Raw genomic sequence first — 50,595 nt, 5'->3', positions numbered from 1 at the left:
GTAGTAACTACATTATCAGTGGTGTAGTAACTACATTATCAGTGGCGTAGTAACTACATTATCAGTGGCGTCGTAACTACATTATCAGTGGCGTAGTAGCTACATTATCAGTGGCGTAGTAACTACATTATCAGTGGCGTAGTAACTACATTATCAGTGGCGTCGTAACTACATTATCAGTGGCGTAGTAACTACATTATCAGTGGTGTAGTAACTACATTATCAGTGGCGTAGTAACTACATTATCAGTGGCGTAGTAACTACATTATCAGTGGCGTAGTAACTACATTATCAGTGGCGTAGTAACTACATTATCAGTGGCGTAGTAACTACATTATCAGTGGCGTAGTAACTACATTATCAGTGGCGTAGTAACTACATTATCAGTGGCGTAGTAACTACATTATCAGTGGCGTAGTAACTACATTATCAGTGGCGTAGTAACTACATTATCAGTGGCGTCGTAACTACATTATCAGTGGCGTAGTAACTACATTATCAGTGGCGTAGTAACTACATTATCAGTGGCGTAGTAACTACATTATTAGTGGCGTAGTAACTACATTATCAGTGGCGTAGTAACTACATTATCAGTGGCGTAGTAACTACATTATCAGTGGCGTAGTAACTACATTATCAGTGGCGTAGTAACTACATTATCAGTGGTGTAGTAACTACATTATCAGTGGCGTAGTAACTACATTATCAGTGGCGTCGTAACTACATTATCAGTGGCGTAGTAGCTACATTATCAGTGGCGTAGTAACTACATTATCAGTGGCGTAGTAACTACATTATCAGTGGCGTAGTAACTACATTATCAGTGGCGTCGTAACTACATTATCAGTGGCGTAGTAACTACATTATCAGTGGCGTAGTAACTACATTATCAGTGGCCTAGTAACTACATTATCAGTGGTGTAGTAACTACATTATCAGTGGCGTAGTAACTACATTATCAGTGGCATAGTAACTACATTATCAGTGGCGTAGTAACTACATTATCAGTGGCGTAGTAACTACATTATCAGTGGCGTAGTAACTACATTATCAGTGACGTAGTAACTACATTATCAGTGGCGTAGTAACTACATTATCAGTGGCGTAGTAACTACATTATCAGTGGTGTAGTAACTACATTATCAGCTCAGGGGGTGCGGAAATCGGTCAGGTGGGACCCCTGATTAGTCTCACACAGTCGCACCTAGGTCATATATCTCGCATCTTGCCTAATCACATCATCATTCCGCTAGCAGCGTCGAACATCTAACGCTGCAATGGGCGCTCCGTCTCCGCAAAATATAGCCACTACAGCTGCGTAGTAGTCGCAGTAGCGCTTTGCGATATAATTGACGCGTATCTAATGAAGTAAATATCCGAGAAACGGAGTTCCATGCCCAATGTTATTTTACTCAAGTTATATGGTGGTTGTCAACGGGGGGGGAGGGGGGGTGGGGGGTTCAAACTCGTAGCTTTGGCCACCAGGAGGGGTATGGTGGCCAGGCACCCCCTGCCCCCCACTCTCCTGGCTACTGGGCAAGCCCCCAAGAGCGATTTCGGCTTGGGGCCCCCCAGTGGACCGGCAGCCCCGCACTGCCCGCTGACTCGCCCGTTACAGGGGACAACGCCGGGCAGCAGAGGCGCGCCGCGTAGCCCGGCATCATGGGGGGGGGCGGGGGGGCAGGGGGGGGGGTGTGGAGCCAGAGAAAATAGGGGAGTAGAGGGGGTGGATGGCGCGTTCATTAGGATGCCCCACGTGAGGGCACGCCGGCTTCTACGCGCCGGGAAGTCCCGCACCGCGTCGTCGTCGCCACCACAGAAAGACAAAGATACCACCCCCCCTCCCCTCGTATGGCCTTTTACAGACTGCTGGGGCAAGTGCTGTTAGCGAGCACCTATTAAAGGCCGGAACGGTACACAGGGGGGGGGGGGGTGGGGGGGCCAGCACCACGCCCGAACCGCCTTTGTCTCCCCAGTGACGATGTTTAACACACCGCACCAGGCACTCGTTTGAGTCTAAGTCGACCTCGGGGAGGCCCAGGAACCGGTTCAGATACTAATCGCCCGCTGGTGTTGGCCGTGAGCGGGAATCGAACTCGCTTCGCCGGGTTCGTAGCGCACTCAGTGCGCTGACCGCTCCACAACCACCACCACAGCCACCACCACCGCCACCACCACAGCCACCACCACCGCCACCACCACCACAACCACCACCGCCACCACCACCACAACCGCCACCATCAGCCCGTTTGTGCCTTTGTCCTCATTCGCTCTGCGGCCGCCCCGGAGTTCTCAACAATTTACGCCCTCCTCCTCCTCCATTCTGCGCGGCGTGAATGACCTAAACGGCCGAGAGGAGGGGCGGACGCGGGGCGGTGGAGACGGTGGAGACGGAGGGGGGTTGTGCCGCTTCGGAGACGAAGACACTGAGACAGAGCCATGGGGGGGGGGGGGGTTCGAGACTTGGGTCGGTGAACATTTTCTTTTTTTATCCCACCCACCAATAGTGAATGGATCAGAGAAATGCACGGTGTAACAAAAAAAGGGGGTCAGTGAGAGTCGGGGGTTGGGTGGAGGGGGGGGGGAATGGTGGGGTGTGGGGGGTGCGGTGGGAGGTGAACCCAGATTCCAGAGGTAAAGGGATCCCAGCTTGCGTTTTCACACGTCTGTCAAAGTGGTGACAAGCGAGGCTGCCCAGTGGCTATGACAAGGATGGCCCCACACTCGGCCGCGTCACGCTAGCGGGGAGTCAGCGAGCGGTCCCCTCACCCTGGGCCCCGTCTCCCGTCCCTTCGCCCTGTCGTTAAAGCGGCTCATTGATGGGGGGGGGGGGGCTTGATTGAATCACCCCCCCCCCCCACACACACCGTGAGACATTTGGGACGGATTATCGTTTAGCGAGCTCACTTTTCACACATTTTCAGCAAACATTTTCGGAAAAAGATTGCTTTGCTTCTTTTTATTTCGTGTGGCTTGGAAGTTTTTTTGACACCGAGCAAGGAATAATCACACGGTTTGCAACGTTTATTTTTCCAATTGTGTGGTTTTTTTTGGCCGAGATGCCTACGATGAATTTCCATCTTAATTTTTGGAGCTTTCGTGACTGCAGGAATTATTCTTTGGTTCTTTCGGTTAAGTCACGTCTAAAGATAAAATAATAAATTAAAATAATAGCGACGTTTCGATTGCAACACAAGCAATCATCATCAGGCATAAGAGAAATAGCAACAAAAATCTAACTAGAAAACTATAGACAGACATACAAGCAGACAGACATCACAAGGACACACAGAGAGAGGACACATATCGGCACAGAGAGAGGGGTCGTTTCTGTGACGGTCCCTTAAATATAGGGAGGGGGGGCGGGGACGGAGAGAGGGAGGGGGCAGAGAAAATTAGCATATCAATGAGTGGACGGCAACGTGTTGCTGCTGCGCAAGTAAGACGACGACGTGGCACGGCACGCAAGCTTGAAAATTAGGAGAAAGACACACTAAAATTAAATAACCTCGCAAAATATCGAAATGTGATGTAATGCAACACAGAGAGTCGGTCAACACACAATTAACGCATAGCCTGGTTGATTACGTATTTCAAAGATTGCTAAGTTAGAATTTAAGTGTGAAAATTCCAAAGAGAGGACACAGGCAGAGAGAACAAATAGCCATAGAGAGAAAAAAGATAAGCTTAAAACTTCCCCGTAGAAGTGGTTCAATCTTAATTTTTGGAGCTTTCGTGACTGCAGGAAGGTGAATTTCCACTTCACCGACAGTTCGGCGTGGAACTGTTGATGTCCGTCGCTCTCACCGTGCTGCTTTGGCCTGTGACGGCGATGGTTAAACGAATTATGGTAAATTTTCTCCGCTTTAAGAAGCTTACAGCGCTGCTATACCTCCACGGATTCATCACACACCCCCCCCCCTCCCCCGCCATAGCACACCTGAAAGGTCTCAGAGAATAAAAACACATATATCGGTGGCATCTTTTTTAAAGTACGCGGTTCCCTTGAGCAGCGCAAATTACCGCAGGTGCTCGGGTCGACGCCTTTGAAATGTGGGCAGCTCTTAGTGCGGCGTAAGCTGGTAATATTACAGGACAGGCGTTGCGGCTTTTGATTTAAAGGCCATCGTCATTTTCAACATTTGGAAGATCAATACCACTCACTTTTGAAGTGGGGAGTGCTTCGTTGGGACGAGACAGCCACTCTTGGTGATGCGTGCTCGCGATTAAGAGGGACGCGTTCTCCAGACAGGGCCCCCATGAGCTGAGCCCTGAGAAGTTGCGGCCTGGATTTTGCTCCATGGCCAAGTTTCTTGAAATGGGGGACCAATGGGGCCAGGTGTGCGTCGCGAAGGCACTTGGGGTGACCCCCACCGAGAGAGATGAAAATGAACAGATTAGAGGTACGCGAGAGAGAAAGATAAACAAGAGATAGACGTGTGGACAGTAGCAGCTGAGATACAGATTATTGAAATGAGAGAGAGCCAATGTAGGTGAGAGAGCTTTGGGCATGAGACGCGATTTAGTGAGACGAGAGTGTAACAAGAGTTGGGAAAATGTCGACAGAAGATACAGATTAGTGAGATGAAAGGGAGATAAACAAGAGCCGAGAGAGCTCTAGATGAGAGATACAGATTAGCGGTCACATGCAAAGCCGTTATGATCTCACAACGCCATGTGGCCTAATAACGCTCGAGCACGTGGCAAGGTGATGTCGTGTGGCAAGGTGATGTCGTGTGGCCTGCCCACACACAATAATCTTAGCGTGTGGCCTCCTGGGAAAAATAGTTGAAGAATCCTTACACTTTGGTTCTTTAGGTAAAGTCACGTAAGTAGAAAACATAATTGATCACGACGTTTCGATCGCTTGTTTTTGCGATCGAAACGTCGTGATCTATTAATATTTCTACCTACGTGACTTTACCGAAAGAACCAAAGAGTAAGGATTCCGGCAGTCACGAAAGCTCCAAATCAAGAATGAAGAATCCTGTTTCGTACATTTATTACCATTTAGCTTTTCGTGACGCCTTTTTGAATATTGTTCCTATTTTTTAGAAGCAGACTGAACATTTTTTGCTTTCCAGAATCCCCCTTTTGGCAGCAGGGGAAAACCAGGCATGAAGACCCAGGAGGTGACGTCAACAAATGTATCCTAATATCCAAATTATCCTTCAATGACCTATATTATCACATTCACAAGAATTCACTCTGTCATGCCCTGTATTTCACTACACAACTCACTGGGTCGATATCAATTATAAACTTGTCACTCATTAGAATCTGAGTTCATGTTGTGTAAGGGCCCAGATTTCAGATTCCTGATCTCATCGCGGGTGGCTAATTCCACATCAACACAGCCAGTGGGAAGTGTGCCAGCCAGCTGCACACAAAACTATAAACTGTTTTTACTTTACCAGGTAAGGCCTTCTGAGCTATATAGCTCTTGTTCAGAAGCGACCTGACCACAAATGATAGCTCAACGGCGTGGCTTCAAACGTGGAAATGTATCGGAGCTAAATACTCTAAACGCGTGTTTCTAAACGTGGAAGGAAAAACCAGCGAACCGGAAAATTTGACGCGACCACGGGGAGAACGTCCAAACTCCACTTATACACCAGGTGTCAGGGTCGGGATCGAACACACGACTTCCTGCACACCAGGCGAGGGAGTTAACATTTCGCCACCGTGGAATCGGACAGATGGGAGGGCCCCACAGAAACCCGGCCTCCAAGGCTCACTCGTCCACCTGTGACGCACGCCGCTTTGAGTTGGATCCAAGCCGGGGCGGGTCGGATCGACCTCACGGGAGTCAACGCGAGAAAGCGAAGCGCACGCTGCGACGTCGCTCGATCGTGCTCAAAACCTATCCACAGCTATGCTACACTCCTGACCTCTGACCCGTGGCTATTGAGGGACGCGATTGGGAGTGGCTAGGGGTAGAGAGTTTCCCAGAGGCAAACTTTGCAGCAACGAGCGTTGGTGACTATCCTGTATCTGATCAGTCCTCGTAATGACGAAACTGCTCCACAGTTGTCTCTGTGTCTCACTTCTGTCAGTCGGTGGCCTACGAAAAGAGGACCAAGAAAATGCAGTTATTCAGGAACGTTTGGTGGTTTTCGCGTTACGCACAAAGGCCTTGTGCTTGTTCTACACGTGTGTGTGTGTTGTTTGAAACTCCTACAGAGAGGGGTTGCTGAGCCTATGGAGCCTCGTGGCTCATGGAGCATTTGGACTGATGGTTTTAGTTGTCGCACAGATCCTGGCCATTGCTGGACCAGCAGATGCCGTTTTCCCGGTGGTTGCATTGCTTTGCGAGAGACCCGGATAGATACTCTGTACTTTATCTCGGGACGTGATGCCAATAGCAACGTCGGGATAGCATTGGGCAAATGTACTAAAGTAAAATAAGTGTTGTTTTTATTGAGTGATTTGGAGTGTATGGGATGAATGAAAAAGTGACTGTCTATTTAAAAACAAAAACTACTTGCACGGAGCATACAAATGTACACGCCTTTCATATATACATTGTAATAAATGCCTTTAAGATACAGTGAATGATTTTTGGTTAAAGTAAAGCTTCTGCGACGGTTTCCATATATTCACAGTTGTCATCAGGAGTTCACTGTGAAAGAAATGCCCGAATCACGGCACACAACGCACAGCGGTGGACGTGAAAAAAATATATAAATCAACGTTTATAAAACTCTAAGTTCCTCAACTCATCCGAGACGAAACAAAGCAATCTTGAACTTGGTCAAGTTAAATTGCTTATTTCCTTACCCTTCTTTTGAACGGGCAACCTAACCCACTGATCAGCTCTCTCAGTTCTCCACTCGTCACATCTGGCAGCGCCGCTCGGTTTAAAGCTCCCGCGCGGCGTTCACGGGCCGGTTCGGTGGCGGGGATTCCCACCCATCGCGTCGGCCCCTGCACAGAGGGTCCCTGTCGCTGGCTCTAGGTCCCATTACTGAGCTGAGCGGAGCTGAGCTGGGCTCGCCACCGGCTCAACGGACCCCGTGGCGGTCGGATCACGCGTTCGTTCATTCGTTCGTCGCACAAGGCCAGCGAAGGTCCGTTGTGCCAAGCGTGTGATCTCGTGCGACCGCATGCGCATGAACTGCTCTCGCTTCCCATACGCCGGCGTGTCTCGAGTGATTTGTTTGATCCGCGCATCACGGCCCGGTGCGACCACGCGGGCGGCACCATTTCCCTTGAGGGTCGCGGTCCACCTCCGGACGTCGTCCGCCAACCTCGGTGCGCAATTTGCTGGAGTTTGCGCATCAAGCGCGTGGGCGACGTGTCCCAAAGCGCGGTATCCGCCCGCCTCGAACCGAGCTCTCGAATGGCGCGGAGACCCGCAGCGGACGCAAACGGTCACATTTCGGACGCGGTCGAACCGTCGCACGCCAAGAGAAGGGCGCCTTTGGCATCGCGCGTGGAAGCGCTGCGTCGCAACGCTCGAAATGAAGGACGCGAGGAGGCGCTCCAAATCGAGGGCAAAAAAAAAACACGCGAGGAAAACACTTCGAAGGGTGGTCCCTTCCTAATGTGCCGCACGTTGCAGCGGCGACGGCGACCGACGGCAGAAGCACAGCGCCGAGTCGCTCGGCCGGGCCCCGAGTGAAGCTGCGCGCCGCATGTTAATCGTCACCCAGCGCCTCGGTGGCATTGTTGCGTCTCTCTCACGACCGGGCTGGCGGATTCAAATGGGGGCTCATTATGCCGGATTACATAGCTGTCTCCCCGTGTGATGCTCCATTCGAATGTTGTTCCGAGTGTGTACAGTTGCTCTTGAGTGCCAGGGGATTTTGGAGCTTACGTGTGCCAGGTGTGTGTGTGGGGGGGGGGGGTAGTGGAAGGGTTACCGCCCTGCGCGATGCGAGTTCGATTTTCGCTCAAGCCAACACCAGTGACGATTATCTGAAGCGGATCTGGGCCTCCCGTAGATTGACTCAGCTTTAAATGAGTACCGGGCGCGGTGTGTAAACATCGCCACTGGGAAACAAAGGCGGCCAGGCGTGGTGCTGGCCACCCACCCTTAATAGGTGCTCGCTAACAGCACTTGCCCCATAATTATGTTAGGGGGATCTTTGTATTTGTATGCGACATATGCGATGTGTGTATGTGTGTTGTATGTGAAGCTATTTTTGAATATAAGCGGATCCTGTGTTATCAGCTGAACACATTTTCTTACTTAACGTTTTGGTGCCCAAAATGTTGAATGTTGTTTTGCGGCAGCAGGTTTCGTCCAACATCTATTAGCTTCAGTCTCAAACTCAATGGCAGGTGGATTAGTTGGTTCACTGATAATGGGGATCGTGTGTTTGTAAGTGTTTAGCGCGGGCCTTGAAGTAAAACAAACCTTGAGGCTGACCCTGCCCCCGGAGTGAAACTGAGAATCGTTTTTTCCGACAAAATTTGTTGGGTCCAGATACAAACAATTTCATTTCACGATCGTCTAGTTATCATGTCAACAAGCACTCACAATCTTACACTGCCAATAAAATTCATCATATTTGGGTTCTCCGGGGACTCACTGCCGACTCCCTCCCATGTCTCTTTACTCTCCTGCACGCACGTTCTGCTTCAGCAGATTATCGAGGTTATTGTTGCTGCTCAAAATTTCCACGCGATAAGTCACTTCGTTGAAGAGTCACTTGTGGCCAGGTCGCTTCTGGAAAAGAAGCTGATAGCGCAGTGGGCTTTACCTGGTAAGATAAAAAAAATTGTTTCGTTTTATTTATATATTTGAAAGTGGTTTTCTTCCCTTTCCTCTACTTTGCACTCCTATCGTGTTTTTGTATCGTTTGTTGTTACGTCGTTCTGACTCGCCCCCAACTGGACATTTGTGAAAAAGAGCTTTACAGCTCATCGGATTCCCTCAGTATGAATGAAGATGCTGACACCGTCCAAGCCCTCAGCCTTTGCTCAAGGGAGATGGCTCATTCTCTCCTCTGCTGCCTTCACAGTAGGAACTCTCTTCCCCCAGCCATCCTTGGCTCACGACTCCCTGCCCCTGTTCAAATTCAGACTCGGGGACCTTCCTTTAAAACAAAAACTCTGCCTATGACTGATTGCCTCTCTCTCGCTCCCAGTAGAAAATAGACTTTGCCTGTTTCCCCACGGCGTCTTGCAAGATTCTCGCATTTAGACGCGAGCAATATACATCCAAATTGCGTTGTGGTGCGTGTGCCGTCATCACGGTCCATGGGCAGATTGCCCGTCGGTGTCCACTGCACATTTCGTCGTTTGCTTCCACTTGTCGCTGTCTTCTGCCAACATGCTCAAGTAGTGCCACATCCTTCTCGCTACCAATCTTTAACGTCGTCAAATCATTCTCTGTTAGGTCTTCCACTCACGTGTACTCGTATGAATTAAAGAGCAGCCCTGACGAAGGGTAATTGCCTGGAACAACGGGCTATCGTATATGTTTCTGCTATAAGGCGGTGTTTGTAATGGACTATGCGAGGTCTTATTACTCAGGCCTGTGCAGACCTGCCAATGCAGTCCCTTAGTTTTCTTTGTGTCACCATAGTTTCTTAAATTTTTCCTCTTCTGCCATGTTGCGAAAACACGGGGCCGCCTGTTGAGGTGCCCTCGAGTTCCGGCGAGATATAAAACACACGTGGTGTATTAGTGGTGCGTGCATGAAATAAGGGTTAGGTGAGACTGCACACAGCTGTCAGTACCAGCGTGACTACTGCCACGCACAGGGTGCCTGCCTTATGTGCCTGCCTTAATTTCAGCCGGGTCTGCAGTGCAGCATGATATTTCCGAACCCAGTCACACCACCCCCAGCACACCCCTCACCACGCCTGTGGCTACTGGTCACGTGACACCTAGCCCAGTCAGACCACGCCCAGTACACCTGTGGGCCATTGGCTGGAGGTCACGTGGGGGTGCTGCTCGCGCTGACCACGTGCGTCTTGACCTTTGTAGCGGCGACTCGAGCGGCGAAATGAAAACTCGTGAGACGCGCGGGTTCGTGACATCGCTGCTGCTGTTTAATGGCACTCCGCTCCAGTGCAACGGGGGTGGGGGTGTGGTGTCGATGATGCTCGCAGCGAATCCGAGGAAAGAACGGTCGAGGGAACGCATCGAGGCGGACCCCTCGAGTGAATTTTACAGCGGACAGAGAGGGCTGCAAGCTTCCAAACGCGCAATTATCAGCAGCAAATTTAAACATTTAGGGTTTTGTGACATCGACCAGAGACGATATATTTCGAAGAAAATACATAAAAAAACAAATAACAGCCCCTTACTAGGTGGGCAATCGTTTTTTTCATTTTTCTTTTTAAGAAAGACGAAACTGATGAACGCACAAATGTGCTTTAATGTCACCTCCACACTTTATTTATTTTGAGTGACTTGCTTAGCGTTCCTGTACTTTGCACTCCTATCCGTTTTTTGTGTGCATCGTTTGCTGTTGTAACGTACCGACCCGCCCCTACTGGACATCCGTGACAAAGAGCTTCATAGCTCATCGGATTCTTCCAGTCTTAATAAAGAGCCTGACTCTGATTTTACATCCGACTCCATCCTCGAGATTTGGACGGTGACCTGGATGTGTGGCTCAAGATGAAACCAACGGATGCCGCCTGTGGGACGGTCCCACCTGATGACGGAGACTTGTGTTGCCTCCGAAACGTCGTGATTTTTTATTTTATTTTATTTTTATTAATTTTGATGTTTTACCTACGTGACTTTACCGAAAAAAACTAAGAATATGAATCATTGCAGTCACGAAAGCTTCAAATCTAGAAGGAAAATTAAAGGCAGGTTTCTCGTTTAACGCGGGACTGATGAAACTCCCCTTCCTTACGGCCCACCAACGTACAAATGTTTTCGACGTTTTCCAAAGCATCGGGGGTGGGTAGTGTGCGGGTGCTGAATTTTGTTTTGTTTTTTGTCATTGGAGAAGATTGCCAACTGTGAACATGCGAACCATGGTGGGGGGTCATGGTGCGTGTCGTTCGAGAAGTCCCGTTGAAATAAAATTGTAAAACGACGAATTACATTTTTTTATTCGCCTGACATGCACGTTCATTATTGCCATGTACGTCTACACTGCGCTGCCACGGTGCATGGTATTAATTGTTTTAAAGCTAATGTGTAATTTAAACGATTATTTTTTTATTTTTTTCAATTAGTCTCAAGTGCCATCATTGACAGGAGCAGGGCCATGGGGATTGGGGCAGTCGGGGAGGTGAGGGTGGAGGTTGGGGCAGTTTGCCCTGGGACTGAGAGGTGGCTTTCATTCGGCGTTTTGCACAGAGGCCCCACCGAAAAACACAACTCAATAGCCCAAATCGCAGGTTGTTGAACCCGGGTCCCCACAAGCTTTTACGAAGCAACGTGGCCAACGACTGCTGAGAGAACCGGCTCGGGCCAATGTCCTTTGACCTTCAAAGCAGATATCACTACGGAAGGGGGACACGGGTCCACTTGAGGATAACTGCAAGCGGGCGTCTCCGGTCGGAGGTGGTGGCAGCGTGTCAGGTGGCAACGTCTCACTGGAATCAGCCCCTCGAAGTGTCGTCGTGTGCGCAAAACGAAGCCACCGTCGGGGGCCTTTTTGTTTTCGCTCGCCGAGAGGTCAAAATCCAGGAGGGGCGAGTGGGTTCGTGGCACGGCGGGAAGAAGGGTGGGGTGAGGGTGGGGAGGGAAATTAGAGGACAAAAAAAAGGTATAAATAAAATATTTATATAAAAATATTCTCTCGCTAAATATATAATTACATCGCTAGCGTGGAAAGGTATCTTACAGTAGCCCTTTGTAAGTACGGACAGATGACCATTTTGTGCAAGTGGTATCACTCTGCAGGCCGCAGACACAAGCCACCCTGTACCGCTTAGACTTCAAACATATAAATTACAAAAAAAGCCCTAATGAAAAAATTACAAAAATCCAAAGCGCCCATGTCAGCGCTCCACCCCATTTTCAAGCCGATAAGAACCATGACGACGGCAACATTTTTTTGTCGTTTCATCGCCGGGTTAGTCGGTCCGCGCTCGCCGCTCAATAAATCATCCAAACAAGAAAATATACAGTTACGAATCATACAAAAAAAAGAAAAAAGCGTTGGCTTTTTCGCAATCGACATGCAGACTGCGATTTTTTTTTTATAATAAAATAATAATAATCTCGAGCGCAGACAAAACATTTGTCAGTGTGTTTTTATCGCGGGGGGCGGGGGGGTGCACACGTGTCCAGGATCTCCGTGGCTTACAGTGTTCGTTTCGCAAACTTTGACGTGACGCGAGCGGTTTTAATAAATTAACCTAACGCGAGCAAGAGATTATTAGCAAAAGTCGAGAGACGCAAACTAAAATAACATTTACATTGGGACGCCCCCCCCCCCCCACAGCCATCTCGTTTTTAATCAGTAGCATAACGTTTCACTGTTTTTATCGATACAAAATGCCTCATGCTATGGTCATATTTATCCGCAATGAGTGACGTTTTGTTCAATTCAAAGCTCCTAAATAAGTCAAATTAGCAACATTTCAATAATCATATAATAATTATACATTTCTTTTTAGAAAACAATCTGTCAAGAATTAGTAAGTCGCAACACGTTATACATTACACGCTTATAATGTGTGTTTTTAATCCCCCCCTAGCCAAAAAACGATAGCTTTGTATCCAACACCACAACGGGCCCTGACGACCCTCGGCCTCGGAGACTGGATCTGTGGCCTGCTGCTTTTCTCGCCACCGCGCGACTCAAATGTCACAAGGTCGGCGAATCAATGTCTCCACCACGGCAGGGCCTCCCGCTCGCCTCTGGCAGTCTTCGGCACCCCGCGCACGGCGAACCGCCAGGGCCATCGCCGGGGCAAGCGGTTCGCTCGTTCCCCCGAAGCTCGGCTTCTGCGAGCGCCGTCGGTGAGGTGTGCAAATCAAAGGCGAAGCCGCGCGGGGCCCCGCGCTTCCTACGATCACGACTGTGCCCTCCTCTTGTTTCCCAAATGAGGGCATCTCGTCTTGTACGACGCCCTTCCGCGTGCGCACCTTCCCCTGTTAAAACACACGACCGTCGGGTCCACCCGTCTCCCCCGTGTTCGAAAGGCTCGCCGGGGGGACGCTGAGAGACACCGGGAGATGCTGCGCCCTGTGCCGGCGACATACGGGATTTGTGGGTCCTCGGAGAAGCGGCGTGTGGTTGGAGGGGCAGTGGTGATGGGGGAGGTGGAGGGCACAGTGAGCGATGTGGAACAGTCGACGACTCCTCACTCTCCCATCATGCTGAGATCTCAGTGGCCACTTTGTCCCAGGCTCGGGAGCCGATTGCTGAGCTCCCTCGCGTCGGCAATCACACAGGGTGTCGGTGGGTGGGGTGGTGAGTGGGGTGGGGTGAGTGGGGTGGTGAGTGGGGTGAGTGGGGTGGTGAGTGGGGTGGGGTGAGTGGGGTGGTGAGTGGAGTGAGTGGGGTGGTGAGTGGGGTGGGGTGAGTGGGGTGAGTGGGGTGGTGAGTGGGGTGAGTGGGGTGGTGAGTGGGGTGAGTGGGGTGGTGAGTGGGGTGAGTGGGGTGGTGAGTGGGGTGAGTGGGGTGGTGAGTGGGGTGGGGTGAGTGGGGTGAGTGGGGTGGGGTGAGTGGGGTGAGTGGGGTGGTGAGTGGGGTGAGTGGGGTGGTGAGTGGGGTGAGTGGGGTGGTGAGTGGGGTGAGTGGGGTGGTGAGTGGGGTGAGTGGGGTGGTGAGTGGGGTGGGGTGAGTGGGGTGAGTGGGGTGGTGAGTGGGGTGAGTGGGGTGGTGAGTGGGGTGGGGTGAGTGGGGTGAGTGGGGTGAGTGGGGTGAGTGGGGTGGTGAGTGGGGTGAGTGGGGTGGTGAGTGGGGTGAGTGGGGTGGTGAGTGGGGTGAGTGGGGTGGTGAGTGGGGTGAGTGGGGTGGTGAGTGGGGTGGGGTGAGTGGGGTGAGTGGGGTGAGTGGGGTGAGTGGGGTGGTGAGTGGGGTGAGTGGGGTGGTGAGTGGGGTGAGTGGGGTGGTGAGTGGGGTGGGGTGAGTGGGGTGAGTGGGGTGAGTGGGGTGGTGAGTGGGGTGAGTGGGGTGGTGAGTGGGGTGAGTGGGGTGGGGTGAGTGGGGTGAGTGGGGTGGTGAGTGGGGTGAGTGGGGTGGTGAGTGGGGTGGTGAGTGGGGTGGGGTGAGTGGGGTGAGTGGGGTGGTGAGTGGGGTGAGTGGGGTGGTGAGTGGGGTGAGTGGGGTGGTGAGTGGGGTGAGTGGGGTGGTGAGTGGGGTGGGGTGGGCGAGTTGAGGGCAACTGCCAGGTGCGGAACGACAGCCGTCCCATCGCGCAGCGACATCCGCTGCCACTTTTGTGGTTGGTCAGCGATGCTCGTGGTGGGGGGGGGGGGGGCAACGGCCGACAATCGACCAGGCGAGCGATCGAGCCTGCGGAAGAGTCGGGGCGAGCGTCCCAGCGAGCGAGCGAGCGATCCGCCGCCGCCGCCGTCACTTGCACGTGTACTCCTCTGTCCTCTCGCTGCAAGTGCTGCAGCGCACGTAGCAGCACCAGTGGAACTTGCAGTTGCACTGCCACGCGCGCGTGTACTGGTGCGTGTTGTAGCCGCGGCCGCAGCACAGCAGGTCGCAGCCGTCGGCGTGCGGCGACGTGCGGTTGCAGAGGCGGCCGCGCGTGCCCACGCTGCCCGTCAGCTGGTCCTCCTCGCAGTAGTTGGGCGAGCGCTCGGTGAACACGAGCTCCGTGTCGAGCGGCTTGCGGTAGGCGCGCGAGCGCTTCACCTTGAGGAAGACTGGGTAGCGGTAGCGGCTGGCTCGCACCGGCTCCACGTGCACCGCCTCGTCGTACTTGTCCTTGAGCGCGTAGCCCACCTCGCGGAACTTGGGCAGCGTGGTCCAGCACGTCTTGGTGGTGCACGAGCCCGACACGCCGTGGCACTTGCACTCCAGCTTCATCTTCTCCTCCAGCACCTGGCGGCCGCGTGGGGTGGAGAGAGAGGCCGGGAGAGTGGGTGGGGGACATGTGGACAGAGAGAGGCAGAGAGAGGTGAGCGGTGAAGGCATCGCTAATAGCGGCGTCACTCGTACGAGTGAAGGAGGAGAGGGGGTCAAACAAATGTTTTTTTGTGTTTCTTACAAAACCGCTGTTGGTGTCGACCCTCTCTGATCCGCTTTGTGCCGGCTAAATGCTGCGGAAAACATAGGCATTGTGCCGAAAAAATGACGAGGGGAAGAGGTAGGAGAATGGGGGGGGGGGAGAGGTCAAGCGAGGGAGTGTGTGTGAGGGGGTCCCGCACACGGGGAGGGGGGGGGAGTTGGAGACGGGTCTTGTTTTTGTTTTCACCCCCAAGACATTTCAGCACCTGCGTTGGATTGGATCTGGAGGAGTGCTCGGTTTTGGGAAATCGCCTGCAGAGAAAAAAGGGCCCCACAGGCGTATTATAATTCCCTGCATGCCACGTGAGCGCCTTCATTCAGATATGGGCCTGCAGGTGTGATAAGGGGGAGAGGAGACCCCTATCGAGAGCGGTCAAGGAGCATAGGGGCGAACGAGCTGCAAGGGCATCGAGATGTCGCTGTCTCACGAGGAGGAGGTGGGTGGGTGGCCACCTCCATCCGCGTGGCCGTGCAGGCGAGATGAAAGCACCGCGTGAGTTGCTATTAGGCTGCACTCACCTGGAGGACATTGGAGGGAGGAGGTCCTCACTGGAAATGTGGCCAACAATGTCAGGTGCAAGGAACAGGTGAAGGTGCAGCCCTGCAAACTTGCTTTGTCGCACCAATGCTGTCGGAAGGTCCTCCACTCGAGGGAGCTATACTCTCCTACGCTGGCCAGACGTCTTGGAAGACGTGGGATAACCCCCGCACTTTACCCCAGCGCACGTGACCCGCAGTCGCCTAACTGCTGTGTTGTTCCTCATTTTTACTGCCGCAATTAGACCACCATGCCGCGCTGGGAGACCCAAGCGAAGACTTTTGTGTTGCTGACCCGTTACACCACCGCCGCACCCCACTACGATGATTGACGTCAACCTTTCCTATTCAAATCGAGAGTGAGATCTGTAAACGAAGTGAGCGCGTGTCGTCGTCGTCGTCTGCGACCCACGTGGTGCGGAGGCGGCTGATTGAAAGGCATCGTGGGAAGACAAAGAGCAAGGTGGTGCTTGAGTGATGTTAATTCTAGAGTGATGTGTTTAATGAATGCTTGACAGCGTAAATTATATCTCCGAGTCGAACCGGGGCTTAGTTTAAGTCGGGGTCTGTCCACCACATCCAGTTAACACCTCTAGGCTATGCCTGTGGCTTTTGAGTTGCATGCCTGCTCCAGTTTACCTACGACCCGGGAAGTATTCAGTGAGAAAATTAAGCCGCGGCGTGCGTTCGTGCGTGCGCGCGCGTGTTTGACGTACTGTAATTATCAATCATCAGGCGCGTGCGGCGTGCGACTACGATGTGCGTTTGAACGGACTAGATTGGTGAACATTGAAATGGATACCACCATGGCAGATCGCGAGCTCTCGTCTCAATGTTTTTGGAAAAAAAAAAAATAAACCCACAACTCACGAAGCCAATCAACAATGGCTTCATTTTTAGGCAGGAGCTGTCCGGGACTGAGCTCCGAAAAATAAATTCCCCCCCACCCCCCACGCACCCCCCCCCTTCCCCTCCCCCCCACGACAGCCCTGCCCCGATCTTAATTTTGGAGCTTTTGTGACTGCAGGAATTATTCTTTGGTTCTTTCGGTTAAGTCACCGAAAGAACCAAAGAATAAGCCCTGCCCCGCTTGAAAAGTCGACCCCCACGTACGGACAGGTACTTGTCATTGGGTTTGCGGGGACCACAGTTCAGCCCAAAGCATGTATGTTGAACTTCTTTCGCACCGTACGTTGCCAACCGTCCCAATCGGAGGTGCGGGCGCAATTGGTACAACAAAGCGCTGTTTACACCGCACCGCTTTGCTTACACATCCACGTCACCTGCCAGGTGGCTCAGCGGTATGGCAAAGACAAAGATCCACCCGACAGCCTTGAAGAGACTGGGCAAGTGCTGTCAGGGAGCTCCTTGAAAGGTCGACGTGGCACACGATGAGGGGCTGGGTAGCCAACAGCGTCCCTGATGTTTCCGTGTCTCTGAGTGTCCTTTAAAATTAGTTCTTTTTTTGTTGCGCGTTGCACATTTGTATTAATTCATTAAGATCGTTTTACACACCACACCAGGTAATCATTTCAGGCTGAGTCTACCTCGCGGAGGCCCAGAACCCGTTCATATATTCGTCACCGAAGTTGTCCCGTGAGCAGGAATGGAACTCGGGTGGCCAGGCTCGTAGCTGGGCGTGCTCATCCACTGCGCCACCGCTCCCCAAACAAAGACCCCCCCCCCCCTCCCCCGTGTAGCCTTAACATCCTTTTTTGTCCATAATAAAGGTTTTTGGGTTAGATCGCGCTATTTATAAATGTGTCGTAACCCTCCACCACCCGACACGGCCAAACAGTGGCGACTGCTGTTAGCGAGAACACACGAAGCCCCGCGCTTCGCACAATGCGTGGAGGTGTGTGTCCAGAGCCACGCTACACAGGCAAACATCCCCACGTGTAACCTCACCGAACGTATGGGGGGGTGGGGGAGGACGGGGGGGGGGGCAAGCGCTGTTAGCGATCACCTACAAGCAAACCACGCACGAACGCGCGCGCGCACAGCCACGCACCTTGCGCCCTGCGGCGTTGTTGTGCAGGTTCATGAGCGTGCGCGCGTTCTGCTTGACCTCGCGCGCGTCCACGAAGAGTCGCGAGAACTCGAGGCCGTAGCGAAGGTCGGCCGAGCAGCCGCCCCAGCGCCAGCCCTCCTGCGCGTTGTAGAAGCCCTGCTTGGCGCGGTCGCAGCCGCACTCGCTCAGGTTGCCCTGGCTGCACGCCGCCGTGATGGCGTACGCGACTCCGGCCGAGAGGACCGCGTGCGTGAATGCCGCTTCTCGGCTACCTGCTCGTGTCGGGGAGTGCACGGGGGGGGGGGGGGGGGAGCAGTGGGGTGGTGGAGCAGGGACGCGTGGGAGGTAGTGGCGGGGTGGGGGGGAATGTGGGGTCGAAATGATGGGGGGGGGATGGGGAGATGGGATTTGGATGGGAGGCACAGACACACACACAGACACAAAAGACGAAGACACAGACACGCACACAGACACATACACACAAGATACAGACACACACACAGACACGCACACAGACACACATACACGAAGACGCACACACAAACACACACACACTATCATCCACCGCAGATGTCGAGTACAGGGCTGTATGTAGTGTCGGCAGTGATGATGATGACAATTTTTATAGACGATGATTACATCGTGTTTATTTACTCATTTAGTGAAGGTTATTCACCACCACTATGACGATTATATTTAAATACACTGATGATGATGGTTATAATAATATAATATGCCTGCCACCTATTTTATATTTCATTACATCACATTGCCAAGTCATTTGTCAATTTGCTGATAGGTAAAAACCTCCGTGAAGGTCACGAGCTAGAAGTCTCGAGGCAGCGGAGTTCACGACGGTGATAGCGATCGACAAAATCACGATGACATTTACAAAAAACGACATTCAGATTTTCCCTTCACAGAAACAATCGTTGTGTAAACTAACGTCGTATTAAAACGGGCGTAGAGTGTGTAGAACACAATCATCATCAAACAAACATACATGCACACAAAGACAAAGATTCCCCGTATAGCCATAACACACTGTTGGGAGAAGTGCTGTTAGTTTAACACGCCGGCTTTCTCGACCAACATCATTCATAATGCAGTTTTTTTGTGGTTAGATCGAGAAAATATATTATTGTGTCGTTAAACCCGCCACCACCCGATACAGCCAACTCGTACGGTTTGTCACGTAAACAGAACATGCCAATTCGTGACTAGTACAGCACACCGGTGTGTTGCAGAGCCAAGCCACAACACTTACAAAGTGCTGTTAGCGAGCACCTCTGAAGATCATCACGGCACACAAGGGGGTGTCTGGCCAGCCCCACGCCCAAGCGAACTTAGTCTCAACAGTAGCGATGCTTGCACACCGCACCAGGTACTCATTTGAGGCTGAGTCGACTTAGGAGAAGCTCAAGACCGGTTCAGATAATCGTCACTGGTATTGGCCGTGAGCGGGAATCGAACTCGGGTCGTCGGGTGCGTAGCGTAACGCGCTAACCGCTACACTGCCGCTCCCCATCATCATCAGCATCATACAACACACACACACGTGCGTTCTCTGATACTCGGAAACGTCAAGCAATACTTCGTTTTATTATTTTATTATTTCCCTTCTACGTGCCTTTACCGAAAGAACCAAGAAGATGAATCCCTGCAGTCACGAAAACTTTAAATCGAAATGTAATACTTCGTTGTTTCTCTTACGCAATACATCAATAACAAACTGTTGGCGTGCCGTGCCCACGTTTCTCTCCCACTGAGTCCGTGTGGCCGCAACGCACGCGGTGCCAGGCGGTCGTATTTGTTTACATTGCTCACAGCCAGGGTTACGTGAAGTGTCTTCCTGTCCCCCGCCCACCCCCGGCTCCCTGCCCCAGCGCTTTGAAACTCGACACCGCGCCTCCTCAATCGGTGCGCGAGCCACCGGGCCGTGTTTCAGTTTGTAACCACTGCACCGTGACAGCCGTCGTAACAGCCACCGTGACACTCACTGTGACACCCACCGTCACATCTACCGTGATACCCAGCGTGACACCAAACCGTGACACCCACGGTGATACCCACTGTGACACCCACGGTGACACCCACCGTGACACCAACTATGACACCTACCGTGACACCCACCGTGACATCAACCGTGACACCCACGGTGACACCAACCATGACTCCCACCGTGAAACCAAATGTGACACCCACCGTGACACCCACCGTGATATCTCGGGCCAGGAGCATGCCACAGGTTTTGGCCCCCCCAAAAAAGAAAATAAACCGCTCGCCCATCGTGTCTGCTCCCGAGAATCATTGCCGTTCTTATTTGAGGAATGGCTTCAATACGTGGGATGCGGCCGTCGCTGTAATGGTCAGCACACTATGAGACCTCCTTTACCAGTGGCAAAATATAGTGATAGGTTTTTACCCTTTCAACTGGTACAAAAACTGATACCTTTATACAAGGCATCATGTTTGCAATAACCACAACACAAGCAGTCAAAATGCAAACAAAAACAAACAACTCTGATGATGATAATGATATGCCTTTTGGCGTCATCTGTTCCAACACCAATGGAGACTAGGCTCTAAGAAAAGCTGTCTTGGGTGTGGACCAATCAACGTCAAGGACAGTGCATATCATTATCATCATCAGAGTTGTTTCTTTTTGTTTGCATTTTGACTGCTTGTGTTGTGGTTATTGCAAACATCATGCCTTGTATAAAGGTGTCAGTTTTCGCACCAGTCGAAAGGGTAAAACCTATTACTATATTTTGCCACTGGTAAAGGAGATGTCTCATAGTGTAAATGCTTACCCAGAGCTCTCCATACTCTGATAGTGCACTGTTTTTGAGTTGTACGCCTTTTGGCGTCATCTGGTCCAACACCAATGGAGACTAGGCTCTAAGAAAAGCTGTCTCGGGTGTGGACCAATCAACTTCAAGGACAGTGCATATCATTATCATCAGAGTTGTTTCTTTTTGTTTGCATTTTGACTGCTTGTGTTGTAGTTATTGCACTATGGTCAGCACACTCTGACTTCCAGGCCGCAGGTCGCAGTTTCGACATCCTGACGCGGCAGTGGAACCAACGGACATGACCCCCATCGCGATGCACACACACAGCGCAGTGCAGTCCATCATCAATTTGTCTCGTGGTTGTAGTTGTTGTTGTTGTTTGACTTGCATCCCACTGGGATTTTTGCACAGAGCGTTGGTGTATGGTGCTTTTTCGGGAATTGTTGCTGGTTTTTTTCCTGGATTTTCAGTTTGCACATAGTCACATAGTCACTTTAAGATGTTTTCTTGTTTTTGTTTTTTGTTTGTTGCGGTTGCACCCGATTCAAGAGCCGAATGGCTCACAGGGCTATACCTAATAAATACACTTGAAACTTGAAAACGTGTGCCGCGTGGTGTGGCGTGAAAGTGCGCGTGCACCCGCCTCTTCCGAGACGTTTGGCGAGTGTGGAAGAGATGGCCAAACACCCTTCAAGAGGTGTTCTCTCGAGCGCAATCGAGTGGAAGTCTTTTGCGGTGTCGCGAGAAGTTAATTGGAGTCCTGCGCCTTTGACAACAACACAGGCTTAACGAAGGTAATTATTGAGGGCTTAATTCAAGACGCGTATTTTCCGAGTCGCTGTGACGCTCATGTCGACACGTGGCTATCGTCATGGCGATGTGGTGTACTCGATGTGGTGTGCGCCAGGTGCGAAACTAGTTTCCACCAGGACAGAATTGGCTCAAGTTCAGCCCGAGTGATCACGGGTGATGTCAATCCACTGCTGGATGAAGGCCTCCCCAGAAATCCGCCGCCATCTGCGAGGATCTTTGCTCATGCAACGATCCAACGCAGCTCGTGCTGAATTCATCGTTCCTCCATCTCCGAGGAGAGACGTCATATTAATACATACTAATAAAAAGAGGCTCTAAATGTACACCTCGCGCTGACAAATATAATGAAAATCCCACGATGAGATGAGCGCGGCACAATAGTGTCGTCGTCGTCGTTGTTGTCGTCGTTGTTGTTGCTAAAAGTCGGCGAAGTTGAGCGGTCTGTAATGGAAAGTGACCGGGACTCCCCGTGACGCTTGTGGGACAGACCGACAGAGACACAACGACAACTCCCCCCCCCCCCGTCACAGCGGGAGGGAGGCGAGTGCGCCCCCCGCCCCCCGCCTGTGCTTGTGAGCGCAGTGGGAGCGGTGGTGCAATGGTTAACGCGCCACCACCCCACCCCCCCTCTTCTCCCTGTGCTTGTGAGCGTAGTGGGAGCGGTGGTACAATGGTTAGCGCCCCCCTCTTCTCCCTGTGCTCGTGAGCGCAGTGGGAGCGGTGGTACAATGGTTAGCGCCCCCCCCTCTTCTCCCTGTGCTTGTGAGTGCAGTGGGAGCAGTGGTGCAATGGTTTAGCGCGCCGCGCTACGAATGCAGCAACCCGAATTCGACTCCTGCTAACAACAGATATTAAGCGACAGCGAGTATTTGGAACTGGTCTCGCTGCCTCCCCCTAGGTCGACTCAGCCTCAAATGAGAACCTGGATGCGGTGTGTTAACACGAGGGCCCGGGGAGAGCGAGGCGGGCAGGTGCGTAGGTGTCGGCCACTCCGCCTTGCTGGCGCGACGTGCCCACCTGCGCAGGTGCTCGCTAACAGCAAGCACTTGCCCCGACTGTCAGCTCGAGGCTATACGGGGGACCTTTCTCTCGGCGGGTGCGCGCCCGAAGCCCGTCACCCCGCGGGATCCGGGACCGGAGTGGAGAACCCTGTCTGGCGGCGTGTCCACCCCCATCGCGGCTCCTCGTGAGCGAGTGCTCGAATTAATCCACCACCAACACCACCACCCTCTCCCCTAGAGCTCCACCACCCACCACCTCGTTCATTATGACCATTCGTCCAGGAGCCTCATTCCCCGCGTCTGTTAGCCACGACGAGAGGGCTTCAGCAGCAAGAGAGAGAGAGAGAAAGAGAGTTCGTGTCGTCTTGATCCTCCTCCTCGTCCATTGAAGGAGCGCAGACTACGGTGGTTTACGATACGGTCCATAGTTTGGTGTGTCATCTTTGTGCATCGGTAACGTGCTCGCCAAATCGGCGGAAGGGCCGGTGGGTTTGGTTCTCAATGCGCGTGGAATTGCCCTGACTCCAGTCCACGCGTCCCACCACGACTGCCACCTTCGCTCATTACCTTCACGAGTACCACCACCACTACCACGACCACCACTACCACCACTACCACTACCACCACCACCGCCACCACTACCACCTCTGGCACTGCCACCACTACCACCACCACTACCACCACTACCGCCACTACCACCACCACCACTACCACCACTACCACCACTACCACTACCACCACTACCGCCACTACCACCACCACCACTACCACCACTGCTACCACTACCACCGCCACCACTACCACCTCTGGCACTGCCACCACTACCACCTTCACCACTACCACCACCACTACCACCACTGCTACCACTACCACCGCCACCACTACCACCTCTGACACTACCACCACTGCTACCACTACCACCACTGCTACCACTACCACCTCCACCACTACCACCACTGCCACCACTACCACCACTGCTACCACTACCACCGCCACCACTACCACCACCACTACCACCACTGCTACCACCGCCACCACTACCACCTCTGACTCTACCACCACTACTACCACTACCACGTCCACCACTACCACCTCCACAACTACCACTACCACCACTGCCGCCACTACCACCACTGCTATCACTACCACCACCACTACCACCACTGCTACCACCGCCACCACTACCACCTCTGACTCTACCACCACTACCACCACTACCACGTCCACCACTACCACCTCCACAACTACCACTACCACCACTGCCGCCACTACCACCACTGCTACCACTACCACCTCTGGCACTGCCACCACTACCACCTCCACCACTACCACCTCCACCACTACCACCTCCAATCACTACCACCTCCACCAGTACCCACCTCCACCACTACCACTACCTCCAACACCACCTCTACCACCACCACTACCACCACGAACAGTATCGCCGATGTCCGATGAGAGATAAACGACTGTCTCCACGTGACTTTGGGAACTCTGGCAGAAGTTAAGATTGAATTCGTGCGTGTTGGTGTGTGTGTGTCTGTCTGTTCGTGTGTGGGTGGAGCGGTGACGCAATGATTAATGCATTGCGCAATGCACCCGGAGGCCTTATCAGTTTGACTCCCGGTCACGGCTAACATCAATTCCGAGTGCTCGACAAACCACTGCCTCGTACGCCGTGCAGGCCTTGGATATTTGCTCGCTAACGGCACTTGCCCCTCAACCGCATCTTAGAGGCTATACGGGGGATATTTGTCTTTGTCCGTGCGTGCACCCAGCGATGTCGCAGCACGCGTTCTCGATTTAAATGAGCGCTCTCCCACGTCTCCCACGTCACGTGGGACGCGCCTAGCAATTACCGGGCACGTGCAGCGTGCGTGTTAGTGTGTGTGTGTCTGTGTGTGTGCGTATGTGTGTACGTGTGTGTGCGTGTGTGTCTGTGTGTGCGTCTGTGTCTGTGTGTGTGCGTATGTGTGTGTGCGTATGTATGTGTGTGTGTCTGTGTGTGCGTCTGTGTGTGTGTGCGTGTGCGTCTGTGTGTGTGTCTGTGTGTGTGTCTGTGTGTGCGTCTGCGTGTGCGTATGTGTGTGTGCGTATGTGCATGTGTCTGTGTGTGTGCGTGTGTGTACGTGGGTGTGCGTGTGTGTCTGTGTGTGCGTGTGTGTCTGTGTGTATGCGTATGTGTGTGTGCGTATGTGCGTGTGTCTGTGTGCGTGTGTCTGTGTGTGTGCGTGTGTGTCTGCGTGTGTGTGTCTGCGTGTGTGTCTGCTTGTGTGTCTGTGTGTGTGTCTGTGTGTGTGCGTGTGTCTGCTTGTGTGCGTGTGTGTGTGTGTCTACCTGTGTGCGTGTGTGTGTCTGCGTGTGTCTGCTTGTGTGTATGTGTGTGTGCGTGTGTATTTAACGACCTCTATATATAATTAATTTGCATTCGATCCGAGCGAGAGCATATCGGTCGATCTGAGAAGACGTGGCAAGGCGCGCACCGCGGTGCGTTGCGAGTTCTGGAATTTGGAGAGAGAGAGAGAGCGAGAGAGGACATAAAACAACCCAACCGCGCTTGCCCTAACATGACCGCACTTGTGTACATGCGCGCATCTCTCTCTCTCGCTCCTTCTCCCTCTGACTGTGTCGTTATCTTCACGTGTCGATGCTGACGATTAGCCCAGCTCAAGCTACTTTGTCGAAACCTCTCACACTACCAAAGACGAAGACTCCCCCATCCCCGCCCCCCCGTATAGCCTAGTAACGAACCATTTGGGCTGTCAGCGAGCACCTGTAGCTCCAGTGGCTTCCTAATATCGGAAGGAAGAGCGTTCCAGACGGCCGCGGAGGCGCATCTGAATGCGCGCCCATGCAATGGCCGTCTTTGTTGCATCGTGTAAGCATGTCGGGGGCAGGCGAGACGAGCAACGTGAATGCATTGCGGGCAGCAGCAGGGCTAGACGACGGGAAACGTGTAGGAGAGTAATGCGAGAGAGAGAGAAAGAGGCGAGTTTGATGTCTTTGAGATCTCATGGGAAAACAAGAGACTGAAATATGAATGCGGTGTTGACGGGGGGGGGGGGGGGCGAGGAGGAGGGACTTTGAAGGTTCCGCACCAGGCCGGGAGATGACTGCAAGCGAATCAAGTCACGCGCTGAGCAATCTTCTTGACGCTGTTGGGACGCTGCAAACTGGGAGGAGATTTCGAGGGCACAGTTCTTGAGTCAATCTCGTGGAGAGGCCTCCATGGAAGGACGGCCATGATCACCATCGTATTTCAGATAGGACACGACACATGCACAGTTTATAGAGAGAGAGATACGGTATATATCTCATGTGCATTCGCATGATGTAATGCTTGCGTAAGGATCTTGCTTGATTTCCGAAAGCGCGGCTAATTAGACAGCCATGTGACTACCATAATTTTCGTAATAATGTTACTTTTTTCTCTCCGGATTATTAGACGAACTTTCCTCCCTTGCATTTGAAAGTAAAACGTTGGCTGATGCGTTCTAGAATCTGGAGAATAAAATTGGTCTTCTCGAAGACGCGTATTAGTAATCTTCCGTAAGACGGTTCTCCAGAGCGATACGATACAAAACCAACACAGAGGACAAGATACCATCAGCCCTTAAAAAATCGCGTGGATTTTTTTTATCCAGGTCCTCCGGTTTTTCCCTCCACATTTATAATCAACATTCATTTAGATTATTTAGGTAAATTTTGCTCATGATAAAAGGTTTTTTGGGGTAGATCGCGTTGTTTATAAATGTGTCGTAACCCTCCACCACCCGACACGGCCAATCAGTAAAAAAAGTGTCACGTTGACAAAAGACAAAATAGTTCACTACTTTAGCCCACATATGTGTTGAAGAATGAATCCACAACATTTACAATTTTTTAGTTCGCCGTTTCGTTGGTAAGTACATCCAGCATCATCGGGCAATTTGCCAGACGAGTGAAGCCCTCCACCTGCTCCTGGTCTTAAATAGAGCAACAGGGTGACGTCATCATTTAACCCAATCAGGTGCAGAGATCAGAGGCGGAGAGGGGGGTATTGTAATTCTATGATAGATTAGTAATCAGTTAATTGTTATGATTAGTAATCAGTTGTAGATTAGCAATTAGTTGTAATGTGTCCTATTTAATAACTGAACCCAATCACTTCACCTAATCAGGTGCAGAAATCAGAGGTGGTGGAGGGGATTATTGTAATTATATACTACGTTAGTAATCAGTAAATTAGTATGTGTTTCCCCTTCAAGGAATTGCAATTGTGATATGTATTATTTAATAATACGCTTCCAGGCCGCACTAAGCCCGTAGCTGTCAGAGCGATTAAAGTTATTTGTATTTCTCTCAATTTTAATTTTGCTGCCATACATTTCCACGCGATAAGCCACTTCGTTGAGCTTTCGTTTGTGAAGCTAATAGGTCAGTGGGATTTCCCTGATGAGATTTTTTTTTTAAAGTGTAGTTTTGTTTGCACATTTTTTTAAGTGACTTGCTTCATTTCCCTATACTTTGCACTCCTATCGTGTTTTACTTTGCGGTTGGAACGTTCTGACCAGCCCCGACTGGACATCTGTGAAAATGAGCTTTGTAGCTCATCGGATTCCTCGGGGGATGAATATTCTGATTCTGAATCGTCTTCTGGAAGACGGATCTGTCCATCGTACATCATTCTCCCTCTTAAAAGACACGCCGCTCACATTGCATCGGTGGTACAACAAAACGAGCCCTCGTTGGCCACTGAGTGGCGGTGACGTCACCGCAGCGCTTGTGCCAGGCTAGGTGCATCGGTGGTGCACACATGTGCAACACACACTCGCAAGGACATCTACACGCACGCACACACACACTATCTATATCTTAAGCGAGTCAAGGCTGTTTACGCCAAGTGGAACGTGTTCAGCAATCATCAGGCGCGTGCAGCATGCAACGACTTAATTCGGGAAAGATCACTTTGGTAAACGTGTCGTGTTGCGACGACGGGAATGAAGTGTGGCAAAATCCGTGACGTAAAGCGTTCGATTCTTCTGAATAATCATCATCATCATCATGCCTTCAACGCGTCTCAGCCAAGCATCCTGGGTGCACAGCTACAAGAAAGCAGCTGATTGCTGCGCACGGCGAGTTGTGTTTCGTACAATTCCACGTCGAATTGGGGGCCGCATATCGTAAAGAGAGGCAGGGTCCACCATGCCTGAAAGATCGCCAGTTCACCACCGTTGATTGAAGCAAGCCTGACCCTGCTGACGAGTCACTGAATGTGGAAACCGTTCCGGAGTTTGTTGCTCGTCTTGAAACAATGCTGCTGACATTACGCGCTCCCAGAAGTCCGTGCGGCTGACGGGATGTGTCAGAAGCGCGTTATTGTTTTCATGTGGAGAGACGGACACGTGGAGACGTATTGCCAACTCAACATCCCCCCCCCCCCCCGAATCTATTCCGTTCTGAGTGAACATTTTGTGAGACCTAATGTCTTGCAGAGACATCGCACAAACCGCAAGGGGAGTTTTTCACGTTGTTCTGCCAACGACAATCGCCCACCCTCTCATCAACCAAGACCTCAGCATCTTCACCTCGCACACCAACTACTCAGGTCCAGATCCCCTCCCCCCACCCGACTCCCCTTCTAAGATCGCGCTGCCACCGCCGCCGCCGCTGTCACCATCCCAGAATCCCAGCACCCAGATCCGGGAGAAGGTTGGCGAACGGGAGTGGAACAACGCCGACGCCGAGAATATAAACACCGCATTCGAGACCCACACATCGCACGCGTCCTCCTGGCTTTGACACTCCTCCTCCTCCTGCTCGAGGACACTGGCCGTCAACGGCATCGCAACACCAATGGGACGACGCGCGCATCTCCCCGATGAATGAGAAATGAACGACGGTTCCGCAGAAGTGCGGCTGTGGCCGTGCAATCCAAGCCATGGGCCATAGCAACAACATCCACCGTCGGCTGTAATCCTCCAACGGATGGGTAACAGACAAACTACAGGAACTCTCCCCCAGTCTCGATGATGAAGCCCTCTCGACATTCGCATTCGTCCCGTGAACATATTGCCAAACGCACGCAATAATATATACACATTGTGTGCGTGTGCATTATTTGTTTGGCTTAACGTCTTCTTTTAAGACTCGGGATGCAATTACAAAGTGTCTGGCGTTTCCGCGAGCGCGATGACGACAGCGGGAACAAAGCCGCTTCAGTTGAGCGCAGCGCGCCTCTTCGAGGGAGCGTGTGAGCGACAAGACTTCCCCATTTTCTCCGCGAGAGCCTTTGTCTTGACTTGATTGAAAGCGATGCGTGTGCGTCCGTGGCATGCGAATGGAACCCGAAATTGACCTCACGGACACCGACCACCACCACCACCACCATCCCCGAACCGAGGAGCAGAGAGCTATAGGGGGCTCGCCAAAAGTGTCAACCAATCGTGACCACGTGGAGAGGAACTCGTATCGGGGCAGTGTCGGGCAACAGCACCGGTGCTGAAATCTAAGTCCGGAACACCGTTCCCGAAATTAGTTTCGGCACGCCACATCCATCTCACTTTCATAATCATCATCATCACCACGACCCATGGGGCAGAGCGTCCGTCGAAACCCACTGCACATTGAGTCATTTGTTTCCACTTTCGTGTGCCTTGTGCCAATCTGCCTTGTGCAGTGGCCGCATCTTTCGCCGCCGTGCATGAGAAACGCGTACAGAGACAAAGGCAACGGGACAAAGGCTGAGAGGCGCAGTAAAGAAGCACGGGGAGGTCCGTGCTTGGGATTGCATTGAGGGGTAGGAAGAGGAACACGCGGATTAGAGGGCAGACTCGTGTTGAGAGGCGTCCTATCGAAGGTGGGCTACGCAGGGATGATGGGTGGCCAGTGGTCAAGTCTAACAACGTAGAGGTGGCTAAAGGTATGGGACGTGCCCGAGCGGACGTTCATCGCAGAGATGGAGCGATGAACATCGGTTTGTGTGCCGGTGCTTTACGTGGATTGTTGCGTCGCAAGACCACGATGGATGTCGGCGGCTTGGGGAAGTTCTTCATCCAGCAGTGGATAGATATAGATCGTGGCTGATGATGACGACGATGATGATGACATCTGCGATCCCCGCGTTTCTGCAGTGTAAATGTTTAACTTGTGAAGTGAAAGGCTGGTGCCTCAGATGTTGTCATGGGTGAAGACTCATCGTTTTCTGGGAACGATAATCCATCATCCAGTTGTGATGCCCGCATGCGTCATGCACACGTTGAGGGGGGGGGTGGTCTATGCACTTCACGAGTACATATTTTCGTTGCGTTTATTTTGATGAAAAACTCGATTTTGCGCCGTCGATAATCGTAATTCTTGGTTTTTTTGCGCGCCGGCAGGGCCCCGTCTTATACAGGAAGTCCTCTTACCAACAACGTCCGGTACACCAGCGGTGTTTGGCTAGCGAGCCTGACTGCTTGATGAGACCCAGAACGCCGAATTACGGTCCAAAGTTTGCACGACATTTTGCTGCTGGTTAATCCGTCTGCTCGTCTTGGCGAGGGGCCTTTGGCGTTCGCCGTCGTCACAGAGGGGCGGATGACTCGTGGTGCGAGCCGAGGTGCAGAGTGGCGGCCAAAGGATGGAATGCGTCCGAGAGGAGGGTCAACGCCGAGGAGATGGAGCCACGGAATGAGGTCTGGTGCAGGTGCGGATCACGATGGACTCCTCGCGTTATTGTATTCAAATGCGGGTCACCTGAGCTGCGCGATGTCCGAGTTGACGTCTGTCCGCGTCATTTTCCGACAGACGTTGCTTAGCCCCGCTCACAGACAGGGGTAACTCGGCAAGCTCAGTTGGGATAACGGAAGATGCGCAAATAATTAATTGCGTTAATTTCTAAGAAATTACGTGATACCTTAAGAAATTATTTCATCGATTCGAGCTATCAATTTCAATTATTCCACCGCGCCTACCGATTAAAGTATTGTGTAAACTCTGGAGTGGACGTGAATACAGAAATGCACTGAACCGCATGTTCCCAATGCCACTGATTATGACCGTCGTCATCATCATCATCATCAACCATCGTCAATCTCGCGGCCTTGCGATGCCACAAATCCACCTCCCACGAGCTCGCCTCGCCGCTCCGTCTCCGCGCTGTGGCCGGCCTCTCGGGGCTGGGCGTTCCCTCCTTTGTGATGCACGCAACGCAACCTTCAATTCTGTCGATGTTTGTTGTTGTTGTTCGACAACCTGCTGAGCGGTGGCCCTGGGCCCCTGGGAGCGTTGGCAACTTGCGGCTCGGAAGCCGCGTGCGGTGGCTCATTAAGGACCGCTTCGTCGTGGCGTCGTTCATGAAGGACCCCGCCGTCTCGTGTTCACCACGGTGCATTGCGGCTCTTGAAATGTTGATGTTATTTGTTTTGTTTTACCAAACTGGAAAAAAAAAATGTCTTGTTATTTTGGTTTCCGATCCTTAACCCGGCCCAACCTTACCGCAATGCACGTACAATAATTAAACAATCGTTATTACCGCTGTCCCCCATTACTCATTGGCTCAGACCAAGTATTTAACTCGATGGTGCCACCATAGATGGCATGGTTGTGGTATCGGTCTTATCAAATGAGAGCGGTTATCACACGATTGAATTTGAATAGCCAAATCATAGAATTCTGGACCACTAATTTTCAAATACAAAAAAAACGAAAGAGTCCATGTTACCGCTGCAGTACAATGACAGAGTTTGTACGAACTGGCCATCGCCGCCGTGATGTAATGCGTGCGCGGCAGGCAATGGGCAGGAGCAGTGGCGCAACGGCGCAGTGGGGGGGAGGAGGGTTCCTATCGCGCTTGGAAACCTGAGGTTTGATTCCCGGCTATGTGCTGACAACAGCGGCGAGAGGATGGGGAAGGATTAGCCCTGGAACCTATCCTGACCACCCCAAGATGCGGTTGATGCGCTGAACCCGGCCCAACGGAGGCGCGCTTTTAGCCGCTTGTCGCAGAGGTTCGCGGTTTGACCCACAGCGGCTGCTCTGATTAATGCTGCAGGTGTAACAACAAAAAACCACCACGCGCCGTCTGCTTCACGGTGGGCGTTAAAGATCCAGTGACGCCATTCGCGCCATTGTGTGCCGGCGTCATGATGTGGCAAAATGTACCAAATTGGAACAACAACAAAAATACCCGCAAATTCCTTAACTGGGATTTCGCATCGCAATCACCGCCCCCTCGCCCCCACTATTACGAACACTTGGCAGGATCCTCTTTTTAAAAAATCACGAGACTCAGTGAGGCATTCCCCGTGTAAATAAGCGGAACAATGATAATAACAACAACAAAACAATAACAATGGTCAAACGACAACAACAACAAGAACAACCTCCACAACTCGCTGCAGTGGGGAAGACCCCTCGTGCGTCCGCTGATCGTCGACAAAACGCGCCGTGCGGTACACGCGCGCGCCAAACGACGCGCGCGCGTGCCACACGACGCACGCGCGCGCGCACGCACACGCGCGCGCACCACCACGGTGGCAAGCGCGGGCAACCGCACACCGCGGGTGAACTCCTCCGCCGAAATGAGGCCGAGTCGGGGCGCTTACCAACTTTGAGCTCCTGGCCGAACACCGTCTTCTCACCCAGCGCCGAGCAATTCCAGCGGCCGAATCGGAACTGGTGCTGGCACTCGCTGATTCCCAGCTGCGCGCCCTCGCCGATCACGATGATCGCGTCCGGACGGCTCTGGCACAGTGCCCGCTGCCGTGGCGCCAGTCCCGGGATCTTGTTGCAGATGATGTTCGCGCCCAGTGCCATGACCGTGGAAAGTGCCCTGCGGCGATCGGTCAAGGCAGGCGGGCGGGACGGACGCACGGACGGACAGAACACGCGGCGTGATGTTTGATGGTGCATTCTTGAAATGATTCATTCGTTCATTACATGTTTCGTTCGTTCACAAGGCGTGCGGGGTTAGGGTGCAGCCCTGTGAATGCTCGATCACTGGAGGGTGTTCTCGCGAGACAGTCGAGAGCGAGGCGTTGGCAACCTGCAGCTACGGAGCCGCACGCGGTGGCTCTTTAAGGAGCGCATCGTGACCCGTTATGTATTAAGTCGCCACCGCCGTCTCGTATTCACCACACAGTGCTTTGGCGGCTTTTGAAATATTGAGGTTTAATTTTTTTACCGATTTCGAAAATAAAAAATATCGGTAGCCGGCCCCTGATCTCGTGGGTCAGACGTCCCGCGAGAGATGCCCACACACTTTACCCCGACCACACGGGACCTGGCGATCAACTAGCTGTGGTTGCACCCAGTCATGCATACACACACACACAGTATATATATATACTGTGTGTGTGTATATATATACTGTGTGTATGCCGCACCGGGAGATCGAAGTCGGAGATATTTGAATTGCGACTTCCAATGTTGCCAGCCATTCCCACCACCGCATCAGCATCGCCTGGTGCAGAAGGCAATTGACAAAAGGGCAATGCGTTTGGAAAGCCGGTCATGAACCTATATCGTGCAGAATACCGTCGACGCGACGGCTAGAGGACGTTGTAGTAGACGTGGTACTGACGAGGAGAGGGGAACCAACAATCGAGAGAAACACGTCGATGGACATGGAAGCACCAGGGTGGAGACCGAGAGGAAGGCATCGACAGCATCATCGTGATAGGTGGTTCCGAGCGGTGATGATGAATGACTTTGGGGCGGACGTGGAGATGATGGCCCAGTACACGAATGAGTGGAGAAAAGAGGGGCAGGAAGAAGGAGGAGCGTAAGCATAGCAGCGAGCGGACTTCGTAAACAGAACCTAGGCAATTCGTCACGAGTACAGCACACCACCGGTGTGTTGGAGAGCAAAGCCACAACATTTACAATTTGAGTACGACGTCTCGCCAGTAATTACAACTAGCTTCATCAGGTGACAGACATATGTGGCTTGGCTCTCCAACACACCGGTGTGCTGTACTCGTGACGAATTGGCTACGTTCTGTTTACGTGACAACCCTGACCAATTGGCTGTGTAGGGTAGTGGCGGGTTTAACGACACATTTAGATATTTACGCGATCTAACCATTCAAAAAACCTATTATGGCATGATATTGTTCGCGAAAGCCGACTACGTGTTAAACTTCATTTATTCCTTGACTTGAAGCTTTCGTGACTTCAAAAATTCATATTCTGTGGGTCTTTCGGTAAAGTCATGGAGGTAGAAAAATAAAAAATATATACATTTTTCTATCTACGTGACTTTACCGAAAGAACCAAAGAGTATGGATTCCTGCAGTCACGAAAGCGTCAAATCGATATGAATTTATTCCATTCGCACTTAACGCTCTTCCGCCTAGAACGAGGGGTGGGCCACGAGTTCGCATTGAGTATCTTATGCACATCATGCGCGCTTCTCCACTGGAGACAAAGTCAAGAAGGCGAGTGGCATGTCGTGCCATGAGTCAATTCTTTGCCTCGCTCGTCGTGTGCATGGTTTCCACACTCGGGCTGTCAAACAGCGAATCCACGTGTTGCCTCCTCTGTTGCTTATGGATTTATTTTGGTGATTTCGAAAAGTTTTTTGGTTTGGCCATGTTTGTTTGTTGTAGTACAGAGTTAGAATGATGGCTTTAATCTAAGTTGAATTGTGGTTGTTCTTGCTGTTTGACTTGCATCCCAGTGAGATTTTTGCACAGCGTTGGTGTAAGGTGCTTTTTTTCTGGAAGACTTTGCAGTTTTTTCCCAGATTTTTCTGTTCGCGCATAGTCACTTTAAGATGTTCCTTGTTCATGTTTTTTGTTTGTTGCGGTTGCACCAGATTCAAGAGCCGAATGGCTCACCTAATGAATGAAACTGAAAAAACTTAAACTGTTGCAGGGACTTGAGATGCGGTTGTATTTCCTACGCTCCGTCTGCATATACGTAATATAAATACACACACACACACATATATCCGCGTAATTGACAAGCGTTAAAATGAGATACTCAAATAGTTGGCGATGTGCTGACGGAAGAGATACCTCGCAGCGACGTTGCGTAGCGAGGGGTAAAATGGTTCAGGAACATTGTCAAACGCGCCGACACCGCCTTCTCCTGATTACAAGACACTCGTCTCTTTGAATCTCCACTATTTTAAAGGCAAACGACGTCTTGGGTTGCGTCTCATAATGCGGCACGTGGGGGTTGATGTGACCAGATTTGAACTTTTTTTTTACACCTGGCGCATGTTTGTTTGCGTGCCTCGTGTTCCCAGAGAGTGTTGTACTTTACTTACAGGCACCGTGATTTACGCATCGTGTTCCCGAGCGTGTTAGAACCCAGAGCGTGTTAGAACCGAGAGCGTGTTAGAACCCAGAGCGTGTTAGAACCCAGAGCGTGTTAGAACCCAGAGCGTGTTAGAACCCAGAGCGTGTTAGAACCCAGAGCGTGCGGCACTATACTTACACGAAACCGTTATCTACGACAACGCGCCGTTAGTCCCGTCGTGCGGGCATAAGCTCAATAGATGGGTGCGCTTGTTCGCGAAATACGTTGAATAACCGATTGCAGTCCTAACTGTGCGATTTTACTGGACATCTGTGATAAAGAGCTTCATAGCTCATCGGATTTCCCCAGGATAAATAAAGATTCTGTGCACCGTATCATCTACGGAGTAGACATGCGCATGCGCAATACAATGATTTTGTTTACAAATACACGTGGAACATTTATGAGCAATTGTATTACTATCATTACAAGCTTTGAATAATTGTAACCAAACAAAAACCACACGCGTGAATTTGTGAACTTTTACGACAATGTGTGTAGAGGCCTTTAATTAGTGTAATTGGCCACATATATGTGTGTGTATACACAGACAAAGATCACCCAGTATAGCCTTTACAGACTCGTGGGGCAAATGCTGTTAGCGAGCACCTATGAAGGCCGGAACGGCGCTGTATATTTAAAATAAAGACAAAGATCTGCCATATAGCCTGATCAGACTGTTGGGGCAAGTGCTGTTAGCGAGCATCTATGTAGACCGCACGGCACACGAGGGGGTGGATGGTCAACACCACGTCCGGCCGCCTTTGTCTCCCGAGTGGCGATGTTTACACACCGCACCGGGTACGCATTTGAGGCTGAGTCGACTTAGGGGAGGCTCAGGACCGGTTCAGAAAATCGTGACTGGTGTTGGCCACGAGCGGGAATGAGACTCGGGTCGTCTGTTGCGTAGCGTAGCACAGCGCGCTAACCACTACACTACCGCTCCCCTTACATATATACGCACACACAAACACGCAAACCATGTATGCGCGCGCGCGCGTGTGTATATATATATAAATGCACACACGATATGATAACCAAGTTTGATTCCCAGCCACGGCTAACACCAGTGACGAATTGTATCTGACCCGTTACCAAGTATGGTTAAACAACTCATCTGTATATACTGCGACGGCGTGGTCGGGACTTTCACGCCAGCAGTGGATTGACACGTGGGGTTTTTTTTTTCTGCGCATTAATATTATTAATTTTAAACGTTGTTTACGCATAGCTATGAGTGTATATGTATTTATATACATACATACACACACGCGCGCCGCGGCTCAGCCACGCGTTAAATGTGATTACCGTTAAGTTAAACATTAAACGCAAACATTGCACATTGTCCATCAAGTCTCGGCTGGGGATGTATTTAATTGTATAGGTCAGTAGGTCAAACGGAGCGTTCTCTTGTAGACCGGAACAATGGACGTAACGGGCGAATTAATGAATTTGAATGATTCTGTAAAAAGAAGCAATTCACGGCGCCTTGTCAATGAGTTCCCTGCTGCATGGAGGCCTTTGGCGGACCCGGATTGCAACAAACATTGCCATTAAAACGACGTTACGCCGTTCAAAAATGTTACGCACAATACAGGTGTTTTGGGTTACATCGCGTAAGTATAGATGCGTCGTAACCCGCCACCACCCGACGCAGATCCATCAGTGAGGTTTGTCACGTAAACACAACGCGCCAGCTACTTACGACTTCAGCCCACCGTTGTGTTGGAGAGTAAACCCACAACGTTTACAATGTGAGAGTATCGTGACGTTTCGCCGGCGATTCTTGTGGGTTTACTCTCCAACACACCGGTGGGCTGAAGCAGCAACTAACTGGCACGTTTAGTTCACGTGACAAACCTTACTGGTTGGCTGTGTCGGGTGGTCGCGGGGTACGACACATTCATACTTATGCCATCTAACCCAAAACACTTTTTTACGCATAATATTGGTAGCGAAAGCCTACGCGTCAAACTGTTATGCATTTTACAATCCTACACCTAAACGGTTTCATTTGCAACGTCGTCGAACGCTGACTCGGCAGTTCACGTTGCAATTTCGGTGCATTCAACGGGACGTGGAGCGCGTGGGCAGTGGTTAGCAGCGCGACGCCACGACTAACATCAGCGGCGAGCGGCATCTGAACCCGTCGCTTTGCCACGATCATCCAGCGGTGGACGACATCGACACAGGGCCGCATGCGTCGTTGTGTCGAGCGCGGAGCGGTGACGCGGTGGTTGACCCATTGCGCTGTGAACGGGGCCACTCGAGTTCCATGCCGGGGCCACGGCTATCATCAGCCACGAGTGATATTTGAACTCGTCCTTGACCGATTATTCACGAACACCTTCCCTCGCCGGCACCGGTGAAGCTGGAGTATGGTCCAATAACCTCCATGGCTGCTCGGGACGTGGGGAGACCTGCACCATGATGACCAATGACTAAACGTGTGTATGATTGCAGTGCTTGCATGTGTATATATGTGTGTGTGTAATTGTTGCAATGGTTATACTGTGGGTGACTTTACAAAGTGAGATTCAGAATCGCACGCCAGCAAATCACATTCAGTCCGTCTGGGATGTGGTAGCGCGCTAATCAGGACAACAATAACACGCAAACTCAACACATTCACCTTACAATAAAAACAATATAACACACGATATACAATTACTACAATATATAATCGCCTACGTTCCGTGAAATAAAGAAGCGTTGCCCGAAACGTTGCCTATTACGGTATATATTTATTTAAGGCCACACTGCTATTGAGGAATGCGTCTGAATTGTGTTTGTGTGCACTCCGCTTGCCAACGCAGCTGCAGCGGCACAGAAAATAATTCAATTACCCAAGACGCGTGTTTGTTTATTCACTATACGGCAGCTCAGTATATTATTTGCATGCCTGTTTTTTTTTTGTTCGTTTAAGTGGGTTGCTTGTGTTGCCTCCGAAACGTCGTGATTTTTATTTTATTTTTATTTTACTTGTATTAATTCTAATTTTAATTTTTTACCTACGTGACTTTACCGAAAAAACCTAAGAATATGAATCCTTGCAGTCACGAAAGCTTCAAATCTAGAATTAAGTGGAGAGCGTTGGCTCAGTGGTTCGCTCGCTGCACAGGGCTACGTGGATGAACCCCCGGCCACGGTTAGCATGAACAACACGTTCAACACACACACACAACGCACATACAACACACACACACAATACACATACAACACACACACAGAGACAAAGATCCTCCGTAAAGACTTAGCAGACTGTTGGGGCAAGTGCTGTTAGCGAGCACCTATGAAGGACGGCACGGCACACGAGGGGGTGGGTGGCTAACACCTGGCCCGACCGCCTTTGTTTCCCCAGTGGCGATGTTTACACACCACACCAGGTACTCATTTGAGGCTGAGTCGACCTAGGGGAGGCCCAGGACCGGTTCAAATATTCGCTATCACTGATGTTAGCCGCGAACGGGAATTGAACTCGGGTCGCCGGATGCGTAGCGCTAACCACTTACACTACCGTCCCCACACATAAACACACAACACACACACACATGCATACAACACACACACACGTACAACACACACATACATACAACGCATATACATACAACACATACATCACACACATAAACACACACACATGCTTACAACACATACATACATACAACACACACACACGCATACAACACACACACACATACAACACACACACGTACAACACACACATACATACAACACACACACAACACACACACATGCATACAACACACACATACATACAACACACACATGCATACAACACACACATACATACAACACACACACATGCATACAACACACACTTATATGCATCACACACATGCATACAACACACATACATACAACACACATGCATACAACACACATACAACACACACATGCATACAACACACACATACATACAGCACACACATACATACAACAAACACACGTACAACACACGTACAACACATACAACACACACATACATACAACACACATACATACAACACACATACATACAACACACACATACATACAACACACACACACATACAACACACATACAGCACACATGCATACGTGCAACACACATACATACATACATACAACACACGTACACACAACACACACACGTGCATTAAACAACACACACACACACACGCGCATTAAACAACACACAACACACACACGTGCACACACCGAGTCAGCGTGCCGGCTCCCCGTGTTCCGTGCGGCGGAGACGCATTCCGCGCAGGTGAATCGGGGCGTTTTAATCACCGCGACTTGAGTGGCGTTTGTTTTTTTGTTTGAGAGAGAGGAAGAGAGAGAGGGGGGGGTCAGAAGAAGATGCCTTACGAGACGACGGAGCTCTTCATTCCGCCCTCTCATTAAGGGACACTCCGAGGAGGGAGTTTTCAAGTATCGATCCCAGCACCTTTCGGTTGTGTCACTCTCTGTTCCTCCGAGTGGCTCTACCCACGCGGCGTCGGTCACGGTGCCAAGAGCGGCGTGCTCGAGAACGGCTCGCGGAAGCAGGATTCACGGAAGTTATTTTGGAGATAAAACTTGATTCGAAGCTTTCGTCACTGCAGGGATTACTCGTTGGTTCTTTCGGTAAAGTCACGTAGAAAGAAAATAAATTAAATAATAGAGTACGACGTTTCGATTGCAACACAAGCAGTCGTCATCAGGTAGAACTAAATTTGAGCGAGAGAGAAAGACAAAACACAGACACGGAGACACACAAACAGACACACAAGCAGAGAAAGAGAGAGAGACAGCACAGAGACACACTGAAAGATACACACAACATAGACACACAGAGGGAGACCCCTTTCCAAAGTGAGCGTGTTTTTGCACGCACGTCTTCTCCTTGCGAGCTCGATCATTTTACGTTCATTCTCTCCCAAATTTCGCTGCGTCGTCCCGAGACCAAGAATCCAGTTGGGGCCCTAGGTAGTAGCAGCGCAACCTCTCGGCGTGCTATGGAGAACGGCGCCACGGAAGCGGATATCACAGAACTTCTTGTGAGATGCCTCCACGTGACCTATATAATGTATCCATTCACACACCGGGCAGCGCGTCGCTTCGTACACTTCATAGACACTTCCTCCTTCTTAAATAACCTCAGCGTCATTACATCATGCTCACTCCGCCGTGCCTGCAGCTGTAATGAATTGATGACCTATTGGGCGCGATTGCGTCGTTACACATGGCACGCGAGCGAATCTGCCCAACAACCACGGCTGATATCCGTGCTTCGATGAAGCCACGTGAACGCCTTGCGAGAGAGAGAATGAGAGGAGAGGGAGTTCACGTGAACCTGGCTACTGGTCGTTCGTGTCGCGAGACAGCACGAAGTTTGATCGCTTTGCCGTATCGATGTGCGGAAGGAACGACGCTGCTTAAACTGCCGCTGCTGCTGCTCCAGTCATTCAATTCAACCTTCGTTTCTTTCCGACGGCCAATTATGTAAATGTCCCTCCTTGGCGCGGGCCCAAATTCGCATTCCTCCCCGTTATCTCGAGATGCAACTGGATATGCGGCTACCTGCATGCGTGCGCGCGCGCCAAGGCATGAGCCAACTTCCATTGCGAAAAGATCTAAAGAATGCGACCAACCACCACCACCACCACGACTACATTGGCGGCGGCGATGATGATGATGATGTGTATATCGCAGTTCAATCCGACATGCATCCTGGTTGCAATAAATTAAACTGAATCGCCCTCTTGAAAATCATACCACCCCCCCCCCTTACCTCCACCGCCCCCCCCCCCCTCTGCTCTCTCAACCACCTCGCCACTGTACATGAGTCGAGTCGAGGCGTTCGAATACCAAAGCGGTCACCTGTAGCCGACGGCTTTAGGGCGCGTTGCGTGTCTCCGTGTCTCCGCTTTCATTGCGCAACGCTGCCTCTGGGACCGATTCTTAGAATTGACAAATACGCTTTTTCTTTTTCTCTTTTTCTCGAATGCTTTTTTCGTCTTTCCAACTTAAGTCGCAAACGTTCACGCGCGGGGCACTGCTCCATCCGCCTAGCCGTGATTTTAGCGCGACGAGAACGCGAGCCGCGTTCCCCATCTTCGTGCGGCTCGCGTTTGCGGAGAGCAGGAGCCGAAATGTTACATCGAGGTGCCCTGATGGGCCAGATGATGCCTGCTCCAGGAGGAGTAGCGGTATGGCGACTCGTCGCCGTGATGATTGTGATGGTTGTGATGATTGTGATGATTGTGACGACGATGATGATTGTGATGACTGTGATGATGCCTCCCTCCTGAGTATTTATGTCCTCGTTAAAACGGACTCGATTAAAATCACTCACGTTTGGGCGCGAATGTCATTTGACAACATCGTTGCTGTCGTTATTATTACGTGTGTTTTTTGTTATTGAATTATGTTGATTGTGAAATAATTCGATTTCGTCCGCCGACCGAGTTCCCCATTAAAACAAAAAGAGAGAGAGAGATTCTTAGCTCAACGGGCTTTACTCTGGAAACAAACTTCTCATTCTGATGTGTGAATGAGCCGGTTGAGTCTATGTCTACATGTCCCACGGTTCTGTTCCGGGCTGTGACCACAGTCTCCACGCACTCCAGCAGAGATTGTAATTTTTCATGTGTGCATCATCATCATCATCATCTTCAGGTATCCATAGCTGCTGCTGCTGATGCAATGTGCGGACAAAGCGGTTTCTGGGGTTCCTGGCCCCGTGAGCTTCACGGACGATCGAACCCAGCGATATTGTGCGTCGTTTGTTTGAAAATATCATTAATCAAGACAATAATTAATTGATATCATTCGGGATTAAAGCGTACATTTTTAGAAAACTATATAAAATCGATGCGTACGCACGACTTGTTAACTGAAAACATTCCACGTCCAATTGGTGGCCACTTTCCGTTCACTTCTCAAGCTACTCGCTGCGCGACTTCGCTGTGACCTCAACAGATTTACTCCGAACGCGCTCCGAAACCCGTCGGATCTCTGAAGCACGCTGACTCCGGCAAGCTGCGAGCTCGGTTGCTTTCTACCGCGAACACTGCGAGACCGCCGGCGAAGAGCCTCACGCCGTCCACTCGCGATGCGAGGTCGCCGGATGTGGGACAGCAGTTGGTACAGCAGTGGATTCTTGAATCTATTTTGTGCAGAGTTTTGAGCGTCGCACTCTTGCGTAACAATGCGTGCAGCAGTTGCACAGTTATATATACACACACATTCGTTAATGCCGCTTTCTTAAAAAGTAAAATATCTATAATAGGCGACGTTTTGGGTCATGGACCTCCTTCATAGCACACGATGTATCCATACGTATATATGTATAATCAACTTGACAGTCGTAGGGTTTCTACGGGCACTCCCATTTATTCTCACGTAAGCCCGAACGCTCATTAACGAGACTCATCCAAACATCCAAATCTTGGCGGCACCTTCCAAAAACAAGAGTCCTGAGACTCAGCGAGGTATTCGTTTGGACACTTTCTGGACAGTCACCCTGTGCACACTGGTCAGCGCATCGCGTGATGGACCAGCTACCTGGGTTCGATTCTCGGACTCGATTAATAACAGAAGCGCTCTCCTGTCCCCCCTTTAAACCCCTCTCCCTTTAACACGCGCTGACTAGCCCGGCGAAGTATAGTCAAACACCCCTCCCCCGCTCCCGCCACGACCGACAGAGGTGTACATTCTACTGTCATTCATATCAGGTATCATCAGCTTCTTTATGGGCAAATCGCAGGCGTTTCCTGCAGGGCCATGGAAGTTAACGAGACCGCGCGGGCGCGCGAGGCCGCTCAGTGATGTGGTCAGTGAATGTTGACGTTATCTCAACGAGTTGGGATAAGGAGGGTGGTTGCAAAAAAAAGGTGGGTGGGGTGGTGGGGCGAGAGAGAGAGAGAGAGACACGGGAGGGTGGTGTGGGGCGTGGAGTTGGGTGGCATGATGGCAGCAGGCACTCGGGTGTTGATCTCCGAGGGCAGGTTTCGGGCGTGCAGGTGAAAGTCGGCGGGGCCCGCGTGCACGCGCGCGTGCATTAGGCTCATTAGCGGGGTGTTACGCGCCGTGCTAATCGCTTTAATTGCTGTTAACTATCCGGGCGATGTCCACATTTGTGAGGTTGGTGGCAAAGAAAAGTTACGACGTCCTGAATGACATTCTTTTTGACTGTTACAATTTTAGACTTTGTTTTAATTGACTTCAAATGCGTGGTTTGACGATGTATTGCACACGGAGGACATACAGGCACGGCTATTCACGACGTCCCATTGTTAGCGATATGGGGCATTGGTTGGCATCTCGATTTCGCTCAAAGTAATTGACGAAAAATGATACACTGTGGTACAGAGTTAGCGATTGGGTCTGTTAGCATGCGCCGTGTTCTAGCGACCTCACTGATGTCGGTATAGTTAAGTCGAGACACGCACACAAACAATGTCCACTTCTCGCAGGAGGAAACCTTCAATCGACACATGCCAATATCACATTTTCACAATGGCTCAGGCGACATAACTCGCGCCGAACTCGCTAGAGTCGACGTGAATCGTGCGCATGTGAAATAACTCAACCGTGTGTTGAGAGTGTCTGGACTGCATGGTCAAAACCACAGCGCACAGCGAAATAGAACATGGGCGAGAGTGAAGGGAGGAGGGGGGTTCCTACCCATCGCGAACGAGCTGAAAGAAAGTCGATAAGGGAGAAAAAGAACATCGGATGAAAGGTTGATGATGAACACGGTAAGCACCGGAACCGAGACAGAGACGCAGGGTCCACAGTGGCTGAACGAGGATTTGAAGGATCGTGGAGTGGACGCGGAGGTTGATGGCCCACAATCAGGAATGAGTGGAGACAGCAGAGCAGGAAGGCAGCACAGACCACCAGCCACGAAGCGGTGCCGTGACCAAGACGAGTAAACACAGCAGCCTGCAGACTTTTCGGCTTCAAAGCCTCCCTTGACGATCTTCACACCGACGCGTTCCGATTCATTTATTAGACATCATCATCATCATCATCGCCGCAGTGGCGCAGACGTCGCGTTAATGAGCGCGGTCGCCTGTGCCCGCAGACGCCGCGTCATCGCAGGCTCCGCGTCACAACACCGCGCAACGAGTCCGCGTTTTAAACGAAAATCGAGCTCTTACCCGATACGAAAATAGAAGACCGCAACAGTCAGGAGGCAATGCAGTATCCAGCGGCTGATGCGCGCATACATGATGCTGTCCGTGTCGCCGACTCGCCTCGCGCTTGGCAGTTCGCGGTGTGTGCGCGCGCAACGGGTCGACTGCTGATACGAGTTGAGCGTCCGAGGTGTCTTGATGCTTGCTTGCTTGCTGCTTGCTGCTGATAATGATGCAGCCGGGGTGGGTTGTCTCTCGTTGTGCTGCTGAGGCGCGACTGTGTCCCGGTTCAGTCACGCAGCTCGGCGCTGCTCAAACAGTTTTCGTCCCTCGGTGGAGAGAGAGAGAGAGAGATCGTTCTTCTGTCGTCTCCTCCACGCGCGGTCTCCGCATGACTCGCTGATTGTCGCCCCGGATCTTTCGTCCGACGTGATCCGCATTCGGGCTGCAGATGCCGCAGCAGAAGCCGCGGCCTCGTATATATAGAGACAAGCGTGCGCGCGCGCGCGCAAAAGCGCTGATGTAACTTTGTTAATAGTTTTATTTCGCTCGTTTTGTAATGCCACCACTACCACCACCACCACTACTACCACCACCCACCATCACCACCCACCGCACCCCCGCCACCACCCCCCCCACCTTCTTTCTTCTACGTCTTGATTTTTCTTATTTTTTTTTCCTACTTATTATTCGTCCTCGCCGTCTCTCGGCCCGGTGTCTAATAGCTAAACCGTGGCGCGCGCAAAAAACCGCAAAGCCGCGATTGACATTTGTTCTGAGTGGAGTAATTGTGTAAGTGAGCGAGTGTGTAGGTGAGTGTGTGTGTGTCTGTCTGTGTGTGTGTCTGTCCGTGTGTGTGTATCTCTGTGTGTGTGTCCGTGCGCGCGCACGTGGCCAGGTTAATGCGCGCGTGTCCGCGTGTTGGGGGGCGCGCAGGAGAGCGAGCGAGCGAGAGCGACTATATCATCATCATCATCGCTGGCTGTGCGCGCGCGGTGTGTCTGGGCGTGCACCTCAACAGTTGCTCCCGTCAACTCCCTCCCTCGCTCTCTCTCCTCTTCCCCTACCTTCCCCTCCCCACCGCAGCCAAACCACCTGTCAGAGTCGAGAGTGAAGGGGTGGGTGGGTGGGTGAGCGAGCGAGCGATCGAGCGAAAGGGTGGGGGAATTCAGTATCAGCGCAAAAGCGCTGACCACAGTACAGCACGCGTCTCACGAGCCGTCCCGTGAACTACTCGTGCTCCCTCTCCGAGGAGGATGAAACGTTTGCGTCTCTCGTGGTCGACTAAGCCTCGACCGAATGGTCCGGGAGAGAAGCGCACGGCCGCCTTCTGTACGGAGTTGTGCACGTTCCCTTTGCTTGTAAGCCTGAGGCTTCTCCGGGTTCCTTTTCTAATCGCCAAAAAATAAAAAATAAACGCATCGTGAATTATACAAACACGCTAATTGCGGAACCCCTCCTGAAAACCGGTCTTGAGACTCGGCGCGGTCTGTGTTCTGGCTCGCGGTGATCGAGCACGACCTGCTGCTCAGTGCTCACCACCGCGGAACAATCTGCCGATCCGTGATTTTGTTTTGATTTTGTTTTGTTCTTCGCTTTGTCCGAATGCGCTCTTCGTATACGCTCGCTTTGCACACCTCGGATGCTTATTCGCATGTTGTACATTGTGTTGGGGAGGCAGTGGGCCCAGTGCTTCGTGCGATGTGCTATGAGCCCAGACCTACCCAAGTTCGATTCCAGACCATGGCTTTAGTATCGGTGGCGAGCGATGTCTGAACTGGTCCGAAGGCTCAACGTTCACCAACTCGCAGTGACCAGAGCGGTGAAGTATGGTCGAACAACACCCATGTATGACCCGGCGCGCGGAGGCCTTCATCCAGCAGTTGAGTGACAAAGGACTGTAACATTCAAACTATGCAGTATGCATATATTCACTGGAGCTTCGTGGCTAATCATGACACGCGTGCGATTGAATGCTATGCAATTATTTTAATGGCCAAATGCGTAATTACGGCCCAAAGCAGCTATTTATCTAATAACGTGAATATCTCACCGCAAATTAGTGTGCCTCTAATGACACCCGCCTAAGCCTGATGGCCACAGTTGTCTCGAATTATAAGTTGGCGATGCTGCTGCTGCGTTGGCAGAGGGCGCACACAAGACAGCCTTGAAACAAAAAGAAAACGGCCACAAATATGATAGAACGGCGTTTGGGGCAATAGACCGTCGTCATGGCGAGATTGTGGTGCGATGGTTAAGCGCGCTGTGCAATGAAACCCGGCCACCTGAGTTAGAGTCCCGGTCACGGTTAACACCCAGTGGGAACTTATAGCCCAATGCGCCGTGGGGCTCCCCCCCCCCCACCCCCACTTCACCAAGCTGTCTGTGCTCACACGGCTCAGTTGAGTCGACGCAACTCGAGCCGATTTGATTAATTCTACGTAAATCCTGCTCACGTGAAAAACGACCGCAGTTTATCTCGTCCGCAATGTAAACACTGCGTACAGCGCATTTTAAAACACGGGCGAGAGGTGAGGGCCTTCATCCAGCAGTGGATCAACAAAGGCGTTGTAGACGGAGACACTTCACCCATCCCATAAACAGTAAGAGTTGCTTCTATATTACACTATCTAAGTTTCGCAGAGGGATCTGTTCATTTCCATGGACCCCATCAGTGTGCGTGCGCGTAATTACGACAACCATTCCCTTTGTTGGATATGTATTTATTTTTCCCCAGGAAAGTCTCGCAGAATCTCAAAACTCCTTCGCACGAGAATGCTGCTACGTCGGGATGTTTGGCCAAATGCCGTTGATGAATGTTTGGCTGCAAATGGGAGGAATTGGGAATTCCGGGAGAGGAAAAAAACCTCCACCAGCTCACACGAGGGCATGACACTGCGATGAAACCCACTTGTTTCAATCGACTCGCTGTACTGCCATCTCCTGGCCACCTCGCGGTAATTTCAAGAGATCTCAGAAGTAATTCTGTGACACCGTCTTCCGCGGACCATTCTTTGCACTGCTCTGCGAGAGAAATGCACAACTTCGTCTCATCAACACGAGAGTTTCACAAATGTCCGTGATCCACTCACCCCTCTTGGCATGGCCAACGTGCATGACCGCATGCGCCGTGGCCATGCCATACGTGGCAATTCATTTCATCGGAAGCTTAAATTAACTGTGCAGTCCGCGCGTGCTGCAATTGTGTAGGCGAGATAGAGAGAATAAGTGTCGGGGGGTTGTTCTGATTTGGAGTCACACCGCGCACTGGAAATTCAATCTGACGTTGACGAATGTACGCATTTCCAGACTGAACCATGGCTGGAGGGGTTGACGGTCACAGTCTCTGTCACCGATGACGGCACAAAAACATCACGTGACATTTTGGTGTTCACTTCAATCTGACCACAATGGCCAGGTCCGTTTGACTGCCGTGGAGATGAACGTGTTTGAAAGGGGAGAGAGATCGTGTTTGTGTGTGAGAAAGAGAGAGAATGTGACGATTTGGCTGACAAGGACAATTTGGAATTTATTGGACTATCATTGGAGGGGGTTGGTTGGTGGGGGAAGGAAAAAGACAAAGAGTTCAGACTTAAATTTTGACTTAAAACTTTCGCGACTCTAGGAATTCATATTCTTTGGTTCTTTCGGTAAAGTCGCGTAGATAGAACATAAAAGAAAAATGTTAAATAAAAAATTTAATTTTTTTAATACAAATTTAAAATTTAAAAACAAAAAACTCAAACTATTCATTTTTATTTTATTTTCTATCTACGTGACTTTACCGAAAGAACAAAAGAATTTGAGTTCAGACTTGTCGTTTCTTTTTCTCGGCGCGCACCTTGGTGAACGCGACACACTGCTCAGTCAATAAGTCCACAGGCGAGCTTCTGAAGTCCGCGAAGGCTTTAGCTGCAAAGGAGGTGGCCGGGTGGTCGAACAGGTCGGGGCGCTGAACCCACGCCGCTGAGAACCTGGATTCGAACCCGAGTTTCAAGGCATTTGTATTGAATCCGGGAACTCGAGCGTTGGGAGTTGTGGCCTCAATCCGGTCACTGATGACTGCGCAACAGCAATAAAGGTGACGCGAATCGAGTGTTTTGTTATCGTTGCTCAATTGGTTCCACTTATTGAATTTGTGTAACGCATCATTCCAGCGGCGAGAGTCACAGAGAATCACTGTCGCTGACACGAACGATTTTTTTTCTTCTGTAGCACAGAGTGTGGGAAAGTGCGCTCCCTAGTGTTGTTTGGAAGGAAAAACAGAAAAGTCGATACATTTTCAGGAATAGTTCCTTGGTATCTCCTTCCGCAGGCTGTTCTCTGACAGCAGAGAAACTCAAACTTCGGTCCAACGTCACGTGAAACACAGCGTGAACGGCGCCTAATTAGTGCAAATTATTACAATTAACTGCTGAGCGCGTCACGTGGGATGTGTTTAACCATCATCGGCGTGTGCAGCGTGGAACAACTGAATAGCTATTTGAAAAGGGAGTAAATTGATCAATGCAGAAAGCCGTAGGAGTATTATTGTTCTTTTTGGTTCTTTAGGTAAAGTCACGTAGAAAGAAAATAAATAGAATACGACGTTTCGATTGCAACACAAGCAGTCCTTATCAGGTAGAACTACATTTGAGAAGGAGAGACAAAACACAGACACGGAGACACACAGACAGACACACAAGCAGAGAGAGACAACACAGAGACACACGCAGAGAGAGACACAACATAGTATTATTGTGTTTCATGCTTGTTATCCAGGAAAGCCCCACTGAGTCTTGCGACCCTTTCTCAATCCTAGTTGTGTAATTTGTAGAATATGTTTTCATCATTGCGATGTTTGACCAATCCCAGTTTCATTGCGTGTTTTACATATACAATATATTTATATACACCGGAGAACGCTGAAAACCCCAATGAGGAATAGTTGGAGAACATACAAACTGCACGCAGCAAGGTGCCCCAGTCGGGAACCGAATCCAGGGCCCGTCTTGATGGTGAGGCAAACGTGTTACCATCACTGCGCCACGCTGCCACGTGGTGATAACAGTGGTGGCAACAGTGGTGGTGACAGTCGTGGTGACAGTGGTGGTGACAGTCGTGGTGACAGTGGTGGTGACAGTGGTGGTGACAGCGGTGGTGACAGTCGTGGTGACAGTGGTGGTGAGTGGTGGTGACAGTGGTGGTGACAGTGGTGGTGACAGTGGTGGTGACAGTGGTGGTGAGTGGTGGTGACAGTGGTGGTGAGTGGTGGTGACAGTGGATATAACAAGTGGAGTTGACATTGGTTGTAGCGGGAGTGTAGCGCTAAGCGCTGCGCTACAAACCCAACGGGCCCGATGTCGACTGCCGTTCACGGCCAACGCCAGTGACGATTATCCAAACCGGTCCGGGCCCTCCTCCCCTAGGTCGACTCAGCCTCAAATGCCTAACCTGGTGTGTAAACATCACCGCTGGGGAGACAAAGGCGGCCAAGCGTGGTACTGGCCACCCACCCCTCCTCGCGTGCCGTGCCGGCCTGCATAGGTGCTCGCTGTACGGGTCATCTTCGTCTTTGATGATGACGGTAGCGGTGGCCGTTGTAGTCGTGGGTTCGTGGTGGGAGGACCGAGTGTGATGCCGCACCACCTCTGTGCGCGAGCCCCAGAGAGAGCGAGCGAGTGCGCAGCTCCCATCGTCAGTGACACGTCGCCGACAGCGCAACCGCGATAGAATTGTGCGAGACGCACAAAAGAGGGAAACCAACCCTGCCGACCCCTCGCGCGCTCTCGCCGGAGGGAATAAGCGACCGCAAGTGTCGCGTGAAGCGATGACATTTCCCGATAGGAGTCGTTCCCATGATGTCGCAACAGCTGGCGAGCGAGCGAGCGTGGATGAGCGGCGCTGCCGTGCACGGCAGGAGGGAATCGCCGCGATGTGCCCGCGGTGGCTAGGAGATGTTTACTACCTCGCCTGGTCTACATGAGGTCGTCGGTTCGATCGCGACCCTGACACTTGCTGTTGATTTGGAGTTTGCGTGTCTCTGTCATCGTCATCACGGTGGCTAGGAGATGTTAACTACCTCGCCTGGTCTACAGGAGGTCGTCGGTTCGATCGCTACACTGACACCTGCTGTTGATGTGGAGTTTGCGTGTCTCTGTCATCGTCATCACGGTGGCTAGGAGATGTGAACTACCTCGCCTGGTCTACAGGAGGTTGTCCGTTCGATCGCGACCCTGACACCTGCTGTTGATTTGGAGTTTGCGTGTCTCTGTCATCGTCATCACGGTGGCTAGGAGATGTGAACGACCTCCCCTGGTCTATAGGAGGTCGTCGGTTCGATCGGGACCCTGACACCTGCTGTTGATTTGGAGTTTGTGTGTCTCTGTCATCGTCATCACGGTGGCTAGGAGATGTGGACTACCTCGCTTGGTATGCAGGAGGTCGTCGGTTCGATCCCGACCCTGACGCCTGCTGCTGTATATTTGCAGTTTGCGTGTTCTCCCCCGTGGTCGCGTGGATTTTTCTCCGGGTCCTCTGTTTTTTTCCCCTCCACATTTAGCAACATGCGTTTAGAGTATTTGGCTGCTATACATTTTCACATTTTCACATCAACCAGATCGCTTCTGAAAAACAGCTATATATCTATCTTCAGTGGGCCTTAAGTAGAGACATACATTTTTTTTTTGTTTAAAAACGCGAATCCAGGCACGTGTGTTGGTTGGGAAGACGACGTCCGCGTCTCACCGAGGCCGGCCACTGCTCGACAGGATCGCGTTACGGTCCGGGAGAAAACAAAAAAACAAAAAAAAGCGCGCGGCTGACTGACCCAGAAACGTTGCCGCAAGATGCCGGGGCAGTGATTGAATTGCGTTTTACTTTGTCCCATGCGGTGAACACAATAATTGCCCGAGCGCGCAGTATAGGTCGCAGTCTGACTCTA

At 51.3% G+C, this 50,595-nt stretch overlaps 1 protein-coding gene across 1 annotated transcript; it reads right to left on the bottom strand.

The window, feature by feature from the left end:
- Positions 1-14,154: 14,154 nt before the first annotated feature.
- On the bottom strand, positions 14,155-44,269 carry LOC144944356 (protein Wnt-7b-like). Its single transcript, XM_078872458.1, has 4 exons — positions 43,698-44,269; positions 31,839-32,065; positions 17,664-17,935; positions 14,155-14,929 (listed from the first exon to the last, which is right to left on the bottom strand). The coding sequence occupies exons 1-4, from the start codon at positions 43,766-43,768 to the stop codon at positions 14,450-14,452; spliced, it is 1,050 nt and encodes a 349-aa protein (XP_078728584.1). The 5' UTR covers positions 43,769-44,269; the 3' UTR covers positions 14,155-14,449.
- Between the last annotated feature and the right edge of the window lie 6,326 nt (positions 44,270-50,595).

The sequence above is a fragment of the Lampetra fluviatilis genome, chromosome 34 (assembly GCF_964198595.1).
Source record: "Lampetra fluviatilis chromosome 34, kcLamFluv1.1, whole genome shotgun sequence".
Taxonomy (NCBI): domain Eukaryota; kingdom Metazoa; phylum Chordata; class Hyperoartia; order Petromyzontiformes; family Petromyzontidae; genus Lampetra; species Lampetra fluviatilis.
This window is presented reverse-complemented; position numbering and strand designations above follow the sequence as displayed.

What these genes read in the sequence shown, in the direction of transcription:
- LOC144944356 (XM_078872458.1), bottom strand. Translation starts at nt 43,768, where the DNA reads ATGTATGCGCGCATCAGCCGCTGGATACTGCATTGCCTCCTGACTGTT. An exon ending in CGGCCAGGAGCTCAAAGTTG is followed by an intron (nt 17,936 to 31,838) that starts GTAAGCGCCCCG and finishes CGACACGAGCAG; the next exon opens with GTAGCCGAGAAGCGGCATTC. An exon ending in ACAACGCCGCAGGGCGCAAG is followed by an intron (nt 14,930 to 17,663) that starts GTGCGTGGCTGT and finishes CGCGGCCGCCAG; the next exon opens with GTGCTGGAGGAGAAGATGAA.